The following is a 72,089-nucleotide window of genomic DNA, read 5'->3' on the forward strand; positions in this document are numbered from 1 at the left end:
CGTTTGTCCAGTGACGCTCGTCACATATCTGACACCCTGTGGTAGGGGGTTTCCTATTTCCAGGAGGGTTTGAAGAAGTTTTTCCAGGGGATGACTCACCCTGTTTCTTCTTCTTCCCTTTGTTTTGCTTCTTCTTGCTTCCTGGTTGACTGGTTTCTTTGCCTTTATCTGCTGATACGACATTTACTTCCGAAGCAAGAATTTCATCTTTTGCATTTTGATCCGAATTCTTATGGGCTTTCTTTGACGAAGCCTTTGTCGATTTCGCGTTTGCCGTGCCAATCACACCATCGCCGGCATGAGAGTCACTATTTGATTTAGGAGGAGGAGGAATTGAGAATTCCGGTCTAGGGGTGTCAGGTATTTTGTCGTAGAGCGTGCCAGACTGAGTATAAACTAAGTCTAGATATTGTGCACGAGCAATAACTTGCTCCTCTGTTACGACCCCCCCCTTTGCCACATCTTCTGTTATAGCAAGAAGTAACGACTTTATAAACCATTCAGCTAACAGCTGATCGGGAACGTATGTTTTCACCATCCTATGACGACGACGCCACTCATGTATATGATCAGATATATGAGTGGCAGTTGTCTGCTTGAAGTTGGTTAATATTTCCGTTCCCGTTTCATACCTTATCGGTAATTGAAAGTGGGTTAAGAAAGTCGTGGCTAGGGAGCTGAAATTGTCGAACGAGGCTCTAGGTAATTCAATATACCATTTTGCCGCTGGACCCGTTAACGTCCTCTGGAAAAGGCGAAGTCTTATCGAATCATCGTTTAAGGTGTTTGATGAACACCACAGATGAAAAGTCATCACGTGATTCGACGGGTCTTCACCTGGATTTCCCTTAAATTTAGGAATGTCCGATAGAAGTTTGTGAGGAATCGCTGGCCACCAAGGGGCGTAAGCAATTGGATCGTTTGTTAGCCAGTGTAAATCTGGTAACTCTAAAGTCGCCACGAATGGTAACTGTTGATTCAGGTTAGGTGAAGCATACCCAGGGTACGATGGAATTGCCTGAGCAGTTGGCCTTTGCATACCAGCATAATGCAACTGATGTTGGTATGATTGATACGGTTGGTGGACTTGACCACTGTAAAGTGGTTGATTTTGACCATTTTGAATGTACGGTTGTCCACTGTTCGCAAAGATCTGCTGCTCAGAACCTTGGTACACTTGTTGGAATTGTGGTTGTTGGTATTGCACCAGCCACGGTTGTGAAGCCATGTTCTGCTGTGCTATACTAACCGTTGGACCAAGGTGTGGGGTAATTGTACCTGTTTGGACCTGTGTCGCCCCACCAGTAGGCGATTGTGGTTGAGTCGCAGGGTCAAGGGGCTGTTGCATTACAACCTGAGAAATCTGAGGTTGACATACAACAGGCAACGTTTGAACTTGCGACACTGTTACAATAGCCGGTGTGGTCGGGATGTTTGACATAGGTACACACTGTTTCATGGAATATACAACCCTTGGTTGTTGAGGTAGCATAGGTACCCAACCACTTGATGTAACTCCAGTATAACCTAAATACTGTTGTGAACTCCCGTATGGATACCCTCCCAGAGGGGGTAATGAAAGGGCATACTGCCCCCCATACGGTAGCAATCCGGAACTCAAGGGGATTGTTTGTCCTCGGGGACTGGATTGCCCAAATTGACCTCCAAATGGATCAATCTGGTGAGTTTCAATATAAGAGTTGCCGGATATTATTCCGGAGGAACAAACTGGAACAGACCATACTGTCGAAATAGTCCCTGGGTGGACTCCTTCTAGCGGTTGTGAGCTAGTTGGGACAGACGGTATGCCGACAAACATTGTCGGAATGACGGCAGGGGGTTCTGCTGTCGCCGTGTCGTTCGACACAGTCCTAGATGTTGACGGTTGTTCAGACATTTTGAGTCTATCCTTACCTAGCAATTCTACAGGAACTTCCACTTGTGGTAGACTAACTTCTGATGAAGGAAATAGAGTGACCCCGACTCCAAAATGGGTTGGAGTACTTGCTTGCGGATCCTCTACAATTTCTTCTATCGCAATCAAACCAGGTGGAAAAGGGAGACCGTCAGGTCCGTAAAATATTTCTGGTGCCGAAGAAGGGGTTGAGTCGACAGCGACAGTTGTTTGAGGAGCAAGACTCTCTAAACCGGTTACAGATGGAACTGGTTCAGTAACGCAAGTATTTGCTCCCAGACTAGGATCAGTGTTACTGTCCCTCTGTGGCTGTTGAACTTCTTCTATAGAGGCAGGGTTTCCAGAAATGTTTTGAGTAACCGGAATCTCAGATGTTGTTGGAACACTTGTTCTAACTTTGATAGGAGATTTCGAACCAGTTAAACGAGTTCGCTTTGTCCGTACTGTTTTCGATTCCGGAGACAAAGACGGTTGACTCGTAAGCCTCCGCGAACGACGGGGTTTCAATTGACTTTCTTCCATGATTGCAGATTACTCGATCAACCAAAATACAAAAGGGGAAAGTGTGTTTCCGAATTAAATGAATTTTTTAGACGCTTTTAGACACAACTTGCTTTTTCAGTTTTAAAGAGTCGAGAAAAAGCTAAAGATGACTCTAGTCTCCTTCGATGTTTTAACGAGCCCGAAGTGACAAATGCTCGGATGGACTTTTTCTGTTATAGAGTCTGAAAAAGGCCAAAAGGAACTGCTCTGGAGTTCTAGGCAGAGGGTGTGCCAAACTTTTCGCAAAACCGTAGAATACTTTTTAGGGTACGGGCGGTCGATCTTCCTGAATGCTGTGTTCAATGCATTGCGATCAGTAGGGCGGCCGACACGGCTTCCTAAGGATAAAGGTTTTATGCCTATAGGGGTCTCCCAATATATACGCGACGGTACGTGGGAGCACAATCCGTACTGGCGCTATCGTCCCTCAGGAGGAATCACCCACCATCCACGAGATCGACAGTCACTAGGCTTAACGACGCCGGAACACGTCTCTAGCCTAGACCTCTATGTTGTGCGTTATGTTGCAAAGCGTTGTTAAGTTCATTCAATTTATTTTAGGTTGATCTTTTTAAAGTTTGCCTTTCAAGGTTCACCACGAGATGTATGATACAAATTCCTAAATGCAGTCTAAAGATGATAAGCAAGCTTTATATCTTTTCAACTTTGAAAATCCTAGCTACTAAGGGAAAAGAAAGACACCATCTTTTCTCAAAGAGCAATCAGCACACTCTAATGCACTTTTCCTAAATCCAACATGCAAACTTATCAAATGCAAATGCACAATGCAGGTGTTTGTTTTCCGCTTTCTTAGTATTGATGCCTACAAAGAAAGCTTTTTGTACAACTTTGAATTTGCTTTTAAATGATCAATACAAACAAGTTTACTTTTTCGAAATCAGAGAGGGTAGAAGAGATTACAACACTTAACGATTTTCGAAATAAAGACTTGTTTCGACACTTAAAAGAGACAAATTCAAACCAATAAGCAAAAGTAAATGTATAATCAATCTGCAAACAGCCAATGAACTCTCTTCTAAGATCACAATCAATAGATCTGAATCAAGGGCTACAGGATGACTATTTCACTCATGCAAAGGAAAACTGTAAATGATGCCACAAACACATAAAAACACTCACAGTCTTTTTGTACAAAAGGAGGCGGAATCTAAGCAGAGAAAAGGAGTTATCAGACTGGTACCTATGCTGGTTACAGGCTGCAAAAATCAGAGATCAAAACAAGGCAAAACAGAGCAGAGAACCCCAGCTGCACCAGGCAAAACTGGTTCAGCGCAGCCTCAACACAGGGGTTTTGACATTCAGCGCAGGTAGCCTTCACGGGAACTGCGTTGAAATGCAGAATCCCTTCACTGGGTCTGCGCTGAAGGAGAAACTCTCGTTTCTCACAGGTTCTGGGTCACAGATTGCTATTTAATTCACTGTTTTAGGCCAAATAAAAGCAACAAGCAAGGTACAATCGAAAGGATGCTTTGAGGGGGTACTAAGATCTATCACAAGGATCATCAAATCATTTGTGAGTCCATTGTTCAGATCATAGACAAGTCCAGTGATTGGATCAAGGCAGCAACTGTCTACTTTGCATCCGAGAAAAGCAGATGCAGTTCGATTGTTGCTGTCAAGTCTATGAAGTAAACAATGATAGAAACACAAATAAAATGACTAAACAGATCTCCCCAGCGGAGTCGCCAATTTGTTGTGGGGAAAAATGCCTATGCAGGACGATCCTATCCACCTAAGGTGTGATAGTGCCTTAGCAACAAACAGAGACAACTATTCTGGTTTCTTCCTTTATGAATTAAGAATGAAGAGAGAGATAGATGGACTAACCGGTGTCTTCCGTTTGTCCCTCGATCCAACTTCTCTTCTCTTGGAGAGTTCCCAGCTACTTGCTTTCTCGCTCGCCCAGCTTCAAGAGGTTTCTGCAAGATCACAAGAAAAGAACACTACACAAGACATGGATTCATATTCATAACTAGTTCAGGATTAGAAATAAACCAAATACACTAATGCAATCATACATCAAGGATACACTAGCATATAGGAGAAACCAAGATAGCTTTATTGATGAATAACAAGGTTCAGGGAAAGATACAACCCAGAGGGCTCCAATCCAGCATCACCTTCCCAGCAAATGGAATTCCTATCTTCACCCCCTTCAAAGCATTAAGCACCCAATAGTTCCAGTCTCAAACCAACAGCAATTCTTTGCAATAACAAAATTCCAGCCTCTAGATCTCATGGAGGAGAGATCCATATATAGATGTTTGGAGAGAGGATGAGTCAGCTTGAGATGTGACTAGTGTCCTCTCCCTCTGTCAGTTCTTGAGTCCACTTGGAGGTTCTTGCTTCCACTTGGAGATTTGGAACCTCTTACTCATCACCAGTCGAATTCCCTGAGGCAAGTGTCATTTTAGAAGCTTCCTGGGTTTTGACACCTTGAGAAATGAGCCTGCCACTTGTCCATTCTCGTTCAGCGCAGGTAGCTAGTGTTCCAGTTGACATTCAACGCAGGTAGCCAGTGTTGGCTCTGACATTCAGCGCAAACATCTAGTGTAGTCACTGAAATGATCCTGAATTGACTTGTTTTTGAGCAGTTTCTGGTGGAGAACTTCTGTGAATTGCTGTGGTTTGTTAGCCTTGTTCCTCTAGGGGTAGGAACAACATGTTTAGGGACTTTGGATCCCTTAGATTATGGACATTTCATGCTCAATGCTGTAAGGCACAAAAATGTCTATAACAATAACCCATATATATATATGTATAGATATATATATATATATATATGTATAGATATATATATATATATATATATATATATATATATATATATATATATATATATATATATATATATATATATATATATATATATATATATATATATATATATATCGAGTTTATAAAGAAACAAGTGAAATAGAATAATTAGCCCCGATATAGCCTAAGCGGAAGACAATGGTTATATGAGTGCACACACACACACACACACACACACATATATATATATATATATATTGAAAAACAATCGAGAATCAAAATACAAAGGGAAACGAAGGAAAATGTCGCATTTTGAAGAAAACAAGTGTTAAAACATTAACACCGGACCCAAAATGTTATATGTTGCGTTTAAAAGATCGGCGGGTTTGCAATACGGATGGTTGGCAGCACGGATAAACGCCGATAGCGATTAGCGATTGGGTTCCGGACCCGAAAACTTATATGCCATATTTTATATACATCGACGGGTCCGAAATAATATGAAACACATATATTATATACATATGCCCCGTCGATTGCGACTTATGACAACCATACTTGAAAGTTATATTCATTATGGTTATAAGCCCCGTTAGGTCCAGCATGTCGAAAAATCTTTTATATAAATTATAATTGCGCATTTTATATATTCCAATTATAAAGAGATTATAATAGAAATGGTTTCCGATTGCGATATCGGTAAGCCAGACCCGAGAGTATATATGTTGTGTTTTATGATTGTGGTGGGTCCATCATATTAGTAACACATTGTATATATATATGGATAAGCGCCGAATGCGATTTATAATGGAAATTCAATGCAGCACCAAAAAGGCAGATCCGATAAGTTTATTAAATCGGATTAATTCATTTTCAGTTCTGTTTCACGCGTTTTGCGTCAATTTTGTTGTGTAAATGGAAAAATTGGTGTTAAAGCTAAATTCAAAGGAAAAGGCAATGGTTGGGTTTTGTGGTGTTCTAACTGATTAAAAGGCATCCAATATATGCATAAGCCCAAGTTTAAATAAAATCTAACACATAGCATTATGATTTAGTCGGATTAAGGCATTCGACAACGGATTAACAGAGCAAGTCAGCTAGTATCGTCTTCTTTAAAATTCAGTTGTTTTCTATTATGTTCCTTGAGGTGTCTTTAAACCTCTGAAAATTCTGTAATAGTTTTTAATTTAGATAGTTAGAAGGCAGTTTAGTAGTTTGATAGTTTCAATAACTGTTCCAGAAATGTATAAGAAGGGGAAATTTTACTAAGAAAGGGTTGGAATTTTGGAGAACCAAGTCACTGTATTTCTGATAACATCATTGATTAATAAAACAACCAGAAGTTTCCAGGAGTTGTTACATATAATTTGTAAGTTTCACTATCATGTGTCATGCAATGTTTTCTTCTTTTTAAGTGTAGTAATGAAGTTGTAGGGTTAAATCCCTTAAAGAGCGCTCCTATACTTAAATTCCTCATTTCCTTTCTAAGTTATAGATAGTAGTTTCTGTGAGAGATCAGCATATTGTGTAGAAATTTTGAATAATATGACACATATTCACAGAGATTATCCTGATTATACACTTATAAGCGGAACATGCATAATACATAACCTCCTCTACGTTGATCATCAATTTACAGAAGCAGAAACATTCACAAGCGTACATAGAAGCATCAATCACACATATCATCACAGTATTTTCCCGGGGAAAGCATCTCGCTAAAAACCCCAACTATATGTATATTATAGTGATTGAATCATGTAACAATACATAGTACAATACTCCTCACAAGTACTCAGTACTATCTCCACTTGCTACACAATACAGCTCAGATCTGATCTCCAAATCTCCCCCACTGCTTGTCTACCTCCACAGCTCAATACCTGCTCAAGAATGAATGAGCATGGTTTACCAAACTCGTATTTAACCTCCAAATAATCACTCACACTGGGAAAGACGTGAGCAGAGGCTATAATACTTGGTATTGGCTAATTCATTGGCATACTCAATCCCTCTGATTTTGCAAATCCTCATGCACAACTATAGTCACAACTGATAGCAATCTGATCCTCTAACACCTGTCCCTGCTGAACTGAACATGCACTGACATGCAACTGAGTTAACTGATGTATTCTATAGTTGCATTATGAGTTAATAATTAGTTTAACAACTCATCATTAGTCTATTTGCAGTTAGACTAATTACAACTAGTTTAACCAAGTCAAACTGAACACAACTCTGATTGCATCTGCGCTACTGTTAGTTCTATCTCCCAGCATTGCATCCGCACTGCACCTCCCAACTGACCTCCCTGTTGGGCTAGAAACACTCTCTGATGCTGAAGCTCTACCTGCTGCTGACAAGTGCTCCCTCTCTGACATCTGCGCTACTGCAACATCTCCATGCATCTCGCACCATTGCACACCTCTCTGTGCCACCTAGCACTGTGCAAAACACTTGTGCCTCTCGCATTGCTGCAGCCTGCTAGCTATGCGCGGTCCTGGGATTCCCTGCACTGTTGCTCTCTCTGCCGCTCCATCCACATCTGTCTCTACCCAATCAGTCAGTTCCTGCTACTACACATCTGGGGTTCCCGTAGCAAGGTCTCATCCAAGAGGTTGGGTACCTCAAGGATCCTGCCCCTCCTCCTTGGGATGATCAATCCACATCACCCCACCTCCTACCTGGAGGTATGGCTGAATGCGATCCCTCAGCCCACCTGGCTCGAAGTTTCCCCCTATTGGAGGTCTCTGCTTGAGTAGATGTCTCTACTCGATCTCCTCTCAGCTTCCCTTGTTGTGGCTCCTCCATAACCTCCTGAAGCTGCTGCACCAATCGTGGCTCCTCCACAATCGTCTGAGACTTCTTCTGGCTTTGCATGTTGAGAGGTAATATACGCTCCCTCTCAACCACCAAGTCTCCATCAGTTGCCTCGCTGCTCAAGGATTTGCATGCATCTTGAACCTCAAGAGCATACAGGTTCCTGACCCGTGAACCAATCTCATGACAACAAAAGCATCTCACCTTCGACTTGTCAACCTTCTTCCCATCACTGGAATAACTGGATTCGGAAAGAGAACCCTTCTCCTTGTCCTTCTTCACCTTACTCGCTAAGGCACAGTTCTCCTCATCATGCATGGATGAAGAACCGTCTCTGGTGCTCCGTCTAATCTCCTCCTACACAAGATCCGACCAAAGTCTCTCCCATCCTGGCACTTTCTCCCTTCCATTCACCGAGTCCTGGTAGCTATGCCAACTCTTAGGAAGGTCAAGGAGTGCTAGACTCACCATCCTCATCCGACAGTCACCCCCACACTTCCCAGCTCATCCCGGCATTGGGTGAACTTCGTGAGATACTGGGGCATATTGTCTCCATTCTCACACTTAATGTTTCTGAGTTTTATCTCTTGCTTTGGAATTAAATTCAAATTCCACCAGCTCAAAAGCTCAACCACTTCCGATCTAGAATTCGTGAGAACAAAGTATTTCTTGTACAGAGATTGACTGTCTGGGCATTCATCAGATATCTCACCTTCCAAAAGAAGGATGAATCCAGAGGCTACCTGGCCCGATTACAGACTCTACCTAAAGAAATAAAATGTAAACACTTTCTGAATAATAGATCTGATGATCAATAGCTCCGATATCCTGTAGCACTTTTTCTACAAATCAACCAGCTCCGATACCATGTAGAAATTTTGAATAATATGACACATATTCACAGAGATTATCCTGATTATACACTTATAAGCGGAACATGCATAATACATAGCCTCCTCTACGTTGATCATCAATTTACAGAAGCAGAAACATTCACAGGCGTACATAGAAGCATCAATCACACATATCAACACAGTATTTTCCCGGGGAAAGCATCTCGCTAAAAACCCCAACTATCTGTATATTATAGTGATTGAATCATGTAACAATACATAGTACAATACTCCTCACAAGTGCTCAGTACTATCTCCACTTGCTACACACAATACAGCTTAGATCTGATCTCCAAATCTCCCCCACTGCTTGTCTACCTCCACAGCTCAATACCTGCTCAAGAATGAATGAGAATGGTTTACCAAACTCGTATTTAACCTCCAAATAATCACTCACACTGGGAAAGACGTGAGCAGAGGCTATAATACTTGGTATTGGCCAATTCATTGGCATACTCAATCCCTCTAATTTTGCAAATCCTCATGCACAACTATAGTCACAACTGATAGCAATCTGATCCTCTAACACCTGTCCCTGCTGAACTGAACATTCAATGACATGCAACTGAGTTAACTGATGTATTCTATAGTTGCATTATGAGTTAATAATTAGTTTAACAACTCATCATTAGTCTATTTGCAGTTAGACTAATTACAACTAGTTTAACCAAGTCAAACTGAACACAACTCCATTAACTCCACAATCAACTCCACCAAACTCAACTAATTGAGTTCTAACTGAAGTCATGCATGCAACAACTCAACTGACCCACAAATAAAGCATACTTCCTTTTGACAGCTGTATGTGCCACATCTGTAGCTCAAACTAAAGTGCTCCAAGAGAATAAGATCAAGTTTATAGTCCAAATATTATTATGAGACAATAATATTTGACTTTTCTATTTTTGACAGCTAGTCTAAAAATAGACTTTGATCACTCCTGCTGTGGTCACTCCTGCTGTGATCATCCCTATTGTGGTCACTCCTGCTGTGATCACCCCTGTTGGGATCCAAAAATAGAACTTGCGCCATAATTTGCCTGTGGGCCCACTTAGTGAAGGCGACTCTTTTCACTAAGCTCCATCATCTTGTTGCATTCTCAACAAGCATTTCTTGTTGCACACTTTTCAACATATTGTCTATGATTTATTCCTCGTGATCATAATTCCTCTAAGTTACAGATAATAGTTCCTGCGAGAGATCAACATATTGTCTTTAACTTCCCTTTCAAACTTTCTTCATTCATCATTTATATTTAGCAGCAAATGGCATTCTGAGAAGTTCTAATCATACATGTATTAAGAGTCTAAGGCTAAGTTTTCCAAGTCCTTCATTTGGTAATCTAATAAACAATAAGTGACAGTAAATAATCTTTATTAATGTCTTAAGCACAATTTCCCTACAGCCAGGAAATTGGTTTCTTAAGGAACAATATTAGTTGGTGTCGTTTCTGGGGAAAGAAGACAAGAATGTTTTTCCTTGGGTTTCAATATTTTCCTCTTGTTGTTCAGTGAGGAGGAAATATTTGGCTGTTTGACTAAAAACCACAATCTGCAAAGTAATAGAATAAGAATACTTTTCCATAAGATTCATTAAGTTTGAAGCTGATCCTTGAGAGTGACAAGTTGTAGCAGTTGATTGTATATGCACACCTGTGATTTTCACTTACCACATTGATTGGTGACTCTACTGGACTTTAAAGTTTTCTTTTCTGGGTTTTAATGGCTCTCCCTGCATTCTTAGTCCATAAATTTGATCCATTTGATTTTGCTGGGATCACTGGCTATCCCCATGATATGCCTGCATTTTCTGTATGGAATGAGTATCTTCCAAGATTCGGTAGAAATGAATATGAAGATCCAGCTCAACATCTCCAAGAGTTTCATGAATGCATGGAGCAGCAGGGCATCTTTCATGAAGATGTTAAGATGAAACTGTTTATGTTTTCTTTGGATCAAGAAGCCAGGACTTGGTTCAGGTCTCTGCCTTTTGCAAGCATTTCATCTTTGAAAGATTTCCATTCAGTATTCAATTCTTCTTGTAGAATTTATTATCCACACAAGTTTATTTTTGAAGGTTGTTGTGAATATTATCATGCTAAAGAAACTTTAAAAGCTCGTGATGATCCTGTTGAAGAAACTAATGATCTTGATGAAAATATATCAAGCATTCAGAGTTATGAACAAGTCTCTGAAAGCGAAGAACTATCATTTTCTCAAAATGATGTAGAAAATTCTTCAATAACCTTCCAAGCAGATCAAGAGAGTATTCAGATAGAGGAAAGTTCAAGCATGCATCAAGAATTTCTGCTCAGCAGTAGAGAGGAGGAAGAAATAATTAAGTTGCAAATAAATCCCCAGAGTTCTTACTTGGTTAAATTTGATGATCCTCCTATCTATAATGAAAGTGGTTTAAATGGGGAGCGGGATGAAGCTCTTCAAGTTTATCAGTTGGGTGTTGAACCTATAGGAAGAAACCAACAAGTGGAATGTGTTGGACAGCAATATATTGAGCTCTCTATCATAGAAAAAGAGGTTATCTCATGTAAAAAGGAAGCAGATAGAGAGATTGTATATCAGTGCATTGAAGAACACAATGATTCCTATGGATCAAAGGTAAATAATCTATTTGAAGTTGATCATATGTCATATAATAATGTGAAAATTTTCCTTTTCCTTCCTGAAGTTACAATTACAAGTTATTTTCAATCAAAGCTTAGAGATAAAAAGTGGAGACATGAAAGTGACATAGATCATTTTCTTAAAGATGTTACTAATTATTCTGTTAAGCATATCATCCCAACAGAAGGTCTATTTGGGAAAGAACCTTCATATATAGAGAATTTATTTGTTGGAGCTGATCAAGAACATGTTTTTTCTCATACTTTTGAAGATCTTGTGGCAGATTACATGGAGGAATTTATTAGCAGTCTACACATATCTTTTGGTGGATATACTTCTAATTTTGGTTGTGAGCTGCTTTTATGCATAATTTATTTTTTGTTCAAGATGAATGGCATTTTCGAGATTCATTGGCAGAATGGTTCTGGATTAAGCACTCAAATGCTAATATGGTATCATTGGAAGATTGACTTCATCTGATTGAGGTCAGCCATGTACATATGTAGGAACTTGTACATAAATAAGCTTATGTGTTTAGCATTTGGTTTCAAGTTGCAGTTCTTCAGTTTAATCATTAGTGAACGAATAAGGGTGACTTTCCCAGTTGGAAACTAGTTTGCAGAGGTGGCAAACTTCAAGATTGTTAGGTTTTCAGTTGCCATATTTAAGGGTTTTTACAGTTTTGGACTCCATGCCCAACTAAGGCTATTGATCTATGATTCTCAGTACCCTTTATATTTTACACTTCGCAAAGTCTAAAGATAATGAGGTATTTATCAAAAATCACAAAAGGAGTGAGTATAAAGAAATTGGCCATGTGATAAAGCTAAATCACAACCAAAATGGAGCCATAACCCATATATATATATATATATATATATATATATATATATATATATATATATATATATATATATATATATCAGGTTTATAAAGAAACAAGTGAAATAGAAGAATCAGCCCGGTATAGCCTAAGTGGAAGACAATGGTTATATGAGTGCATGTATATATATATATATATTGTAAAACAATCGGAAATCAAAATACAAAGGGAAACGAAGGAAAAAGTCGCATTTTGAATAAAACAAGTGTTAAAACATTAACACCGGACCCGAAATGTTATATGTTGTGTTTAAAAGATCGGCGGGTCCGCAATACGAATGGTTGGCACCACGGATAAACGCCGATAGCGATTAGTGATTGGGTTTCGGACCCGAAAACTTATATGCCATATTTTATATACATCGGCGGGTTTGAAACAATATGAAAAACATATATTATATACTTATGCCCCTCCGATTGTGACTTATGACAGCCAAACCCGAAAGTTATATTCTTTATGGTTATAAGCCCCGTTAGGTCCGGCATGTCGAAAAATATTTTATATACATTATAATTGCGCATTTTATATATTCCAATTATAAAGAGACTATAATAGAAATGGTTGTCGATTGCGATATGGGTAAGCCAGACCCAAGAGTATATATGTTGCATTTTATGATTGTGGCAGGTCTGTCATATTAGTAACACATTGTATATATATATATATATATATATATATGGATAAGTGCTGATTGCGATTTATAATGGAAATTCAATGCAGCACCAAACAAGCGGATTCGATAAGTTTATTAAATTAGATTAATTCCTTTTCAGTTTCGCTTCACGTGTTTTGCTTTAATTTTGCTGTGTAAATGGAAAAATTAGCGTTAAAGCTAAATTCAAAGGAAAAGGCAATGGTTGGGTTTTTTGGTGTTCTGACTGATTAAAAGGCATCTGATATATGTGGAAGCCCAGGTTTGAATAAAATCTAGCACACAGCATTATGATTTAGGCGGATTAAGGCATTCGACAGCGGATTAACATAGAAAGTCAGTGAGTATTGTCTTCTTTAAAATTCAGTTGTTTTCTATTATGTTCCTTGAGGTGTCTTTAAACCTCTGAAAATTCTGTAATAGTTTTTAATTTAGATATTTAGAAGGCAGTTTAGTAGTTTGATAGTTACAATAAATGTTCCAGAAATGTATAAGAAGGGGAAATTTTACTAAGAAAGGGTTGGAATTTTGGAGAACCATGCCACTGTATTTCTGATAACATCATTGATTAATAAAACAACCAGAAGTTTCCAGGAGTTGTTACATATAATTTGTAAGTTTCACTATCATGTGTCATGCACGTTTTCTTCTTTTTAAGTGTAGTAATGAAGTTGTAGGGTTAAATCCCTTAAAGAGCGCTCCTATACTTAAATTCGTCATTTCTTTTCTAAGTTATAGATAGTAGTTTCTGTGAGAGATCAACATATTGTCTATGATTTATTCCTCATGATCATAATTCCTCTAAGTTACAGATAATAGTTCCTGTGAGAGATCAGCATATTGTCTTTAACTTCCCTTTCAAACTTTCTTCATTCATCATTTATATTTAGCAGCAAATGGCATTCTGAGAAGTTCTGATCATACATGTATTAAGAGTTTAAGGCTAAGTTTTCCAAGTCCTTCATTTGGTAATATAATAAACAATAAGTGACAGTAAATAATCTTTATTAATGTCTTAAGCACAATTTCCCTACAACCAGGAAATTGGTTTCTTAAGGAAAAACGGTATACATCACCTCTACTCATGAGATCAAGGAGATCAATCCATTCATCCCTAATTTTTCTAAGTAAGAGAGTTTTTAGTGTGTCTGATCCTAAATGATCTAATTTTTCCCTCTTAACATTATACATGAACCTCTCTATTAGATCTTCAAGGCTCCCATCTTCTTTTTAATCCATTCTAAAGATTTCTTGTTTAAGATAATGATCTTTTTATTTTTCTAGAAATAGCTTTTGCATATCATTCCATGATCTTATTGAATTAGTTCCTAAACTCATGAGCCATTTAAGAGCTCTATCTTTTAATGTTGCTGGAAACAATCTCAGTTTTTGAGTGTTTAATAAGTAACCATAATATTTACAAAGGATTTCAAATTCAAAGAGAAACGTTTCCAGATCCTCTGACCTTAGACCATGAAAGTTTGGAAGAAAATATGGAGGGATGTTCTTCATATGCACACTAAAATCAGTATCTTGAATGGGAAATCCAAGAGGATCTTCCTCATTGTCATCATATCCATCCATTTCTTCTACATTCTTTTCCATCTATTCTTCTTCTACCTGCAAAAATGAATGGTGATGTGGCTCTTACTGCACCACGTGATCAAATGGGGAGTGGGTTGGTGTTGGAGATTTTTTTTTTAATGATTGAATAAAAACACTAATGCTTTCTGTTTTGAAATGAAATATTTCTAATACAATTTTTTTTTTGCAAAAAGTCAAAAGAAATTAATCAACTAGGAAACAAAACAATGCATACTTTGACACCTCCCCGAAAACGGTGCCAAAAAGTGATGAGCCTCGGTATTGCAACAAGAATGTTGCAAATCCTAAGGTTACCAAATTTAATTATCATCTTGGAGTTCGTAAAAACTTAAGAGGTATCGGCACTATATGTGCAACATACAATGTGTCCTTCCTTCGTTTTCCTGATGTAATAGAGTGCATTAATGAAATCAAATCCTAAACTAATTGCAGAAAATAAAATGCTCGAAATGGAAACCTTAACCTATTGCAAGAAAGGAAATACAAGGAAAGAAACCTATTCTAATTGCATAAAGTAAATATCATGAACTAAACATCAACCAATACATTTCAAAGATTTTATATCCATTAACAAAGTTCATTGGATGTGGCAATCATCATTGTATTATCCATTTCATAAATTTGTCCATTAACCCAAATCGTTGAAATATTTTGCATGGGTAAAGAGGCAAGTCCTAAACGATATTTAGTCTTCCCTAATAATTTATTTAGAGCCTAGGGGTCTTGATTCAACCCTAAGGGATCATAAACAACCTTCTTGAGAAAATTTGGGCAAGTATACACGCATTGGAAGGCTGTTATAGGGTTTCCTGTAGTTTACCACATGAAACAACATATTTTCTATAGGGAGTTATAATTCACCAAATGACCAACCAAATCAAATACAAATTGGATGGGACACATTTTGTTATTGACTAGGATATCTTAGGTCTCCATTCCAATTGGAATCACTAAAAAAGACTTATGTTATCCCATGCTAAAAAATGGCAGAAAATTACTAGTCTAAAATCTAGAAATTCGAGAACTAGTGAGCTAGTAAATCTATCAAATGCCTAACCTAATCACGTGAAAATTAGATGGGGTAATTTTTTTTATTAACTAGAATGTTTTTGTGATCTAATGCAAGTGGAATCAACTCGATTAAATCTCATTAACATGCTCTAAAAATAGCATAAATTCACTGTTATTTGCCACAAAGAACTTCCAAAAATCTAGATTTGGGAATAAGCAAACTAATCCAAGTAACTAAATGATTACTATGACCTTCCAAATTTTTTCCAATGATAACATGATGCTTGTGATCCTGAAAAATAATTTACTTCAAACATTTAACCTAATCCTACAACAATAAATCATTAATACTAAATGCGGAAAAAAAAAAGAAAAAAAGAACAAGAGATGCATGTGAATAAGAAGTGAAATGAAGAAAAGTAAATGATACTAAAGGGATCTAAGGCTCCTGGGATGGCCAAGACCAAGGAAACTTAGAGTCGTATGAATGAGACCAAGAACATGGCACCAATCTTCATTATTTTCATCAATACAATTACATCCATGCATAAAATGAAAGTGGAGCCACAAAAATATGAGTTCTCTCCATAAGAAGACTAATAAAAATCAACACCTAGAGGAAAATTCGACTTGATACTTATATAAAATTATTAGGAATCATTCCCCATGAAAGGAGGAAGCTTTCCCCACCAAAATCCCTTGATTAGTGGACCTGGTTTCCAATACTAGGAATCTGCATTAAACGACAGGAAACACATTCCTATATTTTCTCAATCATTGGAGCTCCACAATCTGTGCCATAATTCCAAAATCTCTTGTCAATTTAATATTTAATATTGATCCTTCTGTAGTAGGGAGAAAGTCCCTAAATTATCTCCTCCTCCAAATCTTCATAATCTGCCCAATATTCTCACAATATTCCACAAAAATAAATAATATTAAGCACAAATATGTAATTATCCATAAACCTTCCTAATGAACATATTAAAGTTAAAAATACATTATCTAATGCAAAAAGAGAGGTTTAATGTGCTGAAGGATGGTTAGATGGGCCTTGACTTATGCCTAATTTAGAGGCATGAGCCTTAATTTATGTCTAATTTAGAGGCCCATCACTAAGTTTGTTTATGTTATTATCATGTAACTAAAGATTTGATAAGGCCTCTAGCATAATAGGAGTTGATGGAAAACTACAATTTTAACCATATGCATTAAATATCTATATCTATAAAGTTCTTATTTCCTTATATGTGTCATTCTCTTTGATATTTAACGAGAAGAAAATTAGAGTTTGAGTTAAAGTGTGTAAACCTCCCCTCAAAGACTCTGTTACTAGTAAAATATATCATATTGAATTGCATAATATATTAGTGAATGCCATCTTCCAGTTTTAAAAATATCCTTTACTCCCTGTGGTGTGGTTGGGATGGTGACTACCCAACCATGGTGATAGCATAGATCTTAGAAAACTATCTTTCGGATTAATCACATTTTTAGGATTGGGTCGACGTTTCGAACCAACTAATGTGGTTCATCCTCAGGATAAGGCAGAAAAAACCATACAATCTTCATGAATAAATAGTAAGGATCCATCATTGTCCAGGGTTAAAACTAGCCGTTTAGGACTAGCTGTTGATTCTATCCCTAAGGTTCATCTCCCGTTTATTCAAGGGACCACGGATAGGATCTCCCATATCCTTCAGAGGAATAATGTTTCATCTTCGTTCAAACCTCTTAGAACCATTAGAAATTCTCTTAGTTCGGTTAAGGACCCTATAGACCCAAAGGACATGAAAGGTGTTTACTTGATTCCATGTTCCTGCAGTATTCCATATATTGGAGAAATGGGTTGTTCAATTAACCAGAGGATCCATGAGCACGCTGCAGACATAAGGCACAATCGTTCCCACTCATCGGCCCTAGCTGAGCATGCAGAGAAATCCAAGCATCATTTATGTATTGAGGATTCCAAATTCATTGCTAGAGTTGATCATTTCCACCATAGGAAACTTAGGGAGGCTATCGAGATTGAGAGGCATGCCAAAAATCTCAACAGAGATGATGGTTGGAAGCTTAGCAGGAGTTGGATTCCGGCCCTCTCCTTATGATTCTCTTGTCTCCTCCCCCCTTCTTTTTCCTTCCTCTCCCCTCTTTTTTCTTGCAATTGGTTATCTTTATTAATTCTCTTGTTTTTATTGTGCTCCTTTTGTTTTCCTTAACTTTAATTTTATTATTATTATTATTATTATTTTTATCCTTTCCTTTCTCTTTGTAAATTTTATTATTATTTGATATTATTTATAAACTCCTAGCAATGATTTTTATATCTCACTCTAAACCCTCTTATTAATTTTATGGAGTATTCTTATCCTCTTTATTCCCCTTTTTGGTTTAATTATATAACTATGTTTCTTATAATTTATTATAATTTAATAATTTATCCTAACAACTATTTTTATTTAAAGCTTATTCTTTTCCCTTTATTAATTTTTCCGAACTTTATTATTAATATTGGTAACCCAATTTTATAACTATATTTATAATATTTTATAACTATATTTATAATATTTTATTAAATAGAATTTATAACTAATAAATATTAAATAATTCCCTTTTAGGTTTTCTAGCTACCTAATCTCCAACGGCTAGTTCTTAACAGCTAGTCCTCAACGACTAGTTTTAACCCTGGACAATGATGCATCCTTACTATTTATTCATGAAGATTGTATGATTTTTTCCACCTTGTCCTGAGGATGAACCACATTAGTTGGTTCGAAACGTTGACCCAATCCTAAAAATGTGATTAATCCGAAAGACATTTTTCTACATTATGGATCACAAAAGTCTCGGATCTAGCATAGATCTTGTCTAGTTACAAGTTGATTGGCTCTTCTAGAGTAGACTTGGGACTGCATTACTTACATGCATAATCACTCAGTCAAAAGTAAAACATTGGTAAAGTCTCCATAGCTTGAACACTCTTTCAAGTTCACCAGAGCAGTTCATAGCCATACTATATTCTCTATCAATAGATGATTCATATGTAGGAAAAATATATTATTCAATCATAAGATACGATAATTTTATTAATGTTGAGGAGTTACCAAATGAGCGCCATGACAACTCCTTAGTACCAAAGGAAAAGAAATATAGAGAAAAATAAAGGAGTCGGTAGGAAGGGGTCTGTTGGAAGTGTAAACACTAACAAGGAGAGGTAATGCATTTTACTAGAAATATGGATTCATTTCCCAAGTTCATAATTGTTTGGGATTGTTATGATATCAATTAAAATAGGTTGTCTAATTGAAACAAAAGACCTGGCTTTGTAGAATTCGTAGTGTGTGGAAGCCATCTCATGAAACTGAAAAAAGGCATTTTTTATTTGATCATTAATACTAGGTGGCCTGCCTATAGGCATGAAACTTACATAGCTTAGGGCTACCACAACCTAATTTTCCTCTGGATGGTTAGTCTAAGATTCTCAAAGCCTCAAGCACATTTTTTTGGTTTTTCCTCCTCCCAAGTCTGTCCGAGAATGGTTTTAATTCTTTTCTGGCTAGCTTTAGCAGCATCCATCTCATGGAATATAGCCTTGTTATGTGATGAACTGCCATTGGTAGTAGAATTGTAGGCTTCATGGAATTTTTAGGGAGTGTAAATACTCTTTTATTTGTAGGAAAATAAATGGTGTGTTATTTAATCTCATACAACATGGTAAAAGTTTATGTTGGTTTTCCAACACCCTAATTCATGTGAGTTTGTCCATGCAGATACATTTACGAGCCCATAAAATGGACCTTAGGAAGCTTCTTGAGTTCTTTGAGGGAATCATATGTACTATGAGCAAGAATACTCCTGGAGCTTCTCCTACATGTTCAACCCAATTGTGACAACCTTAGCATTTAGAAAGTTAACCACAATTGTTGACACAACCATAACTATTAACCACAACTAGTGCCCAAAACCATAATTGTTAACAACAAATGTTGACACAACCTCAACTCCACCACCAAGTCAAGTTTATCTAACATTTGACTGATGTTTCATCATGTGTGCCAAAGCTTTCTTTTGAGATGTTTAAACCCTTGGAAAACAACCACAATTGCAATTATGATTGTGTTTAAAAGTTTGAATGAATTAATGCTTATGTTCTTATGATAAAATAATGCCATAATTAAGTAAATGTATTTTCTCATGACAAAAGAATATCATCAAATTTATGTAAGGTACCTTGAGCAAGATGATTTCTTAAAGAATGTAAATCTTTTTCATGAATGAAAACGTGAATTTAAGATACTTGTGATTAAAAATATTATTCTATCATGATAAAATCAATTGTCAGTGAAGACATTTGTTGAGGTGATCAAAGTCAAACTGATCAGCAATAGGAAATACTTTTTCTTGGAAGTGATATTCGAAATTTATTGTTGCTGGTGTCTAAGTTATGTAATTTCAAATTTGCAGTAATTTTAAAATTATTTTTAATCAAGAAACAAATATAATACCCGCGATGTATTTGAGGTTCTTGAATGACTTTATCAAACGTGTAACCATATTTGCATATTTATTGATTTGAATGCATTGCTTCCACCAACTGTATTTTTTGTAGTATATTGATATATGCAAGTTTAATTGAAATTTGTTCCCATGCGTGGAGTTTTTTCCTAATAGAATGATTTTCTGTACAGTGTGTGTGCAGAATTAACATGGTTATTGCAACAAATGTCTCTTGCTTTGAAGGAGTGACAATGTCACCTCCAGATCTAATTCTGGGTGTTTTAGAATCCTTTAAAGCAAATAAGTGATTTGAAGCTTAATCTTAGTGTTGGAGCTTACAGAACATAAGATCTTCAACCTTGTGTGCTCAATGTGGTGTAAAATGTGTCATTGAATTCTTTTTTCTTTTAGCTAATATGCATTGATAGTATAAATGTTTTGAGGTCTTTATCTTAGTTTACAACATTTTGAGGGCTCTTTTAGATTTATATTATCAATTGGAATCCTTATTATCACTGCTTCTATTTTGCAGGCATAAAATCTGGTGTTGGAGAAGGGAGACAATGAAGAGGTATGCATGTGGTTTTAGTGAAGAAACTTGATCCGGATTTAAACAGGAAAGCAAAAAATTACATATATAACCATAAATACAAATATGTAGTAGAAATAAAACTTCATTTCATTAATATAAAATAGTGAAATATGCTTACAAACAGAATGGAAATAAGACTAGCTCGGGCGATGGTAGCTTATCTCTGAGAAGAGATGTGGCAGCTACATGCCTCTGAACTATGTTACAATGAGGCTTCAAGGCCTATTTATTATTAAGAAACAATGGAAAGCCCTAAACATCCAGAAACCTAACCCTAGGAAATGAAGCGCCAAACTATGGGCCCCGTTTGGGTAAATTGGTACATCAACTTTCCGGGGTTGTAACTTTGGCATACTATCTCTGTTTAATGCGCACAATACCTCATTAGAAAGATCTATCTGAGGACTAAAACTTTTGAGTGAGCAACATCATTCTATCACACATGTAGCTCCTGATTTTCCCAAAAAAAAAAACATCGTTTAGGGACTCAAAACGGCTCCAGAAGTTCAGGACCCGAAAAAGTGCCAAAAATAGTAAATTGTGCTACAAATAAGGAAATTGAAAAACTGAAAGAAACAATGGTGGGGGTCCAAGTGGATTCGGCAGGTGGCCACCAATATTCACCTGGATCATTCCTCCCCCCTTAGGAAGCAATGGTACCCATTGTGTTGAGTTCCTCCATGAGATGAGGAAACTTCTGTTGAACTTGGTCTTTGGTGAGCCACTTGCCTTGGTGAAGGAGTTGGCCTGCTTTATATAGTTTGATCCTTTGTTGTCGGGTGTTCTTAATCTATGTGTCCATGATCCGATCAGTTGTGGCTTGTTCCATGCAATCTGGATTTAACTCTGTAGGCATGAGCTTTTCTGCAATGTTTGATGTGTCTAGCAATGGTGGGAAGTATGGTCAAAGGCGATCCACATTGAACACTGGGTGTAGGCTAAGGAATGGGGGAACGGTGAGCTCAAATGAATTGTCTCCCAAAGCCTTGGTAATGGTGTAAGGACCATATCAACTTGGTTTGAGTTTCTAATAGGCTCTGATAAAGCGTTCCTTTTGCAAATGCAACCAGACTTTGTCGTCCACCTAAAACTTGTGTGGCACTCGATGTTGATCATGTCATTTCTTGTACTTGGAATTTGATTTCTCCATAATTTCGTGGACCTACTAGTGGATATGTTGGATGTGCTCAATGAAGTTGTTTGCCTTATTGGTTTTGGACTGGACATGAGCCGAATGTGCCAGAGTAGCTACAAATGGCATGGCCACATCAATGGGACATAGTGGCTAGAATCCCAAGCCCACCTAAAAAGTGTTGTAGCCAGTCGAGATGTGGAGAGCTCGGTTATAGTTGTGCTGGACATAGGTATTGGGCGCAGGATCCCCCAAGGGTAGTTTTTAGGCTTAAAGCCCATATTTTGGTCAAATTTTTGTAATCCTAATGTAAAGATTTTGCATTTTGTGGTCGCGGAGCACATAGATGTTAAAGGGTCATAGGGTTTTCTGCCCTTATTTTGATAATGTAATGTCGGTTGTAAAAGATCTACCCATGGTCCGCGGACCATGGGATTGTATAAATAGAGCAAAGCTCTAAGTAGTTAGGGCAGAGAAGACACGAAGAAATGGAATGATGTATGAGAGATAGCTCTGAAGTAGAAGTCTAAGTCTTGGGTCATAGCGTAGGTAGAGGCTTTGCAGCTGAGTGCACAGAGGCCTAGAAGTCCGCAGCTGAGTGCGCAGACCCCTGCAGCTGAGTGTTCAGGGTGAAGTCGAGTCTGTAATTGTATGGAATTATGAATAAAGAGAAGCATTCTATATTTCTGCGTCTTTATTTCCTATTTATGCATCTGTTATATTGGGTATGAATTTCACTTCTAATGCTTATATGATGCGCGAATGTGTATATATGTATTGGTTAAGTAAACACAAGTAAGAACATTTGTTTACGTGAAGCTAACTAAGATCTGGTAATAAGATAAGTAAGATACTTAGCGTAGTTTGAGAGATATCACAGTTCGCTGCCCTAGCAGCGCGAAAGCTTATCAGCCCCTGGTTAGGGCTGCGTGGAAGCCGATTGTAACATTTCACGAAGGTATTGAAGGGTAGAGTAGAGGGATAAGCAACTTGCACGAAGGCAGGTATAGTTGGAATAAACCGACATCACAACCATCTCAAGGGTGCGGAAACTTGGTTCCAGCATCCCCCCATACTACTTCGGGTGAGACTTCAATTTGCGCTCTGTGGGCTGATGCCAAAAGGGCCAGTAGTGTAAGGATTTGTTTAGCTAACTAACACTGAACTTGGGTCAGGCCCCCACAAGCCAACAAATGGTTCTGTTGCCGAGACTGGAATTTGCATGAGAGACGTGTGATGTCGTATCACTGGAATCCAACTAAGAAATAAATCAAAGGATGGTTGGACAGAAGAATTCACGAGATCGCAGTGCAGGAGAACAGAAACCAATGACTATTAAAAGAACAGTGGTTGGACCAATACCTATATACATAGATCAACGAAATATTTTTTGCCTCCTTCCCTACTGAGCTATGTGAGTGGATCGTGAAGCTAGCAGATAGCCAAGGAAGGTGGAAACTTGACGGTCCTATTGTGTGTACCCCAGAGCTAGTGCGAAGGTTGGAAGCATCAGAGGATAAGATCACACGTGTCATTGATCATTGACTCGATCACATTATAGGAGGATTTGTTACTAAGTTCGTGGTCGAAACCTTAGTCAGCTCTAGCGAGGCAGAGCGATGCTTTTTCAAAGGACCGCGAGGTAAGTATGTTAAATCTCTGAATACTTGGATTAAAATGTTGGTGTGAAAAATGGGTTATGCAATTACCTTGATGTTTGGGACTACGTGAAGTGGAAAAAGTTACAGAAACGAAGGAAATAAGGGTTCGGAGTATAGCCCCTTGATTTCACCACCACGAAAGGACAAAGAAGGGATAGCGAAGGTCTCTCCGTAAAGTACTATTCAATTGATAAGACAAGGATTTCTGCGAATACCACCTCCACCCACACCACCTCCATCTTCATCGCCATCACCTTCACCACCTCCACCTCCATCACCATCACCCATACCACCTCCACCAACACCGCGATTCAGTATGGAAAACACAGTGAAGTTGCCTTTGTTCAAAGGCTTTGGAAATAAGGACCCTGACCAATCCTGGTTCGTTGTGAGGATTGTATGGGAAGCTCAAGGTGTTACAGATGATAACATAAAGAAGGAAACACTGGTTAGTGCTCTACAAGATCGCGCGCTAACCTGGTATATTAAGTACTCCAGCGACAACCCGAATGCTAGAATAACAAACATCCAAACAACACTGAATAAGGAATTTAGCAGGCCTAAATCTGAAGCACAATCGATTGTGGGATTCAAAGAGATCATGATGCTACCAGGTGAGATGCCTTGGAAACTAGATCAGAGGCTGAAATGTATGATCCGTGAAGCGAACATGAATTTTATGGATGGACAACATCATGAATGGTTTGTAGCATCGCTACTACCACACTTAAGGAGTGCGTTATAGCAGCAGAAGATAACAATTCAGACAGAGGCCTTGGAGATTGTTATGAGGCTACATGAGACCCCAATGCAAGATCCTAATCTGGGATTTTAGCAGATCCACGCGCAGCTGAAGAATCTGTGCTTTAAGATGCAGAGCTTGAAGCAGGATAGGATAGTTTGGCCAGAGGTACGCGAAGAAGTATGGTGCGTGAAATGCAAGAGTCAGGGTCATGACAAAGATCATTGCCCGGTCTTTACAAATTACCTTGTAGGAGGAGGACTGATGCCTTTAACACCAGAAGCTCAAGTAGGACCTAGCACGGTGCCTACTCTGTGGTGTGTTATCTGTCAAATAGCTGGAAAACATGCCATAGATAACTGCCACCTGTTACAGAAGTATACACAAACTCCGCAACAGTTGTTCTGCAACTTTTGTAGATTGGTGGGACATGATGAGCGTACCTATAGGAGCTATGAATTGATGATGGATAAAACTCCCACCTATAGGGTTCAGGCCGAAACGCAGCCCCTTGACTCGAATGTAGGAATGGCGCGGACAGGATTTCAGGGGGGTGGATGAGGCTGAGGTGGAGGAGGACCTCATAGAGGTCACGGATAGTTGATTTGCTACAATTACAGAGGGCCAGGACACTATGCCTATGAGTGCACTAATGCAACATGCCCATTGTGCAAGTATTGCATGCTATTTTATCATGAAACAAAAGATTGTCCTACGTTGATAACTAGGATACATGACAAAGGAGTGCTACCGCCTCCCCCAACTCAGAACCTGCAGATGATGAGGTCTGAGCCGTGCAAGGAAGATCCGAACGTAAACATAGTGCTCCAAAGTGGAATCACAATGGGAGATGACAAGAGGAAATAGTTGGAAGACAGTACATGGGTTCACAAAGCCCCGATGAAAGAGGCCGAGTTCGATTTGGAGCGCGCTTAGGAAACCTTCATGGAAGCTAAGAAAAGCTTTGATGAGGCCTCCACTTTGGGAAGCAAGGACAAAGCTGAGCCGGAGATGGACCCCTCTATGCTGACAACTTTCCTCGAAACCTATATGAAGTTATTGTGCGACAGTAAGGTTGTGAAAGGGTTACAGGAACTTATGAATAGATGTGTTGGGACCACGCCAGGAGAACCACACGTAGTCCGCAAGATCGGAAATAATAAGACAAGGACGGGATGTGAATTAAGACTCACTACGTAGATCAAAAAATACGAAATGGATCAAGTCATTCTGGATTTGGGATCAGATGCGAATGTTCTACTGAAACAAACATGGGAGCGAATGGGGCAACCTGCACTACAATGGTCTCCAATTCAGCTAAGGATGGCGAATCAACAGAAAATAATACCCATGGGGCAGTTGCAGGGAATAATCATGGATATTAAGGGAGTGAGCGTGCTGGCAGACTTTGAAGTAATAGAGATTGTTGATGACAACAATCCCTACCCTGCGCTCTTAGGAATTGATTGGGCTACTGATATGAACGGGGTAATCAATTAGAAGAAGCGAAAAATGATCTTTGAGAAGAAATCATTGCGTGTAATAATACCCATGGACCCTGCTGAAGGATCGCGCTATACGGAGCCAGTCTGTGACTATGAGAGTGATGATGATCTGGACTGCATCTATAAGATAACAGCACAAGACCAATATTGGGTGAATCCCATTGTGGATGGGCGGATTACATGGGAATGTGAGGGCTCCTACACTTCAGATTCCGATGAAGAGATAGAATGCTAGCAGAATCGGTTACACGAAGTAACTACGCTGAATTGCAACATGATGATCTGGTCGTTGCGTTGTGTGTCGTCAGAGGAAATAAATCTGCCTACTTACGATGGCCTGAATGAGGTAGATGTCTTTTTGGATGCATTTGAGAGGGAGGTTCTATAAAACCAATGCTTTCAGGCCTTGGGCTAGGCATTGCGTGCTACACCCGCAAGATGGTGGGGTACGCACAAGGGGAGCTTTGATGATTGGCGCGAATGTAGGAGGATGATGCAAGCACAATTTGGGAAGCCTAATATGTGATTGATAGACAAGTACAATGGGAAGAATGATCCATGCACACATCTGACCAAATGGACGCAGGCCTATGAAAGAAAGCCCCAACCTGAGCAGGTGCACCTGTACTCTGCGCTAAAGTACCTGGTCAATAAGCCTGTGTTGGGGGGCACATCTGCAGATGGCTTTTATTGTTCCAGGAATATGATTTTGAAGTTGTTGTGAAGCCTGGATGTTTGAACACAGGACCTAACCACCCGTCGCGCATTGAGATAGGGGAGGAGCCCACTAATTTGGAGAAAGGATTACCTGACACGTAACTTTTTGCTGTGTCCATCATGGATGGACATTTCGAGGATATAATACACTTCCTAACAACTAGAACTGCACCAGAAGGATACTCTGTCCAGCAAAAGAAGGAATTAGTGGTGCGCGCGACATATTTCTTTGTCATTGCTGGGCATCTGTACAAGATGGGGAATGATGAGATATTGCGAAGATATGTACCTGAGTTTGAACGAAGCAACATCCTCGCGGACACTCATGGGGGCGCCACAAGAGGACATTATGCAGGGAGAGCAACCGCACAAAAAGATTCTACCCGCAGGGTTGTGGTGGCCAACCTTTCATCAGGATTCAAAAGCATATTGCAAGGCGTGTGATGTATCTCGACAGACAAGAAGGCCATCACGGAGGGAAGAAATGCCTTTGAATCCACAAGTAACTTTGCAACCCTTCGAAAAGTGGGCAATAGATTTTGTAGGACCTATTCAGCCCCAAGGAAAGACAGGCGTGAGGTATATTATCACTACGACAGAGTACATGACTCGTTGGGCAGAAGAACAGCCAATGAAGGATTGCACAGGCGCAACTACCGCGAAGTTTCTATCTGAGCATGTACTGACGCGATTTGGCTGCCCTAATATCTTTATGAGTGATCGGGGTACGCACTTTCTGAATGAAACGATCAGCACACTGACGGAAGAATTTTATGTGTATCATCAAAAGAGCATACCTTATCACCCACAGGCTAATGGGACAATAGAGGTGTTCAACGAAGTGCTTGAAAATGTGCGGACCAAGGTATGCAATGCTCAGCGAAGTGATTGGGACCTACACATACCTGTAGCAATATGGGCTTATCAGATGACATGCAAAAAGCTAATGGGACATGTTACACAGTAATTTGTCACTGCCTTCATCCCAGTCTTCCTACTGTGTCATGAGTCCAAAATCATTCATGCTCATGCTCTCTGATGTTGCCAAATGACCCACTTTACCAAAGTTTCTGCATCATCGCATCTGTTGTCCAAATAAACGCGCTGCCATCGCGGAAGTACACGTGATTCCCGCGATGGTCGATTTTCATATGACAGCGCAACTGTTGCTTGTATTTTCACGCGATGACATGACCTTCTCCGTTATGCAGTAGCGATGTCAGCGCGTCAGACCAGTTATGTACCCGCGATGATCTAGTTTGGGCGAGTTTGTTCTAACAGTCGACCTTCCAGATGACTCCAGACCTGGTTGTTGGCCTTGTTTATGTCGCCCTCCCTTCTCTGGCATGGTTGTTCCATCATTTGTGCTACCTTCCTTGGAGATAAGCTCATCTTCCCACCATTCATGGAGACTCCTTCTCCTATTTAAGCTTTCACCATTGCTATGAGCTGCTAGTTTTGGAATTCTTAGTCTTTGGAGTGTTGCTGATAGTATTGTGAGCTTGATAGGTAGCTGGTGAGGCAAGTGTGGGATTGTTTGAGAGCTTGAGGAAGGTTGTGAAGTGATTTTATCTTGTGTGAAACTTGTGAGTGAGAGAGACTTGTATTGGGAGATCCATCTTCAAGGGTGAATGCTTGAGGGACATGCTGGCTGGACCCTCCTAAGAAGGCTTGTGACATCAAGACCTGGGTTGTAAGCTTAGTCTATTTTATATTTAATGCAATCAATGATGTTTTCCTATGTCTCGTATGCAATGTACTAGATAGCTCATGATTTCTTGACTTTATGGGTAAATAGTTCTTTGTTTTATCCGGTTATGTGCTTTGTTGTATTCCTTGCTTTGTTTCAGGTTGATTACTCACTCGGAGAAAGAAGCAGAAGCTGGAGCAATGCAATGGAACTCCATCGACCACCGGTTGAGGTAGGCCTCCAACTTGAACTATTTAAGGAGAATTGTTGTTGATTTGTCCTTGTTTGTGACTAGACCCACTCTAGGGCTAGAGGGGTTGCCTCTGTCCGCAGAGGGAACACTTTCCTGCTTCACAGGACAGACACCCTTTACGTTGGTATACAGGGTTGAAGTTGTGATGCCTATGGAATATATCGTTCCTAGTCTACGCATAGCAATGCTCATAGGTATGACGGATCACGGAGCCCTGGAAGAGAGGCTCGCGCAGTTGGATGAGCTGGAAGAAGAGAGATTTTTGGCTAGATTTCACCAGCAGGTCCAAAAGCAGTGTGAAAAGGCATGGCACGATCGACATATTAAGTTGCACACCTTTAAGGTGAATGACTTAGTGTTGTTGTATGACAGTAAGTTTGATAAATTTTTAGGGAAACTCAGAATGCATTGGTTGGGGTCGTATGTTATTAAGGAGGTTACCGATGGTGGCATGGTACAGTTGGTTAAGTTGAATGGAGAACCCTTCCCTGGAAAAGTGAATGGCAGTAGTTTGAAGCCATACACAGGTGGCCGAACCATCTGACTAGTCGAAAGAAGCATAGTCTTAGCGCTCCAGGCAGCTGAAAGGAGGTGCGGTACTATAAACTACACTGCCAGGGAGCTGTGCGATGTCAGAACTAAATGAAGCAGCTAAGTGTCACAGGGTCTGCGACAACACGAAGACATTTGTGCTGTTGCGCAGGTCAGTCGGAGAGTGACCGTTAAAGTCACTATTCACGATTTGATGGTCAGTTTGAGGCCAGATGGAGTGGGCAGCAGGCATTTAAGGTGAACTTTATGGGCTAGATTCTTGAAAATCTGCCGCCAATCTAGCATTAATGAACCGAATGTGGGGGGAATGTCGAATTAAAATTCAAAACACCCTATAAATTACAAGTGGCTATCCAGCGAAAAACACTTGGCATTTTGAGAACTGAGTTGTTGCGCTATCAAGTGTGTATGGACCTTTCGAACTTTGAGGCTTTGAGAGAAGGTTTAGTGTTTGAAACATTAGCGAAGGAGACACAAGACCTCTTGACTAGAATGATGTCGACACCCGAGGAAGCCGCGTAGGAAATTGTTATGAAACCAGCTCAAAAAATATAGAATGGATAGATCAACGCCTTAGAATTCAGCGTCTTCGAGTTGGCAACCTCATTTACATGACATAAATGAACAACTCTTGGATGATTCAAATGAAAAAACCTCCTTTGTATATATAGGAGTCTAAGGAGTCACAATATAACCCAGCCGACCTAACAATAATAATATAAAGCCACAAAAATAACAATAGAGGGATTCTATGGAGCACAGTAATAACAATATGGGGACAATAGGGGCACAACAATATTAATAAGGGATGCAACTACAATAGTAATGGGGTAATCACTAGTATTATAGGGACCTAGCATGCCCCTCTCCTTCAAAAAAGTGTTGTCCTCAACGCTTGAGTAGTTTTGGATGCTTTTGTATAAAATTTTCATCCTCCCATGTGGAATCTTCAGCGGATAAGTTCTTCCACTTGATAAGATACTCCGAAATTGATCGATTTCATAGCTATCGAGTTCTTGTTTCTGTGACTGCTTCCGGTTCCAATATAATTTTTCCTTCCTCGTCAAGTTCTAGCAATATTGTTTGAACTGGGAGCTTGTTGCCTATAACCTTCTTTAAACATGAAACATGGAAAACTGGGTGCAATCGAGAAGTTGCAGGAAGCTCCAATTTGTAAGCCATAGTACCAATCTTTTGCAACACCTTGTACGGACCATAATACTTTGGTGATAATTTGTTATCCTTCTTAGCTTGCTTGAGGGACATTTGATTATATGTTTGTAGCCGTAGGAATACCCAATCACCTACATCAAAACTTCTTTCACTACGATGTTGATCTGCCTGTTGTTTCATTCTATTCTGTGCCAACACGAGGTTATCCTTTAAGAGTTTGAGGACTTGTTGTTGATGTTCGATGTGATGTTCCACTGCTTGAGCCTTAGAATTTTCTCTTAAATATGATGTGATGGATGGTGGCTGATTCCATAAAGTGCCATAAATGGGGTCATTTTTGTTGCTGTATGGAAGGAAGTGTTCTACCACCATTCAACCAGAGGCAACCATTTAACCCATTGTGTCTATTTATTAGATACAAAGCAACGAAGATATCCTTCCAAACATTTGTTTACTATCTCAGTTTGCCCATCATATTGAGGATGATAAGATGAGCTATGAGCTAACTGAGTACCAAGACAAGAAAATAATTCTGTCCAAAAATTTCCAGTGAAAATGGGATCTCTGTCACTTACAATAATATTTGGGTTTCCATGTAGCATTTGAATTGTTTCCATAAATGCAGTAGAAACTGTACTGGATTTAAATGGATGTGATAATGCACAAAAGTGTGCATACTTGGTAAGTCTGTCAACTACCACCATGATGACACTCTTTCCCTCAGACTTGGGTAAACCTGTGATAAAATCCATTGAAACCTCCTCCCAACGTTGGCTTGGAATGGATAAAGGTTGTAATAGACCCGGTGTCTTAATTGTTTCAAATTTATTTTGTTGGCAAACCAAACATTCCGCCACAAACTTTTGAATATCCGATTTAAGGCCATCCCAAAAAATTCCTTCTTAACCTTGTGGTAAGTTTTTAAAAATCATGAGTGCCTTCCTAAGGGAGAAGTGTGCAATTCCATAAGAATATTTTGTTTTAGTTGGGAATTCTTATAGAGGTATAAGCGATCTTTGTACCATAACGAATCATTTTTCCAGCTAAATGTATCAGATGTACTGGAATCTTGTTGTAACTTTCGAATAAGTGCCCACACTTTTTCATCATTCTTCCATTCCTCCCTTGCTTCATTTATCCAATCTGGTTGGATAATAGAAACGGTGCACAACAATGCTTCTACATCCTCATCCTTTCTTGAGAGTGCATCTGCCACCACATTTTGCTTCCCTTTTTTGTAGATGATTTCAAAGTCATAACCCAACATCTTAGTGACCCACTTTTTTTGCTCTTCAGAGGATAATCTTTGTTCTAAAAAGTGTTTAAGGCTATCATGATCCATTTTTACCTTGAAGTGTCTTCCCATTAGGTAGGGTCGCCATTTCTTAAGTGCATGGAGTATTGCCAACATTTCCTTCTCATTAATAGCTTTGTGTAAAAACTTTCCCTTGATTGGACGACTTTCAAAAGCAATGGGTCTTTCATATTGCATTAAAACAACACCAATTCCATTTCCTGAAGCATCACATTCCACAATAAAGGTTTTTGTGAAGTCCGGTGTAGCTAAGACCAGTGCTTGGCACATTGCCTCTTTAAGATGTTCGAAGGCCTTTGTTGCTTCTGAAGTCCATGAAAATGCATCTTTCTTTAATAATGTTGTTAGAGGTGCTGCTATTCTCCCATAATTCTTAACAAACTTCCGATAATACCCTGTCGACCCGAGAAATCCTCGCAAATGCTTTATGAATGTGGGGATTTTCCATTCCTTAATGGCTTTAATTTTGCTAGGGTCTACCTTAACTCCTTCATGAGAAACAATACGACCCAGATATTCCACCTCTTGTACTCCAAAGAAGCATTTGGATCTTTTTGCATATAATTTTTTCTCCTCGAATAGTTGTAGGACCCTGTCAACATGTTCAACATGATCCTTCCAAGACTCGCTATAGATTAGTATATCATCAAAAAATACTAACACAAATTTTCTAAGGAAGGGTTTAAAAATGGAATTCATCAAATTTTGAAATGTAGAAGGTGCATTGGTAAGGCCAAAAGGCATGACCAAAAATTCATAATGATCCTCATGAGTTATAAATGTTGTTTTCATAATGTCTTCAGTCTTCGTTCTGATTTGATGATATCCTGAACGAAGATCCAACTTGGTGAAGTAAATTGATCCATGCAATTCATCCAGTAATTCATCAATGACAAGAATGGGAAAATTCTCTTTAATAGTGAGCTTGTTGAGCTCCCTATAATTCGGACACATGCGCCATGATCCATCCTTCTTATGCACCAGTACTACTGGAGCAGAGGAAGAACTTTGACTAGGTTGAATTATACCCACCTCTAGCATTTCTGCAACCATACGTTCAATTTCACTCTTTTGGGCATAGGGATATCTCTACGGCTTGATGTTTGGAGGAACACTTCCTCGAATCAGATGAATAGCATGATCATGATCACGAATAGGTGGGAGACCTTTGGGAGTCTCAAATACCTTGGAATGATTGTCCAAGACTTTTTGGAGATCTGGAGAAATAGATGATTCCAATGTGGAAACATCTAGCGAACATAATTGTGCAATTACACCTCTTTTTTCCTTTTTTAGAAGCTTTGTCATATCGTTAGAGCTGATTATCTTTCTCGGTTTCCCTGCAATACCCCTTAATTCAACATCCTTTCCTTCCACAAAAAATTTCATGAAAAGTTCTTGAAAATTAAAAACTATTGTACCCAAGGATTGTAGCCATTGGACTCCTAGTACAACATCAGCACCTCCCATTGGAATGGAAAGCATTGGGCTATTCAATACATATTCTCCCATGGATAGCTTGATATTATGGCACTTTCGAGAGCAATTTATCGTTCCTCCATTTGCAACCATCACTTGACACTCTGGTGTTGGATATAGGAAGCAATTCAATTCTTTTGCTATCTTACAATGAATAAAATTGTGGGTACTTCCTGAATCAATCAACACTATTACCTTTTTCTTCTTGATTTGTCCTTCTATCTTGATGGTTTGAGGAGCGATAATTCCAGCCAATGCATTACAAGATATGGTCGGATTCATTTCTTCTTTATCTAGGCTTTGTTCCTGGAGTATATCCTCTTCTTTTGACCTTTCTTGCTCCTTTTCTTCTTCCTCTTCACAATTGATGTAGAATAATTTATTCTTGGCACACTTATTACCTTTAGTGTATTTTCTATCACAACTATAACAAAGCCCTTTTGCTCTTTTGTCTTCCAATTGTTGTGGTTTCAACCTTATAGGTTGTGGAAGACTAGGGGCAACAACACTTCCATCTTTATAGTTGTGAGTGGTATGCTTCCTGGTTGCCATAATTTTTCTTTCCATTTTTCTTGCTAACCTGAATACCTTCTCTAATGAATCAGGTTCCCAAAGGTGAACATCATGTTGGATATTATCCTTTAAATTCCCTATGAACACATCAATCCTATGCTCCTATGGAATATTTTTTACCCTTGTGTTCAATTTTTGGAACTCCTCAATGTGCTCCATTATTGAACCCTTTTGTTTGAGACTTATCAATTGGCTAAAAAAAGTGTTGCTTTTTGTATCCTCATAATGTGCTGTCAATTTTTCCGTAAAAATTTCCCAAGTGATATTTTTTTTATGAGAGAAAAGCCATTGATACCATACAAACTGATTTGGTTCCAAATATAAAGTTGCAATATGTACCTTTTGTGTGTTTTGCACATTATTGAGATTGAAAAATTGTTCCATTTGTAATATCCATGTTGCGGGAACCTTGCCATCAAACTTCCTCATATCGATTTCTGGAATATGGTGGGTCTTCAGTTCAACATTAGAGTCTATGAAATCATGATTAGCATTTCTTTTGTTCTCATCATGAGTTTCCTTTACTACCCTTTCACCACTAGTAAGCATTTCTTGTAGAAACTTTGTCAAATCTGTCTTCAAATCTTCCATGCCTATCTTCAAATATATCTTCAAATCATCCATCTTAGCTTCCATGCCATTCATCTTAGCTTCCACACCCTTTATCTTAGATTCCACGCCATTTATCTTAGCTTCTATTAACTTTTGTGAGAGTGACATTTGTTGCACTTGGTCTTGTAATTTTGACATATCATGTAGCATTTCTTCCTCTTCTTCAAGAGTCATGCTAGTGCTTTCAGGTTGCTTACTAGGTGTTTGCATTTTCTTTCCTCAGGGCATCAGTTACTGATAATAATGCTCTACTATGCCCTTTGAATTCTTCAAAATAATTTTTCAAACCAAGCTTAAGAAAAAATTAAAAAAAATCTACACATCTTTTTTCACTCTGTAGGAGCTCGATATTGCCTCTAATGTATCTCTGTAATTTCGGATCATCCAATTCTGAAATTGTGACCTGCAGTAGTCCTCTGTGTCCTCTTTCCAATGCCACCAGTCTGATCCAAATTGGATTCTCCAAGGAAGAGTTATGCCAAATCTCCCACAGTGACCCGATTATAGACTAGTTCAGTAGAGCGAACTTGTACGACATTCCACGAGTCAGTGTTTTGACCTTTTTCTCTGAAAAATATATGCAAGAAACTAAAGTCCGTTCTCTTTCTATATCTTCTTACGAAATTTCAATCTGATGCTCAGAGCGAAAGTTATGACGATTTTCCCCAGGTTACCTGTTTGGAATGTAATTCAGGAGTCTTCAAAAAGACCAACTTCCTCAGATCATATCTTCGCAAATATAGTGCAAAAAGCTCTGAAATTTAGACCCGAGGTTCAGTGCAATTTCTTCTCAAATGGTTTTTTTTTTAGCTTCTAAAATGTCACAGAAAAAAAGTTATAGCGAAAATACCACGATCACCTATTTGGAGTAGCGAAACCCTAGAATCCAAAGCTCTGATACCAAATTTTTTGAAACCAGCGCAAAAAAGATAGAATGGATAGATCAACGCCTTATAATTTAGCCTCTTCGGGGGGGAAACCTCCTTTACATTACATAAATGAACAATTCTTGGATGATTCAAATGACAAAACCTCCTTTCTATATATAGGAGTCTAAGGAGTCACAATATAACCCAGCCGACCTAATAATAATAATATAAAGCCACAAAAATAACAATAGAGGGATTCTATGGGGACAATAAGGGTACAAAAATATTAATAAGGGATGCAACTACAATAGTAATGGGGTAATCACTAGTATTATAGGGACCTAACAGAAATTACGGAGGTCGAAGCTCGAGCGCCCAAATAATTGTTGAGGTCCATAAATCACCCTGAACACCGCAACCTAAGAAGGATACGTAGGCTATGGTCCTGGCACGCGTGTCACCAAGAACTCCACTGAGGACCAAGCTCACCTTGCAGGAAAATGGGAAGGCCATTAATTTGGAGGCCAATGAGGACGATGTAGAGATGGAAGTTGAAACCTAGGGTGCAGACCCTATCACCAGGCTGTCGGAATATGTTCCTCCGCGCAAGGGTAAAACCAAGGTGCCGAAGGACATAGATGAGAGCAAGATCTCTCTGCAAACTCTGTTGCTCCTAGACGATATCGTTTTTGAGGGACCGCACTTGGGGTGGGTTCCTGTGTTGAAGTTTGAATATTGGGACCTCGCAGACGACAAGAAGTTCTTGCATTTAGCGACTGTGAAGCTAATGCGCCAGAGGATGGATGCGATGGCTGGAATGATTGAATTGGAGTTGCAGACATGGCTCAGAGTTGTAGAGAAAGCCGGGTTGCTAAACCTACTATGGGTGTCGCATTACCACCGTGCCCTAGTGACCGTCTTCATCATCAGGCAGCTGCTCTGTTTAGTGCATGATGGGTGCTTGTGGCTGGAGGAGCCCATTCCCATCATAGACCATTTGATTCACCGAATTACATGGTTGCCTTACTCCGGGGAGGATCCAGCCAATATTTCTGAAGGAAAAGGTGGCAAGTTGGCCCTTGCGGAAGCAATGAAGAAGAGGTTCAAGTTGGAGAAGAAGAAGCGAGGGTACGCCATCTCCAATATTAACAACCTTGCAGTCAAGGTCACGACACAAATCCTGGCAGGAAAGGTGATGCAAAAGTGTCGTGCAGATGAGGTGCTCGCACCCGTAGTTGCACTAGCGGCCCAATGTGTGGAAGGAGTCCAGTTCAACTGGGTAAACTATCTATGCGGCGAGTTCCTTGCAAACTGCCGCGGCGCACAGGAGCAGGGAAAAACATTTCATTATGCATGGCTCCTGTTATCAATCATATTGATGGAATGAGAGTTGCCTGAAGACAGCCAGTTCCCTTCGGTCGCACCGGACCTTCCAGAGGTAGCGAAGTACGCTTCGCTGTGGGCAACCAGGGACATGCAATGGCTAAAGGAGAGCAAGATATTTTTGATATTAATGGAGATGAATATCCGGATGGGGATCCATCGCAAGTCGATGTTGTCGTCCACAGTCTATGCCAGCTTACAGAGCTTTGCAGAGTTCAAAGCAGATTTTCACCATGCTTTTATCAGGGCGTAGAAGGATCCTACGAAGACATGGCATAACCTACCATACCTGGTGACAAATGATGTGATTTTTGTAGTTCTTGAGTCTTGGCCGCCAGAGTGGCGTGCTCCAGCTGGCTCTGCGGTGGAAACAGACAAGTCCGTTGTGCAACACAAGAAGGAAGAAATAAAGCTTTGAATGGTGCAGCTGGCGGAAAAGCGCAAAAAAGAGGAAGCAGCGGCTAAGGCCCAGGCAACACGCGACGCTGCAAAGCTGGCAGAACAGCATAAAACTAGAGAAGAAGAACGTGAAGGACAGAAGTCACCTTCGCTCGAACCAGAGATAGACACAGAACAAGGTGGCCCAAACCCGCAGACGACATCCACCCAGCTCAAGCGTTCGCTGCTATGAGAGCAGACAATGCCACGAAAGAAAACAAAGGCATCAAAGAGTTCTTTCGACTCAATCACCCTCACTGAGGTGGATTTGCGTGATATCGGTGAAACGGTGAGGGATGTCACTACGGAGGCCCTCCAACAATTTGAAGAATAGTAGCAGCTGGTATTGGGGGCTCTTCAAACAGAACTATAGGAGTTGCAGGTTCACACTCCACAGGCTAGCACACTGTCCACCAGCCTCGTGATTGGCACTTCGGCTGTCGAGGAGATGTTACGCACAAGGGTGACCAACACGATAGTGCTACTAGATGGGGCACTTACTACAAAGAATGAAGTCGACAAATGCATGGTGAGCAGTTTGAAAGGGGTAGGGTTGAACATGGCTGCGCTCCCTCGGGAGACGCTCTACCTCTTACAGGATGGAGTCACCGCAGAAATTTGGGTCAGGGAGAGTCACGCTCTACAGGTGATGAGTGAGCAATGCATCAACATTGAGCAATTTGGCCTGCACCGCAACGAGGCAGTGGCGCAGAACAAACAGATAATGCAGGTCATAGAGGAAGCCCACCAGATGGTCCCGGAGTTGGACATTTAGGCATAAGAATCGGTGGAGGCTCGCGGCCGTAAGTTAGCCACAGGGGTGCGTGACACAAGAGCAGAGATGGCCAGGGTTCAGCGGGAGCTGAACTTGCATATCACAGAACTACAGCTGAAGGCTCAGCCTTCAACTCTGTCGGAGATCAAGGAACAATGTACCATTGTTGTTACAACAACAGTGGCGGCGGTTGATAGTGTAGTGGCAGACTGCATGCAGCTGTTCAAACAGTCATTCGAGGTCCTAACCACCCTGCAGGAGGACCCGAACATAGAGCACTTAGAGACAGAGGTGCGCGAGCTGCATCAAAGGTATGATGAGATAAAAGGGACCGCGCAGAAGATTTCCCTTACACAGAGTCTTGCACAGATGTAGAAGGCAAAGGTGCTCAAGGAACAGGTGGATGCCACTCAGCATAAGGAAGCAGTGTTAAAAGGGCACCTATAGCCATGGATTGATGAGGCTTACGCAATCAAAACCTCCATTGAAGGGAAGCTTGTGAAACTACAGGCAGCTCAATAGAATATTTAGAGCAGTAGTTCAGTAGTAGTCATCGAACAATGCGTGGAAGAAGTCTAGCAGGCAGCCACTCAGTGCATTGCCGAAGTTGCAGTGATCCAAACAAATTTGGGAGGTCTTCACATTAAGATCTTCGCACCTACAAAGTGACTCAAGGGAGAGTCATGATGTTTGTGTTGGGGGCCTGTTGGGCACAGGATCCCCCAAGGGTAGTTTTTGGGCTTAAAGCCCATATTTTGGTCAAATTTTTGTAATCCTAATTCAAAGTATTCGCATTTTGTGGTCGCGGAGTGCATAGATGTTAACAAGTCATAGGGTTGTCCACCCTTATTCTGATAATGTAATGTCGGTTGTAAAAGATCTACCCATGGTCCGCAGGCCATGGGATTGTATAAATAGAGTGAAGCTCTAAGTAGTTAGGGCAGAGAAGACACGAAGAAATGGAACGATGTATGAGAGATAACTATGAAGTAGAAGTCTAAGTCTTGGGTCGTAGCGTAGGTAGAGGCTCTGCAACTAAGTGCGCAGAGGCCTAGAAGTCCGCAGCTGCGTGCGTGGACCCCTGCAGCTGAGTGCGTAGGGAAAATTCAAGTCTGTAATCGTCTGGAATTATCAATAAAGAGAAATATTCTATATTTCTGCGTCTTTATTTACTGTTTATGAATCTGTTATATTGGGTATGAATTTCACTTCTAATGCTTATATGATGCGCAAATATGTATAACTATATTGGTTAAGTAAACGCAAGTAAGAACATCTGTTTACACGAAGCTAACTAATATCTGGTAATATGATAAGTAAGATACTTAGCGTAGTTTGAGAGATATCGCAGTTCGCTGCCCTAGCAGCGTGAAAGCTTATTAGCCCCTGGTTAGGGCTGCGAGGAAGCCGATTGTAATATTTCATAGAGGTATTGAAGGGTAGAGAAGAGGGATAAGAAACATGCGCGAAGGCAAGTATAGTTGAAATAAACCAACATCACAACCATCTCAAGGATGTGAAAACTTGGTTTCGGCATCCCCCATACTGCTTCGGGTGAGACTTCAGTCCGCGCTCCACGAGCTGATGCCTAAAGGGCCAGTAGTGTAGGGATTTGTTTAGCTAACTAACGTTGAACCTGGGTCAGGCCCCCACAAGCCAACAATAGGGGAGGCTCTCATCTCTCATCCCATGTGGGTGGATGATTTGAGTAATACATGTGCAGAATGTGTATGCTCATCCTGTTGACGACCTCTGTCTGGCCATCAGTTTGGGGATGGAAAGTTGTGAACTTAGTGAGCTTGGTGTCTAACATTGACCAGACACTGGACCAAAATTTAATGAGGAACCTATTGTCCCGATCTGAGATGATAGACTATGGGATCCCAAAGTGTACCCACACTCATTCAAAGAAGAGTTTAGTAGTGGCATCTGTTGTGATATTCTTCTTGCAAGCCGCCATAATGGCCATCTTCGAGAATCTGTCGACGACCACAAAAACACAGTCCTTTCCATGCTTAGTAGAAGGAAGGACTGACATGTAATCCATGGAGATGGATTCCCAAGGTCGACTAGGGGTAGGCAACGGAGTCTAGAGGCCTTGCATCTTGATGTTCGGTTTGGCAATGGCACAGGCAGTGTAGGATTTGATATACTTCCCAACATCCTGTCGAAGATTCGGCCAATAGAAATACTTTTGCAGTATTGCCACTATTTTCTCAACCTCGAAATGCCCAGTGGCTCAACTATAGCGTGCTTCCCAAATAATCTTAGCACGCTCGCTTGAAGGAACACAAAGGTGTCCCAGGTGGCATAATAGGCCATCCTGGAGGTGAAAATCTAGAACTTGTTGACCCTCCAAGAGAGTATGGTATGTGTGGTCGAATTCTGGGTCGCTTTTGTAGAGAAGTGGCCAATCAGAAATCTTTTGCCCACAAGAGTTGAGAATGGTGGTTAACACCATGATCGGTGGTCGGCTAAGGCAATCTGCAACATTGTTGGTCTTTCCATTCTTATACTTGATATTCAAATTGAAATGTTGCATGTATGTGGACCACTTCTGATGGTGATCATTCTGCAACTTCCCTTGCATCTGTATGAACTGTAGGGGTCGGTGGTCTGTGTGGATGGTTGTTTCCTTCCCCAAAATGTAATTCTTCCATTTTCGACAGGCCTGTACAATGTAATACATCTCTTTGTCATAAGTTGGATACTTCCGGACTGTGTCTAAAAGTGTCTCACTATGATATGCCATTGGATGCCCTTGTTGAGTAAGGACTACCCCAATAGCATAGTTAGAGGCATCTGTCTCGATCTCAAATGGTTGTTGCAAGTCTGGTAATGTGAGTACTGGTGCAAAGTAGAGGCGATGTTTCAACTCTGTGAATTCTTTCTATTGAAATTCATACCAAAAGAAATTTTCTTTCGCTCCTCCCTTGGTGACTTGACTCAAGGGCCAAGTGATATGAAAGAATCCCAACATGAACCTACGGTAGAAATAAGCAAGACCCAGAAAGCTTCGGAGCTCTGTCAGAGTGGTTGGAGCTGGCCAATCCCAAATGACTTGGATCTTGGTTGGATCCACATGCACTCCCCGTTCATTAATAATGTATCCCAAATACTGAACCTGGGTCATGCCAAAAGTGCATTTCTCCAAATTGGCCTCAAGATGTCATCCATTAGCCTCATGAAAGTTGCAGGAGCTTTCGTCAACCCGAAAGGAATAACCAATCATTCGAAAAGGCCCTCCTTGGCTTTGAAGGCAGTTTTCCACACATCGGAGGGTTCGATTGGTACCTGGTGATATCCTGATTTCAAGTTGATGTTGCTGAAATATTCCCCCCCTTCAGTTGTTCCAGAAGGTCAACAATTCGTGGGATCGGGTACCTATTCTAGACAGTGATCTTGTTCAACGCCTGATAGTCAATATAGAGTCTCCAAGTCCCATCCTTCTTCTATACCAACACAATTGGGCTCCCACAGGGTGATGAACTCAGCCAGATGTGACCTTTCTACAGTAGCTCCTGAATTTGCCTCTTGATTTCGTCATTCTCCAGAACAGAGCACCGATAGATTGGTCCATTGGGTAGCGACACACCTGGGGTCAGATCAATGGAGTACTTGACCTGATAGTCTAGAGGCACCCCTAAAGGGGAGGTGAAGATGTCCTCGTACTCCTCCACGACCTTGTCCATCTGTTCTTGTCGGGCGGAGGGGCCCTGTCTAGAGGTAGTGTACATCATCTTCTTCTTTTCCTGAGGGTGTATCATCATGAAAAAGAATTTATCGGTTTTGGAAATGAGCTTACTGCAATGTTTTACAGTAACCAAAGAGATGGCGGTAGGCAGTGCTACCTCCGGTATCCTGTACAACTTATTTCCCAAAGTAACAATAATAGCACGAGGCCTTGACTCATACACAGCATGTCGCTTCCATAAGTATGGTTGGCCTAATAATACATCACAAACATCAAGGGGAGAAACATCATATAATACCTCATCCGTGAAGGGCTTGATGCTATATGGAAGGCGACATTGCTGGCTCATGCGAAGATCCCGTCCTTGGTGAAGCCACCCAATGTTGTACAGTTGTGGATGTGTTGTGGTCGGTAAGCCCAGTCGCTTCACGACCTCTGCCGAAATAAGGTTCTTTTGGCTCCTGCTGTCGACAATGAACTATATCATGGAACTCTTTACCAACATCTGGGAGTGGAAGAGGCACTCCTCCTCCTCTAGATCTTTGGGTTCCTCCTTCTGGATCTTCATGGTGGCAACGGTGGCGTTGGGCTCCACATCAATAATCTGCTTCCCTTTGTCATTCCCCTTGTCGAGTTCTGACTCATATTCAAAACACGCATCTGATTCCAAAGCCTTTAGCTCGGCCATCAGTGACTACTTGGCCCAACACACACTTGTGTTGTGAGTGGAGCACTTATGGAACTCACATCACTTTCCCGTGTCCTTCTTCAGCTTCATAATGTTATTCTTTTCTTGCGACTTTGGCGAGTTGTCCTGGGCCACCCTGCCTTGGCTTTGTCCTTTGTTTTGTGATTTGGGAGCACCTTTCCCTTGCTTCAAATTCACAGATCCAAAGTCTCGCTTCTTATGTTTAAACTTTTGCTCGATCTTGACGGCATATCGGTATGCCATGCCAAGTGAGGAGATGTCCAGGAACTCCATCTCGTCCTGGATGTACCTTTGTAGGAAGTTGTGGTACTTGAGAACCAAATTCTTCTTAAAATCCTTGATACCCAACTTTTTGCGAAGGGTATGAAAACATTGGTAAACTCTGGCACATCTTGGTCCCTTCCCTGTCGTAGCGTTGTCCACTTTATGTATTTATCCTCATAGCTCCCAACAGGGTAGTATTGCTCCTTGATGGCATCCTAGAATGAGTTCCAAGTGGGTTTAGCTGAAAATAATGAGTTCATACTTTCATCCTTCTACTCATATTAGGTTTCCCACTAGTCCTTGACATGGGGGGCTTCCTTGAGAAGTGCACAAGTGATCTTTTCTCGACAGGAAAAATCATGAATAGAAAAATATCCTTCTAGTAGATTTATCCATTTATCTACAGTGTCTTTATCTATTTGACCCTCAAATATGGGAATGTCAAAGTTAACTTGTACCTTAAAGTGTATGGCACTTCCATAGTAACTGCCAAAAGTAGATGCGTCGCCCTTGGGTAGCCGCTAAAGGATCTGGGCAAAGTTGTCCATCATCGCGTTCCTTTGTCGTTTGAGGGCTTCTTCGAGCAAGATTTTGATAGGATATCCTGCCCCCTCATCTTTCTTTTCATCCACCATTGGATGCCATCGGGATTTTCGAGGATGTTCTTGCAAAGGTTTGACCAGTTCAAGCCCTAATTCCTTATATCCCAACCTCGTTGGGGACATGCAAAGAAAAACAGAGAAAGAGTAGACCGCTCTGATACCACTGATCCATATTTAAACTGGAATGCAACGAATTATAGATATAACCATAAATACAAAAATGCAGTAGAAATAACACTTCATTTCATTAATATCAAATACTGAAATATGCTTACAATCAGAATGGAAATAAGACTAGCTCGGGCGATGGTAGCTTACCTCTGAGAAGACATGTGGCGGCTACATGCCTTTGAACTATGTTACAATGAGGCTCCAAGGCCTATTTATTATTGAGAAACAATAGAAAACCCTAAACATCCAAAAACCTAACCCTAGGAGATGAAGCACCAAACTATGGGCCTCGTTTGGGTAAATTGATACATCAACTTCCCAGGGTCGTAACTTTGGCATACGATCTTCGTTTGACACACACACAATACCCATGTTGGTCCCAGTTTTCACAAAAATAAAAACGCCATGTAAGGCCTCAAAACAGCTCCGGAAGTTCAGGACCCAAAAAACTGCCAAAAATAGTAAATTGTGCTACAAACAAGGAAACTGAAAAACTGAAAGAAACAATGGTGGGGGTCCAAGTGGAATAGGCGGGTGGCCACAAATATCCACCTGGCTCAAAAATGTTGCACCCTTTCCATGGGAATCATTTTAAGTTTTTACATATTTGACATTATCTTGTTATGCTTTTTCTACAGTACCTCCCTATTGAAGGTTTGGCTTCTTTTAATAAGGCTACTGTGGAATTTTTGGTGGGAGCTAACAATAATTAAACACAACAAGGACTATATGTTGTCTCTGAATTACATTTGGACAAAGTAGGGCGGCGGTAGCAAGGTGAGATGGGTGGTAGAATAGGGTGAGTTCTTTTTAACTTTTAGGTTGCACAATATTTTCCCTTATGCAAACTATGCTAGGAAAAGGATATTTGTATCTTTTTAGATCACCTAAGAGATGGTAGCGAAGGTTGTATCATAGATCCCCTTTTTCAGACTAGCATTACAGTGCTTCTGTGATGTGTGTGTTAGGATGATGATATTTTGTGCTTGTGTATGTGGAATTAAATTTACATAATACCCTGTTGACACTTATCCAGGTGGCTATTGTCCAAGGCCTTTCAGGAACTGGTTCTCTTCGCCTCATTGCTACCTTTATTCAAAGATATTTCCCTGGAGTACAAGTCTTGATTTCTTCTCCAACTTGGGGCAATTATTAGATTTTTTATTCTGAGCTCTATGTATTTAGAGTTGTGACACTGAACTCTAAGTTATGTATTTAGATTTTTCATGCCCATCTTACAATGAACATTTTTAATCATTTTGATGCAAACTAATATTTGATCTAGTTGAAGCTATTTGATTATATTTTGATTTTAACCAAGGAATCACAAGTACATTTTCAATGATGTTGGGGTTCGATGGTCAGAATACCGATACTATGATCCTAAAATTGTAGGACTAGATTTGAAGGGATGTTTGCAAACATCAAGGTAAGAAACATGTTTGTTCCTTACAGAGAGATGATTGGTAAATGCACTGTTAATTTTTTGTTAGTAGAGGAGACTGATAGTTGCTCAACTTCCTTCAGCTTGCACCAAGTGGTTTTTTTGTGCTACTTCATGGTTGTGCTCACAATCCAACTGGAATTGATCTAACTCCTAAGCAGTGGGAGAATATTGTTGATGTCATTCAGAAAAAGAATCTTACTATTTTATTTAATGTTGCTTATCAGGTTATTGATGATATGGGGGTTATGTTTACAACCTTTATATTGTGAATCACTCATTGCATATTACTTTGTTCTTTCATTTGTTTACATTTGTGTACATTTTTCTATATTGACAAGTCTTATTTTGTTATTTGAAAATATTTTTTTAGTTTTTACTGGTTCTTCATTTTCAAATCTTTATGATTGCATTGCAAGTTCCCTCAGAATTTGATTATCAATCTGAGAATAATCAGAATATCATCAACCTGTTGATTCCAGGATGCAAGAGTCTACCAGGACTTTGTATGATTACCAAGATGCAAGAGTATATCAAGACTATGTACCATACTAAATTGTAGGGTGACATTGGAACTAGTAACATAGGAAACACTAAAAATTGTATTGTTATTGACATGCATTTGATAGTAATATAGGTTGTCATAACATACTATGACACTAGCCAGTGGAAATAAGGGGTTCATATGGGCTGGATTATTGTTGGTCCACCTATTCTCCAACCTTGCCCTTGTCATGTAACTGAGCAAGGAGCACTTTCACTTGAGAGAGTACGAAAGTTGCAGGTTTGCTTGGAGATCCCCTTGGAAAAAGTTGTGAATTTCAGCTCCAGATATGACAATAGATCTTTAAGCAGGTCTCTGAAATTCTTGCATCAAGACGGGAGGCCACAAAAGATCTAATGTGCCACATCATGTCCAAAGTGTTCTGCCATTAGGTAAGTGTCTCATGTTCCTAGGATCATTCAACAAAACATTTGAGGGAGGGTTGCCTTCTAGAACCTTTCCTTTGTCCTCCTGTCGTGCCTTCTCATCCATCCTATCAACCTCATGTAGGTTTCTTGAGTGATTGCAGTTGAAGGATGAATGTGGGTGTATGTTTTCCACTTTGAAATAAGGAGAATTTCCTTTCCCAAATATTGACTTCTCAATGTCTTCATCAATATCTTCTCCACTGTTTAAGCCAGGGGGAACCCTTCTTTCTCTAGGGTAAACTATAGTCCCACAACTTTCAAATATCTTGCCATGGACAATGGGGGTAGACCCCACTTCTTCATCACTTTAGCTCTGACCTCTTCTAGATAAGGATTGGGATGTGTCTGTCCATGGATGTGGGAGGGTGAGTCAAAATCTCAGCAGAGGATAAGCTCAAACCCACGACCAACATTAGCCAAGCAACTTCAACCACCCAACAGAGATAAGCAAAGGAAAAAACCAACTGCAGTGAAACAACAAAGGGGTGGTATGTTGTCTTACGTGCTGAAAAATAAAACTTGTTCATGTTGTTCTCCATAGATGAGGTCTATTGTTACATGTTATAATTTGATTGTTGTTAGGGAGGTAGGTGTGAGGAGGGTATCTTCAACCTTAAAGGATATCAACTAATAATGAGGTGGAAGCCTTGGAATTATACAAAGGTCTCCTAATATTAAAATATAAAGGGGTCCATACAACTACAATGGTGGGGACCCCTCAATAATTCAAACATCAATGTATCAAAAGGATTTCAAAGAATTTCAGTCTATATAGGCTAGCACAAAGAATTCTAGTAGAGGTTAAATACTTTGAAAATATTTGAATTTTTTGATGTCCCATGAAAGAAAAACAAGGTTGTGGACAAGTAGACTAACAAGGGAACTAGGTTGCATATGGGTGTGTGATTCAAATGGGGCCCTACTATCCATCTATCCCCATGAATGCATTTGAATATTAGGGTGAGGCCTCATTTAAACACACATAAAACCATGTAAAGTTTGACAGGATAACAAGTCAATACACCAATAAGTGTTTATGAAGGCTACAATGGAGGAGTCAAGTTCCACTTGTGGGTTTATTTGGCTAGAAATTGGGATGAGTATTCTATTATGCTCCCTTGAATTGGGCTTTGAGCCCCTCTCCAAGTGCAAGCAATGGATGTGTGGGCTTGTTCGATAAGGAATTGGGATTTTGTTTAACTTATTTGTCTCTGCTTTAGAATTTGACCTTTGGCATGAGAAATGGACATAGAATGGTGGTTTGTTGTTTGTTCAGATTGCTAGGATTGTGGCAATGGCTCACCACCATTGCAAGAGTGTTGCTTGTGAATTTTTTGAGCATGGTAGGGTAAAAAGAGGAGTGAAGCACATGCAAAAGAAATAGTGGAGGTGCAGTGTAGTATGATGAATTCCACCATTCTTTGATGGAGTGTTATGATGTTATCCTTCCCACTCAGGTTCTATTCTTGCAAGTGACATGGTAAAGCTTTGAGCTTCACAGAATTGGGTTTACCCTGTGTAACATCCTCAGAATGAAAGGAAAATTTTTAGTGGGTTACTTTGAGAAATGCATTACGTGGAAAAAAAAATGGAAGGAAGAGTATGAGAAGCATTTTCTAAAGAAAAATTGTGTTAGGGACTCTTGTGCAATGGACACAACAATCACATGTTGGAAATATGGGATTTTCAAAAAAGTGATGCATTCATTGGGATTCACTACAGGAAGTATTTGGAGTTCAATGTACATCTATGGTCTCTACAACATATGGTTGGAAGAATTGTGGCCCATTTTGATTTACCTCTAGAAATTGTGTCATATCCCCCTCTTGAAGATTCAAGTCCATTTGTGGCTATATCTTTGGTCTTTTGGAGAATTGTAGGGGTATTCAGCTTGTTCAAAATCTGGTAATGGCTGAAAGTACATATAAGGTCAGCCTTGTTGTTGCAATTAGGCAAGAGAGGCACTTGGAGGGCTATTAGAAGTGAGCCAAAGGAGGAGAAATAAGAAGATGCCTGTAGTATGCATGGAAACTAGTATTTTTCTTTTCCATTTTTATATATGTAAGGCAATACACCTGTAAGGCCACTAGAGGTTGGATCAGGGAAGATTGAGTATATGGTTTGAAGGACTATAATTTTGCATTTTGGACATTTGGTTATGGCTACCACTTTTCGTTTTTGTATTACAAAGATGTTTGGCTTGACTACAACATTTTATTATAAAAAATATATTTTATTGTGAAAAAATATAATTTGATTACTACTGTGATGCTTGTATGTGTTCTTAGACAACCTAGATGTGTCTAGTAGTATTTCATGCAATAATGAACTAAAAAATTGGTCTGAAAGAGCTTATTTTCATGATTCAAGATTTTGACCTAAATTTGCAAGGATTTGCAAGTGGCAGTGTTGATCGGGATGCATCATTTGTGAGGTTGTTTGTAGCTCATGCTAGAAGTTCTTATTTCTCAGTCCTACAAAAAGAACTCAGGTTTTTATGCAAAACAAATAGGAGCTATCAATGTTGTGTGCTCCTCGTTAGATGCAACAACTAGGTATCACTTGTAAATTGGGGATTTTTATTTTTCCCATTGGGTGTTTATATTGCTCCTAGATATTTAGCAATTGTTTAAATGGATAATACAGTTGATTCAATTTTAGCTAGTTTTAGTTTGGATATTTTTCAGGATGTAAATGAATATGAAAGAAGAAAATCAAGTGGGTATTCAGCATGTTCAAAATCTGGTAATGGCTGAAAGTACATATAAGGTCAACCTTGTTGCTACAATCGGGCAAGAGAGGCACTTGGAGGGCTGTTGGAAGTGAGCCAAAGGAGAAGAAATAATCATATGCCTGTAGTATGCATGGAAACTAGTATTTTTCTTTTCTAGTTTTATATATGTAAGGAAATACACTTGTAAGGCCACTAGAGGTTGGATCAGGGAAGATTGACCATATGGTTTGAGGGACTATAATTTTTCATTTTGGACATTCGGCTATGGCTACCACTTTTCTTTTTTGTATTACAAAGATGTTTGGCTTGATTGCAACATTTTCTTATAAAAAATATATTTTATTGTGAAAAAATATAATTTGATTACTATTGTGATGCTTTTATGTGTTCTTAGCCAACTTTGATGTGTCTAGTAGTATTTCATGCAGTAATGAACTGAAAAATTGGTCTGAAAGAGCTTATTTTCATGATTCAAATTTGAGATTTTACTTGAATTTGCAGGGATTTGCAAGTGGCAGTCTTGATCAGGACGCATCATCTGTGAGGTTGTTTGTAGCTCGTGGGATGGAAGTTTTTGTTGCCTAGTCCTACAACAAGAACTTGGGTTTCTATGCAGAACGAATAGGAGCTATCAATGTTGTGTGCTCCTCATTAGATGCAACAACTAGGTATCACTAGTAAATTGGGGTGTTGTCCTCTCAGGAAGATATGGTGTTATAAAGGTGACAAAATCGAGACATATTCTTGCTTGCATCATCTACCTAAACAATTTGAGAACCCCTATACCTTAGCCATGTTGAGCACATCCGAAAATTATGGCATTTCATGAAACCACATTTCTTTCAAGCATTTTCTCAAAAACCTTCAGTGAATCCTCTACATCCCCACATTTTGCATACATGTCAACAAGGGCACTCCCCATGATAAATCTTGATCCAAATCTAGGTATAAAGTGGGCATGGACCTCCTTACCTTGTTGTAGAGCTGCATGTTCAACACACACAGCCAAAACACTGCCCAAAGTGAACTGGTCCTGCTTTATCCTGATACATGTCAACATGTCTTGGTACATATTGGAAGAATTAAATTATTTTGGAGCAGAGGCACTACACCTTTTCATCTGCAAAACCATGAAAGCATTGGATCTGAAGAAGGCATAGAGCAAAGAGGAGCCAAGTTGTAGACAGGGGAGGAAAGGAAAGAAACAGGGGAGTAAAAGGGGAAATCCTCTGCTTCCCATTTGAATTCCAGGAGATTACTTGGCAATCTGTCACCTCATAGCATTAATGTAAGGACATTGACTGTGGGATAGAGACGAAATGAATATGGTGGAAGGGTTAGGATGGAAATGGTTTCAAGGGTGTCATATTTCCAGAGGCAGCAAAACATGGTAGGCGAGAAGTCTATTTTGTCTATTAGATAGACTACGCTGAAAGTAAGGCATGTCCTCATTGTTTTTTAGGAAAGATTTTAGTGGAAAACTAGTAAATGATGAAATTGCTACTTGAGGTACTGCAACACTTAATGAAGATCCCACTCATGAGACACACTTGTGATTGAGCCCACCTTTAGGTAGCCATTGCCATACATTTTTTAACAAAATATAATTTTCTCATAATTTTTGAACAAAAGCTATTGTCATATTGCAACAATGAACGTCACTTGCAAAGACTTGTAATATGTCAATGGCTTCTGGCATCATTTGACATTGTGCACAAGTCTTGTTCAACTTGTTAAGGACTATAGGTATCGAATAACCTAAATATGTAGAAATTAATGCCCAAAAAATGCCTGAAATTGAGGTTTGATCCTTGCAGGTAATAACAGAATGATCCATTACAGCCTGTGCATCACTGTACAACTTTGCCCTTATCAATATATGAATCAGAGTTAAGTGAACTTGTATAGTTTGTTGAATATGTTGTTTTTCTAACCAACTGAAGAATTGCAATGCCAATCCAACATTATCTTGGATTTCAAGCAATACTTGAATTACAACACATGGAATCAATTCAAATGATAATTCCTCCAGCATATCCCAACCATGTCCCTTCAACAAATTATAGATAGTAGAAATATTACCTAAATTAACTTCTTAAGTGTAAACACATTGTTTTTGTTCTTCACAAATTTCAATGTCGACCTTCCGCGAGAATGCCTCTACTAAAATTTATCTTGTTCTAATAGCATGATCAAGAAAATAATTGGTCCTGCGATCAAAGGATTCTGTCCTTATGGAATGAAACATTTGCCATCTCCCTAAACTATTTCGAATTTCAAGCCTTCTTAGCAAGGGTATTGTTGCAAGTGTTAGGGATTTAAAGATCATATAAGGTTTAAAACTCATTATTTTAGCATCTCTATATAGCCAACAGGGCCTTGGTTCACTATTGAGTTCAACAAATTATGAGGCCTTCCCTACCAAGGTCCCATTTTCGCTTGGGTTTTCCCAACCCATATGTCATGTCGAAAAAAGGATAAGGTTGGGTGCCATATTGGGGGATTTGGCAGAACTAATGCCCTCAGACCTCATTAATAAAAGTCCAACATCTGAGTAATATTATTCCCATCATTTTCATTCTTGGTATAGTGATGTGGGTCCAATTAGGTATGGTTGGCTTGTTGTTTGTGGCTTGGTTTTATATATATATTTCTTCTCACTTGGCAGAGGACCAGTTCCATGGACAATCAATTCCGAAATTTATACTTCAAAATATAGAAGTATGTGTGGAGGCATTGTTGCAACAGTTTGCTGGATATTTAATTTGATTGTTTTAGAGAGATTCCTATCTTTTATTGATGTGTTGGGCACATCCAAAACATTTATAGTATTCACAACTATTGTTGGGGCTGCATTCCTTTTGTCCTTGCTTTTGTTCCTGAGATGAAAGGCCTGAGCTTCGAGGAGGTCAATAAATTATGACAAGGGAGATCATATAGTGGTAGTATAGGCGAGGAAGGTTCTTTTAACAAACCCCTTCTTGATGATCATCATACATTCTGAAGAAGAAAATCAAATGTTGAAATCTCTCGTGAGAGAGGGAATTCAAATCAATTGCTGCAAATTTGCAGATGACATTTTTGAGGTATTATAGGAGAATGTACAACTTAAATGGCATATCACCAATCATATCGGCAAGTTTTGCATGGTGGCATATCAACATGTTTTGCATGGTGACGGTGTCGTAATTTGCATTATTTCTTGATAAGATGCTATTATTTTTTTTGAAAATTCCATTGGATATGTTGGATAATGGATGCTTCTACTTACATCATTCATCAACATACCCTTTGAAAATATTTTGCATTTCTACCACTCCCCAAATATAGGAATTTTAATTTAGCACTACATTTTCGTATGCAAAGGATATATATTTTATGCTTTCCTTGATTTGGGATATACATCATTCTGCTCTATTGAAGTTATGTCATTTGTAGATTAGGTTAGGCACAAACCAATGGGATTTTTTGGGTTACTCTCCTAACACTTGTTGTGGTCCAAACAATTTAGGTATCAATATTTGCATACTGTTGTTTTTGGGGATGATGGTCTTCCACTGGAAATATAGATATAGACTAAAGAAATGCATCAACAAACTGAGTTTGGAGTTGTTGCACATTGGAGGTACTACGAGGGTGAAGAAACACTCTGTTGTGGCCACCAACAACCCCCCTCCTTATTTAGTATTAGCAATAAGACTATGTAAGTGGGGACCCTTAGTCAAAAAATTCAAGAAATCAATTAGTACTCATATATGTTACTCCTTAAGAAACATTGCATCGCGCAAAGAATGATAGGGTATTTTCTTATGAGTCAAAATGGTAAAATACGAGATCGCGATGCGAACTCCATCGCATCGCATGCATTAAGAAAAGCTCACGTTAGAAAACCTTAAAAAACGCCAATATGCGAAAATGCCGATATGTGATATCGCATATCGCATCTCGGAAAATTACATGAAAGACACATAACGATTTAATGATTAAGTGATCTGCGATCTTGCGATACTGCGATCCGCGATCTTGCGATAGCACGATCAAGCAACCTTGCGATAGCACAACACGACGAAATTGCGGTAATGCGATACAGTGAAATGCGATACTGCGATGCAGATCGCAGAAACATTCCATCACAGATTTTCCTGGCTCAATATTCAAGAATTTTTTTTCCATAAACTAAGAACTGGTTACGCGCTTTAATAATAATTAATGTATTATATGCCAGTTGTTAATAAAATATGGTTTTGTGTTGTTCGAAGAGCCAGTTCACATCAAGTGGCGTGTTTTTGCATATCCATAGTATTTAAAGTTTTCCTATCTTTATTTATTATCATTACTCTCTCCTCACCTGTGAACTGCAGGAACGAAAAACAAAAGTTACACAAAGCGATGTGCAGGAAGCTATGAGGAAAAAGGGTAAAGCTCCAATGTTCAAAGACAGAGAAAAGACGCCCTCATAAACAGATACTGCATGCAACAGAGCCGCATATTCACAGAACGCTGCTGAGCCATCCATTACAGATCTTTCATATACAGCCATGGTTGAATGAGTACTGAAGGATGCTGATATCAACAGGAAGTTTAATGCTCAGGGTCAAGAGCTCACAAGGACATTATTTTTACAAATTTTGAAGCTTTATACCCGATAAAGATGAAGAGGCGCAAAAGGAGAAAAATGCATCAGAGAAGCCCGGATCAAAGAATGGAGGCAGTTTCCAATGCGCGATTAGCGCCTAGCGCTAATCGCGCATCGCTGAGAAAATTGTTCAAGAAGGAAAGCCTCTAACTGCTCAGTCACCTGTAAGCCCGAAAAGTGCAAGAAAGCAATGGTAAAAAACAAACTGGAAATAGAAAGCTAAAGAAAAGGCAGAAGCAATCCAAAGGGTTAATCAAGTGAACTAAGATTATTACTAGGCATATGCAGTAAATCCACATAGTCAGAGGATGACTCTCGAGTATATCATCGACTTTGCTGAGAAGATGGTGCCAGCTATTACCAATTCTGTTTGCTTAGCTCAATCAAAAGCGGAAGACAGTCAACCGACTCTACCCAGACAAATACTGAATGCTTGCAACATTAAGGACCAAATGCAGAAATAGTTAGATATTAGATTTAATTTTTAGAAATAATTTTGTTTTATTTTTGCTTATAAAATTGGCGGTCATTTAAACTGTATCCTGAATCTGTGTAATTAAGTTATTTAGTTAGTAGTATTTAAACCCTTCTCATGCATTTAGAGAAGGGTCCAGAAATTTATCAAAAACTTGTCCTCAGAACATGCACTTTTGCACCCTCAGAGGAGGTTTTGGTGAATGAATGGAACAAGATTTGTTGATGTTTGCATTTGATGTCTGCTACTGATGTTGCACTTCTGTACTCTTAGTGGATGTTAGAGCAAGGAGAGATAAATCATTGTCACTTGAAGCTTATGAGTAGGACTAGTCATAAATGGTACTTTTATCTCTTGACCATGTCTGCTTATATGTTAAAGTGATATACATTTTTTAGTTGTTTATGTATTATTGCATGAATGCCTGAGTTATCATTTGGCACTTTTGTATGGTGATAGCTATTTATTTAAGCTTAATGTATGAATAGCTCATTATGCGATATGTTTTTCACAACTGTTTCATATAACTTTTTATGTGAAGTGGTTCATCCTTATTGATTTATTTTCTTATAATAGCTTAATGATCTTTATTACCAGTTGTTATTTGAAATATTTTTAGATCGCATAACAGAAGAATTACATCCTGGGTTAGTATAGACTTAGATGTTGCTGCTTATTAGATTACAATAGCATAGCATTACATTACAATTAGAATTAGAATATCTTAATTAGGAACTGTTAGACCAGGAACATCAAATTCTACACACACACACTCATAAATTGGGAAACTGGTCCCATATCCCCAGTCGGACCCGCTATACCAAACGGATAAGGAGCTGCCAACCAAGGTCTGGACTGGGCGGGTATCCCCCTTGTTGTAGACCCGATTTTCGGGGCTTCAACATATTTGGTGCTAGAAGGAGGGCCTGAACTATGAATGGCAAGTAAATCTAAATCTGAATACCATTCTGAGAGTAAATCGCCCTCACCATCTCCCCCAACTTCTCCATTACACTTAAATCCAGAGTTAGAAGTCGCTCGAGTATCAACCACTGCTACAAACCCTGACATTTCAGAACAATCTACAGTTGAACTTCCTGAAGTCGAATCTCTGATTCACAAACTTCAGCGATTTTCCATTTCTCCTCAAAGGTCTGATAAATCTCAAGGCAGCGTGACTTCACATTATAGCCCTGCTCATCCCCTGACCAGGCTTAAGAGTGAAAAATTTGGCGTTCAGCCAACCGAATTACCTCTTCCCACCAGGAAAAGAGCAAGGAAAACACCTAAAGAGTCCGACAGTGAGACTCGTTCGTCAACATCATCCACCTCAACTTCTTCAATGGCAAGTAAATCTAAATCTGAATACCATTCTGAGAGTAAATCGCCCTCACCATCTCCCCCAACTTCTCCATTACACTTAAATCCAGAGTTAGAAGTCGCTCGAGTATCAACCGCTACTACAAGCCCTGACATTTCAGAACAATCTACAGTTGAACTTCCTGAAGTCCAATCTCTGATTCACAAACTTCAGCGATTTTCCATTTCTCCTCAAAGGTCTGATAAATCTCAAGGCAGCGTGACTTCACATTATAACCCTGCTCATCCCCTGACCAGGCTTAAGAGTGAAAAATTTGGCGTTCAGCCAACCGAATTACCTCTTCCCACCAGGAAAAGAGCAAGGAAATCACCTAAAGAGTCCGACAGTGAGACTCGTTCGTCAACATCATCCACCTCAACTTCTTCACTGCAAAGTCAACCATCCACTCCGCCACTTCAAATCATCGTCCATCCATCCACTGGAACCCCCACAACTCTTCCTCAGTCATCTACAATCGTAGTATCTTCATCTTCCCAGCCACAGGGATAACCTTCTACACTTTTCACTGTTAGTAGTACAGCAATGGCCCAGTCTCCATGGAATAACCCTGGGGCAGTCTTAATGCTTGCACCCTTGAGTCAAATACCGGCCCATACTAAGAAATGGCTGCCTAAATTTAATCCCGAGGCAGGCATGCTAGTAGAAGAGCACATAAACAACTTTATGCTATCCATTAATCTCAATGGGGTTACTAATGAAGATGTTGTTGTTCAACTCTTTCCTTATACTCTGCAAGGAACAGCCGGATCATGGTATTTTTCATTACCCTCCGGATCTATCACTAGTTGGGATATCTTCCAGGAGCAATTCCTAACCAATTTTGGTGATGACAGGTCTACGGCTACGTTAATCAACAACCTATCCAACCTTAGGGCCGAATCTAGAGAGCCTATCAAAGATTTCAATTTACGTTTCAATAAAATCCTAAACAAAATTCCTACTGCTTCCCAGCCCAGCGAAGAAGTACGAAGTGAATGGTATATCACCGCTCTACCATCAAACATAGCAATCTTCGTGGACAGGGCTAATAAAACAACCTTAGCCGAAAACATGAAAGAAGCAATAGCAGTAGAGAAACGTATAATAGCCCTGGAAAAGAAATCCGCGATAGAGGAACGTAAATCCAAGAAAGTCACCTTCAAGGAAGACTCCAAGAAGAAACAAGCAAAAGATCCATTCGATTTGGAAGGATTGCAGAAAGTTCTAAAGACCATGTCCAATGAAATGGTCGACATCAAAAAGCAAGTAGCAGAAACTTCTTCAAAAAAGCCCTACAAAGCTTTTAAAAGAGGCCCTTCAACTGTTCAAAGCCACCCAATGCTATTTCAAATGCTGAATCTGAAGAAGAGGAAGAGGAAATTGCCATTGTAGGGCAAACTGATGAAGAAAAGGTTGTGGAATTACAAGGAATGTGGGATTTCATCCTCCCACAAGAAGAAGATCAAGAAGTATTCCCAGTTAGCACACAAAGCAAAAATCAGCTTGATCCTCCCCAAACTATCCCTAAGCCAAAGAGCGCAAGCTCTACAATAAAGAATAAAGTCGCAACAAAGAAAATGACATATAAAGCGACTCAAACCAGCCCAGTCCAAACAGATGAATCAACTCCATCTAAAACACTGATCGTGTCGGATGAAATGGAGTACAATATTATAGAAGATATGAAAAAGGCTAGGGCCAACATCACCCTTTATGAACTGAGCAAGTTAAAGCACCAACAGAAGTTAATGATGAAAGAATTACATGCCGTGCCAGTTGCACCTTTGCCTGCCACTGTAATTTCTCAAGCTTCTCATAACATGGGAAGACCTCCAACTAACGTGATCAATAAGATTGATCCAAATGACATCGCTCTAATTGGAGGAAGATCGAGATCTCATACTCCCCCGTTTCTCCTTATGAAATTTTCAATAAAAATGTGCACAATTGTTTGGTAGATTCTGGTGCTTCATCCAATATTTTACCAAAGTCCATATGTGCCAAGTTAAACGTTCAGCCGCAGAAATCCGTTGTGCACATAGTTCAGCTAGATCGATCTCAAGTTGAAGTGATTGGCGAACTAAATCAAGTAACCATAAGGCTGTCATCCAACCCGAAGGTATGTCAAGTTATTGACATTCTAGTTGCTGATATTCCAGAATTCTATGGCTTAATTCTTAGCAGGGATTGGTCAGAAAAACTTCATGGGTACTTCACAACTGACTGGTCACACATGTGGCTGCCCTACAATGGTAAACCGAATCAAATAAAAGTTGAACGAGAACTACACCAGAAATACATAGTAACGGAGCTAGAGGGGGAGAATGAACCAGTAGCATACAACAGTAGCATTATTGGCAATTACTCGGTAGATTCTTTCCTCGGCAATTTCAATGCTCATGCGTCACCCTATTTAGAACACTCTGTTTTGTCCCAAGTCAAAAAATTTTCTCGAACTGATAGTTCGAAATGTATCAATTTTTTAGATAAACCTGTAAATAAATCTTTGTTTTGGAAATTATTTTTTGATGGTTCTAGATCTAACGAAGGAGCAGGAGCAGGATGTGTTCTGATTAGTCCAGAAGGAGATAAAATCATGCTAACATGCAGACTCGAATTTGATTGCACCAACAATACAACAGAATATGAGGCTTTGGTCCAAGGGTTGTACAAAGCAATCGGGTTAGACGTCAAGTATCTTCAAGTTTTCGGAGACTCTGAGATTGTGGTTAAATAGGTACGTAACACTATACATTGCTTATCAGGTCATTTAAAACATTATCAATCCTTAGTTCAAGATCTAACTAAGCATTTCATAGCATTTAATATCTCTTCAATTCCCAGACTCCAAAACGCAAGTGCAGACCTTTTGGCTAACGTAGCTTCTAAGCTTATTCCTTCAGAAGATTTTAGTCCAAATAGATTCTCAATAGAATTAATATTTAGACCATCCATTCCTGATAACATCACAAATTGGAGAGTATTCAATGACGATCTTGATATTGTAAATTTCCTCACATTTGAAGGATCCTACTCCAATCAAATAATTGACGAAGACCAACATGATCGACAATTACAACAAGATAGCACTAACAATTCTATACCTAAGTCGGTAGTCAAGTTAGAAGACTTGTACGATTTGAAGGATCAGTTTAAAAGGTCTACCAATTCAAAACTCCAAAGTTCAACCTTGAACTACGAATTAGTAAACCTAGGAACCGATGCCAAACCAAAAAACATTAATCTAGGTCTCGGCCTAGCCCCTAAAGAAAAACTAGCGTATATTCGTCTTTTGAGACAATATAAAAATGTTTTTGCCTGGAATTAAGATGAACTGAAAACATACAACACTTCCATCATCCAACATACTATTCCCATGATCGATAATGAAAAACCTGTCCAACAAAAGCTGAGAAAGATCCATCCCAATCTAGAAAATCAGATAAAAACTGAGCTCAATAAGTTATTGAAAGCCAGAATAATCTTTCCCATCAGACATTGCAAATGGGTCTCCAATATGGTACCTGTTAGAAAGAAAAACAAAGATATTAGGATCTGCATTGACTTTTGAAACCTTAACAAGGCCTGCCAAAAAGATAATTTTCCTTTACCACCTATGGAACAGATATTGCAGGCAGTGGCGGGCTAAGAATTAATGTCTTTCTTGGATGGATTTTCAGGATACAATCAAGTGTTGGTACATCCTGTTACATAGTAATTTGTCACTGCCTTCCTCCTAGTCTTCCTACTGTGTCATGAGTCCAAAATAATTTATGCTCATGCTCTCTGATGTTGCCAAATGACCCACTTTGCCAAAGTTTCTGCCTCATCACGTCTGTTGGCCAAATAAACGCACTGATGAGCGCTCCAAAACAGTCCAAACGCGCTGCCATCGCGGAAGTACAGGTGATTCCCGCGATGGTCGATTTTCAAGTGCCAGCACAACTGTTGCTTGTATTTTCCCGCGATGACTTGACTAGCTCCATTATGCAATAGTGATGTCAGCGCGGCAGACTAGTTATGTGCCCACGATGATCCAGTTTGGGCGAGTTTGTTCCAACAGTTGGCCTTCCAGATGACTCCAGACCTGGTTGTTGGCCTTGTTTATGTCACCCTCCCTTCTCTGGCATGGCTGTTCCGTCATTTGTGCTACCTTTCTTGGAGATAAGCTCATCTTCCCACCATTTATGGAGACTCCTTCTCCTATTTAAGCTTTCACCATTGCTATGAGCTACTAGTTTGGAATTCTTAGTCTTTGGAGTGTTGTTGATAGTGTTGTGAGCTTGATAGGTAGCTAGTGTGACAAGTGTGGGATTGTTTGAGAGCTTGAGGAAGGTTGTGAAGTGATTTTATCTTGTGTGAAACTTGTGAGTGAGAGAGACTTGTATTGGGAGATCCATCTTCAAGGGTGAATGCTTGAGGAACATGCTGGCTGGACCCTCCTGAGAAGGCTTGTGACGTCAAGAACTGGGTTGTAAGCTTACTCTATTTCATATTTAATACAATCAATGATGTTTTCCTATGTCTCGTATGCAATGTACTAGATAGCTCATGATTTCTTGACTTTATGGGTAAATAGTTCTTTGTTGTATCCGGTTATGTGCTTTGTTGTATTTCCTTGCTTTGTTTCAGGTTGATTACTCATTAGGAGAAGGAAGCGGAAGCTGGAGCAGCGCAACGGGACTTCATCGCCCACTGATTGAGGTAGGCCTCTAACTTGAACTATTTAAGGAGAATTGTTGTTGATTTGTCCTTGTTTGTGACTAGACCCACTCTAGGGCTAGAGGGGTTGCCTCTGTCCGCAGAGGGAACACTTTCCTGCTTCACAAATTGGCGACTCCGCTGGGGAGCTGGCCTTTGTCCCTTTTTGTTCATTCTTGCCTTGAGTTTTTGTTTCGGTCTCTTTTCAAAATTTTGGGGATTAGTTGTTTGTTTCTGGGTTTCCTGGCTTGGTCTAGGAGATGCTTTATTTGTTTAAAGATTGACTGTTTTGGTTTGGGAGTTTTTGGCTAGACTGTGGCTGTTTTTGAACATCATCGCGCTTTTTAGTTTAACAGTAGCGCTGTCATCACGCCACTCTTTTTGTAATTTCCTGTCCATCGCGTTATTACACCTAACAGTCACGACGGTCCTGTAAATCGGACCATCGCGGAAAAGGCGTGTATTTCCGCGCTGACATCGCATTGTTGCTACGCATCGTTCTTTATCAGCGCATGGTTGTTATGTATTACTCGCGCTAATTGCTGTAGAATTGAATTTCTTCAATTCTGCCTCCTGAATCTATTAGTCTTGCTAACCCCTGTTGTTCTCACTTGGTTTATGACTTGTTTTTCACTATTTAGAGGTTGAAGCACTCTCTTGTGAGTTTTGTTGAGTGAATCTTGCTTTTTTGCTTTGTGACCTAGTTTTATTGTTCCAAGTTTGCTGGATCAGCTTTGCTTGGTTTCTTATTTGCAAAGATTCGTTTGCTGCTTGCTGTTGGTTTGATTGAGCCTTCCCCTTTGCTTACTTTTGGTTGATTACCTAGTGATCGTTGTTGAACCAATCTTGGCATTGTTTCAATTTCTCTTCACTACCCGAACATAGATTATGATCGTTTGGGATCAATCGGTTTTCCACATTTGTTTGTTGCTTATTGATTTCTTTAGATTAAAGGCATAAAAATCTAAAATTGCATCTCATTTAGCATGCGAAAGTGAAAGAAAATTTGCATTTCAAGTTGCATATTGAAAAGCGAATGTTTAGATCTCTCATTAGTAGTATTCATGCATTGTAGGAATTGATGTCTGCTTGCATTGAGTGACTGTGTGTTTCCTTGGTTTTCTTGGTTTGGGAATGATCTCTCTACCCTCCCGTAGGTAGGTGTTCATCGAAGAAAAGGGATACTTCATTCATTTTAGTTCCATCCTAAGCTTTGAAATATACATACGATAAGGCCGGAAAACTGAAACATAATCCAAGATCAACGTTAAAATGAACTGATTAAATCTAACAACGCATTAGAACATAATGCACACATTTAGAGGTCTAGGCTAGAGACGTGCTCCGACGTCGTTAAACCTAGTCACTTTTGTTTCACTCAAGGTTGGGTGATTCCTCCTTCCGTGACTCAATAATGGTCTAGTACGGATTTGAGCTCCCACGTACCGTCGAGTATATGGGGAGACCCCACTAGGTTATCATCCTTTATCCATAGGAAGTCGTGTCTACCACCCTACAAGCCATAATGCACCGAACACAGCATTCGGGAAGATTGACTGCCGTACAGAAATTCCTTGGTTTTCATATGACTGCCAAGGTGTATATGCAGTTTTACAGATTTGTTTGGTAAACCTTTTTTCCTAGTTCTCCAGAGTAGTCACTTTCGTTCCTTTTCGGACTCCCTAAAAGAAAAGGTCCATCTGAGCACTTGTCACTTCAGGCTCATTAAATATTCGAAGGCGACTAGAGTCATCTTTTGTCCTTTTCTCGACTCTTTAAAAATGAAAAGGTCAAGTTTTGTTCCTGTGTCTTAAAATTTATTCGGCCACGATTCACATTTACCCGATTAGATCTTGTTTGTGTTAGCTTGAGTAGGGTTCTTTCTCGTTAGTTTGCCTAGGATCTTTTGAAGTTATCATCCTGGCGGAATCACCAATCCTGTCTCCTGTTCCAAGTGACCAAGGGTCTCCTTCCTCTGTTTCTCCTGAGGTACCGATTGTGAGTGATACTCTCCCTGTTATTCCGAGTATCCAACTGATTAACTCTCGCGCTCCAGATGACGAGGCTTACGAAATTCACCGGAACCCCGTTTTGGAGCCTTCGGAAGAAGATATCCCTCCTACTCCCCCTGGTGTCTCGGTTCCAATGTCTTCTTCTAATATGGAGGACATATCCCCTGTCACAAGTGAAGAATCCGTTGCGATGAGCGGTGAAATTCCCACCGCAATGAAAACTACACCTTTTCCTAGCACCCCTCTTGGTGTTACGTTGCCTTTACGCTACAGGACGTTAAGGGATGTTATGTCTTCTAGGACTCCCTCTACAAGTTCTATATGGTCACACATCGTCACTCCGACCTCGAAGTCCTTTATCCCTCAAATTCACAATGTGTCTGTCACTTCCGTCCCGACTATTCCAACTGTTTGTGTGGCGTCTTCAACCCCCGTTGTCGGTGCCGTTACTGCATCCTCAGTCGTGACCGCTGCTGCTGGACCTTCCTCAGGATCAGCTTACAGCGGCCCATCGGCATCCGTACCCGTAGTTGCTAATCCTGCGGTAAATGCCTCACCTTCTTCTGGTTCCATTCCACCAGGGGGGCATACGATCAGTATTTACAAGCTGTCCAGAATCCGAGCTCGCAAGGTCCATTCCATTACTATGATCCCGTAGGACATCACCTTTATCTTGCTGGATCCTTGCCATCTCAGCCTACCATTGAGGTCTCGGTTCCATTATCCGTTGCTTGGGGCACCACCACTTATCATGGTGGCCAAGTATCGCCTGCACATCTTCAAGGACCGCCTAATCAAGGCCAACCGTCTTACGTGCAAACCTCTCAAGGGCAGCAGTATTACGGGCAGTCTTATCCAGGGCAACCTGGGGGCCCACAAGGACAACCCTTTCAGGGACAACCTTCAGCCTCTGGTGGTCCATCTTTTACCTATTTTGCTCAACCTTCTGGTAATCCGGGACAACCTTACATGCAACAAGGTCAACCTGGTGTCCAGCAAGGTTATCCTTCTGGGCAAACTGGTCAACCTTACGTTCAACAAGGCCAACCCGCTGTCCAGTATGGTCAAGAATTTGGGCAAGTTGGTCAACCTTACGTTCAACAAGGCCAACCCACTGTCCAGTATGGTCAAGCATCTGGGTAGGTTGGTCAACCTCAAATCCAATCAGGTCAACCAACTGTCGAGTCCGCTCAGCCATCCAGTCTGTCAGGACAACCCTCAGTTGTGCAAGGACAACCCAATACCCAGCAAGCTCATCCTTCTGGGCAAATGGGCCAATCTCAATCTCAACTAGGTCAACCTTTTGGCCAGATGACTCAGCCTCAACCCTCTCAAGGAAATCCTTTTGGGCTTGCCCAACCGGGCATTCAAATGATCGTTGCTTCTCAAGCTCAACCCGTTTTTCAGCCCCAGGCTGGGCCCCAGACCCAATCCGGTCTTCAGATGCAGGTTGGATTTCAATCCCAACCAGCCTATCAAACGCAGCCTGCTTCTCAGGCTCAGTTTGGAGCCCAGCCGCCTTATGGTTTCCAGCAATCCCAAGGGCAAACTCAATTTGCCCCGTACCAAAATTATCAACAAATGCAGGTGAGTCCTTATCAGAATTACTAGGAACAATATGTTGTTCCTGCAGGTCAAGTTGGTAATCAATGGGGTGTTGGGGGGAAAATCCAGGGTCAGCCGTCCAGTTATGGCTATAACCCCTATGGGAAAAATCCCTACGGACAAAACCCTTCGGGGCCAAATCCGTCTGGACAAAATCAATGGGGGCAACCAACAACTGGTTGGAACCCTGGTGCTACACCTTACCCGCGGCCACAGATGTCCTTCAATCCTCAGTTACCTTTCTTAGCAACATTGGAACTGCCATATGTGTCCAAATTGACTAATGATCCGATCCTTCATAATCCATTTTGGCCACCAGTTCCAACCAAGATTCCCGGTGATTGTCCCAAATTCGATGGAAAAGCTGGAGAAGACCCCCAAGCCCGCGTTATGACTTATCATCTTTGGTGTTCGTCAAATTCGTGGCTTGACGATTCAGTCCGGCTCCGCCTTTTTCAAAGGACTCTCACTGGCTCTGCTGCTAAGTGGTATATTGAGCTAGCTCGCAGATCCTTTCAAGATTTTAACTCGTTGGCAATGATATTTTTAACTCATTTTCAGTTGCCAATCCAGTATGGGACTGGAACGCATCTCCTCACGTCTCTTAAACAAGATACAACCATGCACATCTTCGATCATATACATGAATGGAGACGGCGTCGCCGTTTGATTAAGTTTTGGATTCATGATCAGCTCCTGACCGATTGGTTTACAACCTCCTTTGTCCCTGCCATCGCACGGGACATCGCTATGGGGGCATGTGTAACTGAAGAGTGGGCTATTGCGCGTGCTCAGTACCTTGACTTGGTTTATTCCCAGTCCGATACCCTATATGATTATTTGCCTGATGCCCCGAGGCCCGGAACTTCCAAAGCTCCGCCAAAGCCATCTGTTGACGGTGTCATTGGATCTGTAAATCCGTCCTCTAAGAAATCTTCCGCGAACCCTGGGAAGCAAAAGTCGAATGCTTCGAACGAAAATACTTCTCAGGCTGTGTCTAATTCTGGTAATACTTCTGAGGTCAACGTTGTCCAGTCCACCACGGCGGACAAAGCCTCGAAAGGAAAGAAGAAGGGAAAAGGAAAGAATAAAGCAGATCAACCTAAGCAGGATTCCCCTAAACCTCCACCCGAGGAAGGCACCAAACGCAAGCCCAAGTACCCTTGTCTTATCTGTGACGAGGATCACTATACCAAAGACTGCCCGAGGCGGTCTGAAGTTAGTCATTTGTTGAAAGGTGCTCCTGGGACTCCTGCTGTGCTCAAAGAGCCTTTTCCCTCACAGCAAACGCAAATGGTGGTTGATCCATCTCAACCCTCTTCTTCCTTTGGTTCTCAAGTATTTATGGCTGGGACGATCCCCGTCCACATCAGTACTCGGGCAAAAGAGTATCCGTCGCCTGCCGGGAAAGAGCCTGAGGTCCCCTCCAGCGCTCCTTCGTCCAGTTCTGGTCCGCTCCATATCGAGAGACCTAGCACTGAGACGCCCATCCGACCCCCTCCAAAAGGTGTACTCCGGAAATCTTCTTACAACCCTAATGCTCGTGCTGCCCAGCACTACAACATCGTTGAGGATTTAGCTCAGGCTCCGTCTGCTATGTCTGCCTTAGAAGTACTCCAGAGCTACCCCTCTCAGAGGAAGTCCTTGCTATCAGCCATCGGTGGCATAGACCCGGCCGACTCGGATCTGATTACTTTTGACCTGGAAAGCCATACACCGAGACTGCCTCACCAAATCGCCTTCCTCATACAGGTCATTATCAACACCAAAACGATTCATCGTACAGTCATTGATGAAGGCGCTTCAACTTGCATCATGTCTGTTTCCTGTTGGAAGGCTATTGGTTCTCCGACACTGAGCCAGTCTCCTACAACCTTGGAAGCCTTTGATGGGAGAGAGTCTCGTCCTTAAGGTATACTCCAACTTTTGCACATTTCTTTGGAAGGGAAGACGGTCGAAGTGGAAGTTGAATTTGTTGATGCTAATCTTACCTACAACCTCCTCCTCGGACGTAGCTAGACATACGCCATGCAAGCCATGGCTTCGTCTCTTTTTCGTGTCATTCATTTCCCTCATCAGGGGAAGATTGTCACCGTAGACCAGCTCTCCTTCTTCACCTCCTCTTCCGAAGTGTTAGCCTCCTATACCAATAGGTTTTCATCTCTCATGATTGACAGTGGAAGTGCCAAAATTGTTCACCTTCCATGCTGCTAAGGTTCCATTTTTGTGAAAAAAGCAGACAATTTAAAAAATGTAAAGAGGGTATGCCTTAAAAGAAAATTCAAAGGGCAAGAAAATGAATTGGTCAAAGAAAAAATAAAAGAAATGAACCCCAAACAAAGACCATGAAAGTGGCTAGTCCAAATTGCCACTACTATTTTTGATGGGTGGTCCAACAGCTCAAGCTGGGCCTCAACATGTTTTAAATTGCATGTGGTAGACTAGAAAGGAAGTACCTGTTCAAACAGTTCAAGCTTGACAGATGACTAGGTGGATAGAGAAAGAAAGGAGCCCAACTGCTTAATCTAGGCCCTTGGAAGTCATAAGGGTAGACTTAGATAGGAGGGCAGCAAAAAGAAAAGAGAATTATCAGGGTTTGCAAGGCTAAGTGCACCCATACAAAGTGAAGAAAAAATGTTAGGCATAATAGGTAGGGTAGGCAGTTGAAGGTTGCAGAAAGCAAGATCCAAGCATATCACTTGGAATAATTCACAAGATGTCACCATCAGGAGAAAGGCAAGAGCAGTGGCCTATTTGGCATATTACTAAAACCATCACTAACTTCCCTCCTTCCCTTCAAAAGGTTTCTTACTAACCTCCCCATGGGCACTGCAGGATCTGCCTAATCAGTCCCCCTTACACTCTTCACTTGTACAAACTTCATGTCAGAAGTGACTTCTCTCTTTGAAAAGAAGCCACATTTCTTGTGTAAAAATTCTTTTCATTTTGATCTACTCCCTAACTAAGTTTGTTTCCTAAAAACTTAGTTTCTATCATTTTCCCATTCATATTCCCCTACAATACTAACTGCTAACTCTATCTACACTAAATCCCCTATGTTCCCCTTTTCCCCTACTACTATAACACCATGGTGTATAAAACCCCAAACAATGTATAAATATCCCCCCTTTAGCATTATAGCTAAATAGTTTGTCTAAGGGAGACATTAGTCCACCAGGGACTATGGTCAACCCTGCTTTGGGAATTACTCTAACCCCTAGTTATACTAATAGCCCACCCTTAACCCTCATCTATACCCTTTGTTTCGAAAAAATTCATAAACTACCCATGCAAACCCTTTCCCCCACTCAAACATAAGCCTAACCCTCTGTCGACCCCCGAAAGATTAATTCATACCCCATCAAAACCCACAGAAAATCACTTAACCAAAGTTCCGACCCCAAATATTAAACTGAATATTTTAATCTGTCGGCGGGTCCCCCCCCAACATGCACGACAGGTCGGGGCGCCCGCCATCCGTCCATCTCCCGCCCCCCTTCATCCAACGATGGGCAGGCATTTTCAAATCTCGACATGCCTCCCTTTAACGTCCGGGGAGATGGTGGTATTGGTACCCGTACATGGGACGCGTGGCAGCCGGCGGGGTTGTTCGGAGCCCCCCTCCCCAACACCGCCTTCATCCAAAAGCGGTGCGGGGAGACCGCTTACCACCTTCCCCGAGACCGCCCCTCTGATGGCGCGTCACCTCCACGTCCTCATGACGTCATGTCACTAACTCCTGCCCCCGCGCCTCGTGGCCCTCCACGTAACTTTGCCACCCCACACCGCCCGCCACCATGTCCCGCCACGCTGGCCTCCAGCTCAGCGCCCACCATGACGTCATGCTAACGTCATCGGCGGAAAAGCGCCAATGTCCCTTTTTGTCCAAATTTGTCGTTAAAACGCGCGTTTTCGGCCGTTTTATGTCATTTTCAAGCGAAAAAGACAGAGCCGTTGTAAGCCTGTTCACTGCGAAATTGCCTCCGAACCGCCAAATTCAAAGTTGCAGCCGCCACAACTTATCAATTCAGCTACATTGTGCACCCGCTGTTCAACCCGAAGGTTTTCCGCACTGTTCATCCAGGTATTCACCGCAATTCTCTTGTTTTTGCCCCTGTGCATGCCGTTTCTCTGCAAATTCTCCATTAAGCCACTGGTAATTCCCAAATTAAAGAAGGTCTCTTAGTCAAAACTGGACTAAACAACCTGCATTGCCCTCTGCTCCAAAAATTTGATATTAAAACGATAATTCACGGTCTAAAAGTTACAAATTCATCCTCGAGCTGCCCGGCATTGTTCCCTTTTGCCGAGTGCATGCCCAAAGCTGCATCTCACCAATTTGAATCCTGCACACTCTCTGCAATTCATCCTCATCAAATCACAATCCCTGTGAATTTACCCAAGCAAAGCAGAGACAGTCCTGCATAGCCTACCTATTCCATTTGAAGAAAATTTCTAGCATTATCTACATTGAGTCTGTCATTTGAGCTTTGAGGAACCTTGCAAGCTAATACACTTACCTTGTTTAATTCAGAAACTACATAATGGCTGCCCCTGCACCCACAGCTCTCAGTGTTGCCCCCATGAACCCACCAAATAAAGAGCTGGAGTCCCTGCCTCTTGCTGACAGGGATTATCTCATCCAAGACTTTGTAGGTGATAGAGACCATTTGTAGACCTTCAGGGAGTTGAGAGATGACTATTTAAATGGTAAGGATACATATGGGATATGGGAATCCAACCTGCCATATTACTTTCTCCCATCTGTTAACATTTTTCCAGAGATTATTCGCCTATGTGCTGAGAATTATGATGCAAACCACAGATCTGTCAAGTCTCCATCTGGGAGCATCCTCTTTCACATTAATGCTGAGTCCATCAACCAGATGCTCAACTTCAAACAAACTCAGCTGTTGTTTCCTTTCTCTATGAACTATCTGCTAGATACAGGTGCCAAGATGACCACTGAGGACAGGCAAAAGATCACCCAGACATTTATGAGGCCTGACTGCCAGCCCACAAGGCCACCTCCCTACTTATATGTCCACTTTACTGATATAGGCAAACTTCTGCTCGACATGATTTCATATGTGCTGGGCTATAAGACCAGTGAATTTGTTGATGAGACAGTGCTGGTATTACTATCTGCTTACAGCCCAGGCCAACCTCCTGCCTACAAATATAATTTTGCTAAGTTCATAGCCAACAAGATACATGAGCAGCTTTTCAAAGTAGACAGGGAGGGCATCTTCAAGTATTCATCTTATATCTACCACCTGTTCATGTATTACTAGTCCGAGGCTTTTCCATGCCACATTAAAAAGCTGGATTCTAAAGGAGAAAGAAGATCTGTTATCTTCTGGACATCTGTCTACCACCAAGTGCAAAATTCACCATATACATATTGTGAATTCATTGATCAATTTGTTTACCCAGTCTCTTGTTTGTTGATGAGGTCCCCTCCTCCCAGAATGTCATTTGAAATACAGAAAGTCCTGCAGCTCTCCAAGAATTATAAAATAGGTGATTGGTACCTATAGCAGGATCATATAGTCATCAGAATCTATGGCTGTGAGCTCTGTCCATACAGGCTCCCAAAATATGTGCCCATGAGACTGTTTGCCTTGGAATATTATAGGCAGCTTATTCACTCTGACCTCACTCACTTTCACAGCTCCAAAAAGAAAGCCCATCTCAAGTTCAAGCACCACCTGGGCCCCTTCATTATGAATAGGAAAGAAGGTTGGCAAGATGCTGATCAAATCCTCAAAGATAAGTACATGCTCTCAAAAAGCTTCCGGTGGGTCCCCTATGACCCTGAAGGCTTCATCACTGCTAGGAGGGTTAAGTACAGGCTGTTAGGCTATGAGCATTGCAAATATCCACACATTGAACAGTATGCCAATCAGCAAGAATGGCTGCAGGACACTTTAATTGAAAAATTAACTGAAGAAGAGATAATGCAAAAGAATGTCAAGGATTTGGAAAAAACTCTTGACTTGGATTCTGTGCAGCAGGTGATCTTCAAGCCACCACATCCAGTAGGAGAAGGGATCTCGGCCACAACAACTGCACCAACCACACAGGCACCTTCTACAGCAGCACCAGGTACAGATAAAGGGAAAGGAATAATGGGTACTAAAGAAGAAACAGTGAAAGAACAGCCTGCCTCCTCAATTGGGCAGCAACAAGAGCAGACCCCTCCTCCACAAACAGAGCCACCAGCAGCACCAATTTTGCAGATGCCAGCACATGAGGAGAGGGGTATGAAAAGAGACAGAGAAGAGTCCACTCCTGCTAGTGGATCCTCCCAGCAACCCGAGGCCAAGAGACAAAGGGTTGATTCCCCAGAGATAGAAGAAATCAGTGAAGAAGTCCTTGACAGTTCAAGGAAAGATGGGGAAGGAAGCCAGCAAACAGGTACAAGCTCCTTTCAGTAGGAGCAGGGATTACAGCTTGGCTTGGAGGTATCCTCCTCCTCTCAGCAGAGCAAGAAGCCTAAAAGCACTAAGGCTTCTTTCAAGCAAATAAAGGCACAAAATGACTTGCTGAGAGTTGAAGTGTATAAACAGTTTCTGAAAGCAACACCAGCCAAGCAAGAAAGGCTGATGTCTGTATATGACCTTCAAGAGGAGAAAATGATCCTCAGTCACTTTAAACCCAAGGTGCCGCAGCCTAAATCAGCTGCAGATTTTGTAAGGACAAGGGTGGAAGTCATGGCAAAAGACATTCACCCCATGGACCAAATAGAACTCCACAAGCAAACTGGAGAAATGGTCTATGCTACCTTGGTGGACAGGGCATCCATGGCCCATGAATTAAAAGAATCACTGAAAAATACCAACATTCAGTTGGATTTTGAGAGGATGTCCTCCATGGCCAAAGACAACAGAATTAAATCACTTGAGGACATCATTATAGACTTGGGACATGATCCCAAGGACCCAAAGGGCGTGAGGGCCCTCATGAAGAAAAAAGAAGATGACCTGAATGCATTGAAGAAAAGGTTAAAGCTGCTGCCCACCGAGCACCCTCAAACAGCAGAATTACAGAAGGAAAAGGAGGCCGATGAGCAGCTGGATCTTATAATGCAGCTCAACCAGAAGGTCCTCGATTTGGAGAAGGAACTTGAAGGGGCATTACAAGATAAGCAGGGAGAATCCACATCCCAAGCTCCTCCAACTACTTCAACCACTGCAACAACAACAGAGGTAGCAGTAGCCCCTGTGACAACAACAGCTCCAGAGTCCAGTACAAGCATGGAAGAATTGACTAAGGCTATTAAATAAATGGAGCTCCAGGCCACTGAGATAAAGCAAGCCAAGGAAAAATTGGCAGAGATAGAGACCAAATATGATAAATCAAAAATGACTGTGGCAGAGCAAGGAAGAGAAATAAAGGCCCTCAAGGAAAAGATAAAGGCCTTGGAGAAAGAGCTTAATCTAGAAAGTGCCATGGCTGAAATAAAAAGAATTTTGTGGGCCAGAATTGACCAATCCATCACTAAACAATGGAAGTCAATTAAAACTGTGCATGAGCAAATGGATTTAATTGGCCAAGCACAGATAGAGATTCAAAAGGCCAGAACAGTGCTGGGAAACAGGCCTGAGCAGGCCAATAGAATGATAGATTTTTTGAACAGTCAAACAAAGGAGGAACTGGCAACCATCAACATTATTAACAGAACAGAGGCTGTCCTTACAGCTAAAAAGGTACTGACTCTCAGGAACTATGTACAGACTGTGGAGAGGAAATGCTATGAAATACAGGCTGAGGTGGATGAGTACAAACTCAAAATGGGAGCACTGCAAGGAAAGGGACTGCCCAGCCTCCTAAACAGCACAGGAAGACTGCTCCCCCGTGAGCAATATGCAAACAGGATGTCAACCTTTGTTGAAAATCAAATTACTGCATCTGGCAGTACTTCTGAGGAACCAGGGCCTCCAACAGGGCAGGGCCTTCTACACAAGCTTGAAAATATGTTTTTTATTGAAAATGAAATCCATCACCTTTTTGAGGTTCCTCCAAATGTTTATAGATATACAGAGGCAGATGAAACTTTGGTGAAGATTCGAAGACACCAAATGCCCAAGGAGGATTGGTGGCAGGCAATGCTTCAAATTTTGCCACAATAGCCTCGGTTGCTCGGTCCCAGTCAGCTACAGCTCAGCAAAAGTCAAACAACAGAATAAAGACAGCATTTAAGGCAACCGAAAGGTGACTCAGCAAAAGACAGCGGCAGCAAGCAAAAGAGATAAATACGCAATTTTTGGACAACATATCCTCAGCCGACTCCAACAGCCACAAAGTCAACATCTTCTGACCATTTTGGATAGCTAAGGCACTGAAGAGTTACTACAACATTTACTCCCTCAGCTACAACGCTCCAGGAGTTGGCATGACATTAATGAAGCATTTACTCTTCAGCCAGATATTTTCTTATGTAAATTATGTATATATACCTCCCCTGGCAACGTATAAGGGGTTGGAGATTTTCATTCTGAGGCAAATGTATTGTATATTTTCAGACTATCTAATGCAAAAGGCTGGAAAAGCTCAGTGATTTCCTGAATGTTTGATGTCTTGGTGATGCTATGCGTGCTGTTGCAGAATTCCTGTGCTGTCTGATGGAACAATAAGTTTTTCTCAATCTATGTTTTGTCTTCTTATGTTTATTAAATCATACACATGTCTCACTAATCTAGTAGTAGAGAAAAGGAATAGTACAGGATATGTTTGGTTACACCTTGTGCTCAATCTGTATTGCTGAAAATGTTTTCTTCAGAATTGATCATGGACATGAATTCTTAATTGCTCATGTTTTCATTAATTCTATAAATATGAATGTTATGTAGAAATTCTTCACTGCTTCTAAATAATATTCTCACTGTTTCTCCATACCAGTTTGTTGAAAGATTCTAAATTGCCTTTCATAGCCTAGTTACATCACAATTAATCACAGTTTCAAAGCATTGTTTCTCAGACACTTATATGGCTCTACAGCATCACTACTGTATCAACACATCATATC

At 40.6% G+C, this 72,089-nt stretch overlaps 1 pseudogene; it reads left to right on the forward strand.

Annotated features, from left to right (window-relative positions):
* The first annotated feature begins 20,231 nt into the window (after nt 1-20,231).
* On the forward strand, nt 20,232-48,947 carry LOC149171194 (aspartate aminotransferase, chloroplastic-like; annotated as a pseudogene).
* Nucleotides 48,948-72,089: the final 23,142 nt, after the last annotated feature.

This window comes from Pinus tabuliformis, chromosome 4_2 (assembly GCF_031772625.1).
Source record: "Pinus tabuliformis cultivar Carrire ecotype Pingquan chromosome 4_2, CPIR1, whole genome shotgun sequence".
Classification (NCBI taxonomy): Eukaryota; Viridiplantae; Streptophyta; class Pinopsida; order Pinales; family Pinaceae; genus Pinus; species Pinus tabuliformis.